Raw genomic sequence first — 72,089 nt, 5'->3', positions numbered from 1 at the left:
CTTCCGTCTGGCCGCTCTACCATAAAGGCCTGATTGGTAGGGTGCTGCAAAATGGTTGTCCTTCTGAAAGGTTCTCCCATCTCCACAGAGGAACTCTAGAGCTCTGTCAGAGTGACGATCAGGTTCTTGGTCACCTCCCTAACCAAGGCCCTTCACCCCCGATTGCTCAGTTTGGCCGGGCAGCCTGCACTAGGAAGTCTTAGTGGTTCCAAACGTCTTCCATTTAAGAATAATGGAAGCCACTTTGTTCTTTTGGACCTTCAATGATGCTTTTTGGTACCCTTCCCAGATCTGTGCCTCGACACAATCCTGTCTCGGAGCTCTACAGACAATTTCTTCGTCCTCATGGCTTGGTTTTTGCTCTGACATGCACTGTCAACTGTGGGACCTTATATAGACAGGTGTGTGCCTTTCCACATCACGTCCAGTCAATTGAATTTACCACTGGTGGACTTCAATCAAGTTGTAGAAACATCTCAAGGATGATCAATGGAAACAGGATGCACCTCAGCTCAATTTTGAGTATCATAGCAAAGGGTCTGAATACTTATGTAATTAAGGTATTTCTGTTTAGTGTTAATACATTTGCAAACAAATCTAAAAACCTGTTTTTGCTTTGTCATTATGCGGTATTGTGTGTAGATTACTGAGGAAAATGTTTTTTAAATTTATTTTAGAATACGGCTGTAATGTAACTGAGTGTGACAGTAACAAAATGCGGAAAAAGTCAAGGGGCCTGAATACTTTACATGATTTGATCCGTAAAATTTACCCTGAGGATTCAACCTCCTTTGGATCTTCATGCACCACTGACCTCAGTGAGAGGAAGAAAATAAGGTAAGTCACAGCTATTGATGGGTTAGCTGACAACCTCACGAAAACAATGTGCGCTCTTCCATGGGGCAGAAGTCTGCCTGTTTTGTTGTGTTTCTGGATGACCCCATATGTTTTTCCCCATAGTTGCACACGCCTTGGTTTTGTTGCAAAACAATCAATCCGTCTATACCGGCAGGTAGGGGAAATGGGGCTGGTACAGGCTAACTTATATATCAGCATAATTTTCAAAACATTTTTTGGCCTTTTTAACATATTCACTAACACTGGTATGGCCATAATGACAACAGCCATACTGACACTACGCTGTCATTGTAAGGATGCATCCATTAAGATACCTAAATATCAGTTTTTCCATAGCATGACATGAATGCTCTACAGATGCTATTAGTATATTTCAAAATCAAATCAAATGTATTGGTCACATACACATGCTTAGCAGATGTTATTGCGTGTGTAGCGAAATGCTTGTGCTTCTAGCTCCGACAGTGCAGTGATATCTAGCAAGTAATGTCTGTAACAGTTTCACAACATATGCCCAATATACACATAAATCTAAGTAAGGAATGGATTAAGAATATGTCAGAGCGACATTGGACTAAGATACAGTGGCATAGTATAAAGTACAGTATATACATATGAGATGGATGATGCAATATTTACAAACAATTAAAGTGACTAAGATACCATAGGATAGTATAGAGTACATCTTACACATATGAGATGAGTAATGCCAGATACAGAGACATTATTAAAGTGGCTAGTGTTTCATTTCCTTAAAGTCGCCAGTGATTCCTAATCTATTCCTAATCTGAGTTAGGAAGGATGCCTGTATCTTCATTAACCTTTAATAATGTGGTTGGGACCTGTTATAACACGTTCATGAAATTATTATAGATGTGCAATAAATGCATCCCTGTTTTAGGTCAGTTAGGATCATCACTTTATTTTAAGAATGTGAAATGTCAGAATAATAATAGAGAGAATGATTTATTTCAGCTTTTATTTCTTTCATCGCATTCCCAGTGGGTCAGAAGTTTACATACACTCAATTAGTATTTGGTAGCATTGCGTTTAAATTGTTTAACTTGGGTCAAACATTTTGGGTAGCGTTCCACAAGCTTCCCACAGTAGGTTGGGTGAATTTTGGCCCATTCCTCCTGACAGAGCTGGTGTAACTGAGTCAGGTTTGTAAGGCCTCCTTGCTCACACACGCTTTTTCAGTTCCGCCCACAAATGTTCTACAGGATTGAGGTCAGGGCTTTGTGATGGCCACTCCACTACCTTGACTTTGTTGTCCTTAAGCCATTTTGCCACAACTTTGGAAGTATGCTTGGGGTCATTGTCCATTTGGAAGACCCATTTGCATCCAAGTGTCACGACTTCCGCCGAAGTTGGTCCCTCTCCTTGTTCGGGCGGCGTTCGGCTGTTGACGTCACCAGTTTTCTAGTCACCACCGATCCATGTTTCATTTTCGATTTGTTTTGTCTTCATTATACACACCTGGTTTCCATTCCATAATCATTGTTCCCTATTTAACCCTCTGGTTTCCCCCTTGGTTTTGTGTGTGTTTGTTATTGTCAAATTGTCTCGTTTTGTGACCTGGATTATTTTGTCTCCTTTATGGAATATTGTTTTTGAGTAAAGTAACGGTTATTACTCATCTCTGTGTCCTGCGCCTGACTCCGCCTTACCCGCATCACCTAGACATTTGACACCAAGCTTTAACTTCCTGGCTGATGTCTTGAGCTGTTGCTTCAATATATCCATCAAAATGATGCCATCTATTTTGTGAAGTGCACCAGTCCCTCCTGCAGCAAAGCACCCCCACAACATGAGGCTGCCACCCCCGTGCTTCATAGTTGGGATGGTGTTCTTCGGCTTGCAAGCGTCCCCCTTTTTCTTACAAACATAACGATGGTCATTATGGCCAAACAGTTCTATTTTTGTTTCATCAGACCAGAGGACATTTCTCCAACAAGTATGATCGTTGTCCCCATGTGCAGTTGCAAACCGTAGTCTGGCTTTTTTATGGCGGTTTTGGAGCAGTGGCTTCTTCCTTGCTGAGCGGCCTTCCAGGTTATTTCGATACAGGACTCGTTTTACTGTGGATATAGATACTTTTGTACCTGTTTCCTCCGGCATCTTCACAAGGTCCTTTGCTGTTGTTCTGGGATTGATTTGCACTTTTTGCACCAAAGTACGTTCATCTCTAGGAGACAGAACACGTCTCCTTCCTGAGCGGTACGGCGGCTGCATGGTCCCATGGTGTTTATACTTGCGTACTATTGTTTGTACAGATGAACGTGGTACCTTCAGGCGTTGGAAAATTGCTCCCAAGGATGAACCAGACTTGTGGAGGTCTACAATTTGTTTTCTGAGGTCTTTTCTGATTTCTTTTGATTTTCCAATGATGTCAAGCAAAGAAGCACAGTGTTTGAAGGTAGGCCTTGAAATACTCCACAGGTACACCTCCAATTGACTCATATGATGTCAATTAGCCTATCAGAAGCTTCTAAAGCCATGACATCATTTTCTGGAATTTTCCAAAATGTTTAAAGGCACAGTCAACTTAGTGTATATAAACTTCTGACCCACTGGAATTGTGACACAGTGAATTATAAGTGAAGTAATCTGTCTGTAAACAATTATTGGAAAAATTACTTGTGTCATGCACAAAGTAGATGTCTTACCCGACTTGCCAAAACTATAGTTTGTTAACAAGAAATTTGTGGAGTGGTTGAAAAATGTGTTTTAATGACTCCAACTGTAATTGTTGTATGTGTAGGGTACAGAGATGGGGTGGTCATTCAAAAATCATGTTAAACACTAATTGCATACAGAGTCAATGCAACTTAGTATGTGAGTTGTTAAGCAAATTTTTACTCCTGAACTTATTTAGCCTTGCGATAACAATGGGGTTGAATACTTATTGACATTTCAGCTTTCATTTAGATTTCATTTGTAAAAATGTCTAAAGCATCACTCCACTTTGATGTTATGTGGTATTGTGTGTAGTTCAGTGACTCAAAATGTGTAAAAAGTCAAGGGGCATGACTACTTTCTGAAGGCACTGTAGCTGTGTTTGAAAGAGCGGAAGAGAGAGACGGGAAGGTGTGTGTGAGGGAGCAAGACTAACAGGAGTGTAGAGAGGGAGGGATGTCTGTGTACTGGAGGAAGGGAGAGAGGGACGGTGTGTGAGAGAGGGAGTGTGTGTGTGTGTGTGTGTGTGTGTGTGTGTGTGTGTGTGTGTGTGTGTGTGTGTGTGTGTGTGTGTGTGTGTGTGTGTGTGCATGCTTATTTTCATTATTAAACATGAGGGGGTCATAGTTAGGGGTTTTTCCTGGCCTGGGGGCCAGCCCTTTGCTATATTTATTGTTGGTAATGCAACTGTCAAGTCTAATTGGGAACTATAGGGTGAATGTATCTGGGGCATTTAATAGCATCAAGTCTCTTAATAAAAAATAATTAAAAGCAAGCTTATTTTTGTCTCTTTTTGCTGTGCTCCATGTTTCCCACGGTAACCTTTGCCGACCTGCTTTCAAATGGTTTCTCTCGTCAGCCCGGGGACAAACTGCTCCCTTTTTTGGAGGGAGGGAGTGCAGAGGAAGGAGGGAAGAATTATGGGGTAACAGCATCTTAAACAAAGGCTTCTCGAGGACAGTAGAGGCTTTTTATTTTATTGTGAACTAGGCGCATCACATTGAAAATGCATTTTGTTTTCCTTTAATCGATGTTGGCAGCTTAGCATGTCCTCTGGATCCTTACTTAGTCAATGTTCTTAGCAGAAGTCTATAGCTTCACGTACGAATAAACGATCAGCTTTAAATCAATATATATTATTATTTTATATATAAATAAAGATTGGAGTGAGCTGTGAGGAATCTACAGAGGCTAACATTGTCAACGATTCATACAATTCTGTTAAGTTTTGTGCAATACTTAAGGTCTTGAAGGTAATATACTTTGACGTAAAACTTCTAAGTTACTCGTAAACAACTCTTTCAACTTACTTAAACTATAGCACAGGTGTCATTTCACATGAAGGCTCCACTTCCAAAGTACTGCAGTCCACATGATGGAACTTGCCTCTCTTTTTCAGGCTTTAAACCTCTTAATAGGGATACGGTCTTTGTAATGTAATCTTAATCTTATGAAGGTGCTGCTCAAGATACCTTTTGAAGCGGTTTTTCTCACCCCGACTCACGGTACAGAGGTCTCCTGCCTGCCAACTCTGTTGCTAATACTCCAAATCCTCTAATCCAGCCTTATTTAAGAGATCGCAATGGCAGTCGGCCGGAATCATTAAAGGTAGGAATAATTAGCCGGGGGGATCTCTGGAGAGAGTTGATTAAAATGATGCTCGGCATCTCTTTACCACTCAAAGCCAATTTAACCTTTGCTGAACCATGAAATGGTTTTGCTAATGATTGTCGGCCATTTTGGTTTTGGATAAGTAGTTTGGTTTACAGTTAAATGAGCCACGACCTCTTCGCCTATGTCTAATGAAGATGTTTATTACATTCTTTGATTACTTAATCATATAATTTGTTGAAAAAGAGGCTCAGTCAAGGTTGGCCTTTTTACTCACTGTAGGTTGTTAATTCTGAAGGCTCCCAACCAAAGCTGAAGCCTCACTTTTCTCACGCTCTTTCTCCTTTCTCAAGCTCCTGGCATGCTTTGCTCAGCAAGTGTTTCCTACTCAACCCAAGGGATCTGGCTAACTAGCTACATCAACATTAGACTGACATTCTGCTCTTGCGAAACCCCTGTTAGCGGTTAGCTTCAAGGCAGTCATGGATATGCCAGTCTCAGCTAATGACAGGTGTGTGAAACAGGATCACTTAAGCTCAGTAGCACGTTCCCTGAGTGATAACCTGGGGCTAGCTTGTAGAATCACTTAGGCTCAACCTAAGTAACTCAATGAACTTTCGAGAGCGGAGGTCGCGTAAGTCAAAAACTCCCCGCCTTTTACACACTTGAGTTCGGCTGGGGAGCTAATAGAGAAATGTACAGACAAATAAGCAAAGGGAGAAGGGAATAATTGAGAATCCTTCCTGCCATCCCAAATCAGCCCTTATCTCTGGAGATGTTAAACAGACAGGACGGCAGTGAACACAGGGAGGTAATCGGAGGGAAATGGGGAATATCCGAAAGGCCTGAATATGTCACAGGGAGGCAAGGGATGGCTGCCTTCGCCCACTGTTTACTCCCCACCCTCTTTGCGTCCAAGACACCTAAGCTGTCAGCCATGACTTTTTTTCCCTTTTTTTCCCACCCCCCAAAGTCGGGATTCAGCGGTAGGCAGTGTTTGGTATGCAGCGGGGTTGTTGATGCGAGCCAAGCTGAAAATGATGGAGCTGAGAGGCTTAGCTAATTTGAGAAAGAGAGAGTAGTGAGGAGAGTGGGGGATTTGGTGCCTTTTGTTGCAGCTTGTTTGATCAGGGGGAGTTTTGGGGAAAAAATAGCCCAGAGATGTCGTGGAAATGAGAGAATTACTGGTTTGGGCCACTCTTGTTTTCATCCCGAAGTCGCAGGGATATTCTAATGCACTCACTGTCAAAGCAGCAGATTTCTCCCTCTTGCATAGATAATAACGGGATCTCGTTAAACCCTGATTGTTAATTGCTAATTACTCTCGTCCTAGCCAAAACATGAGAAGCCAGGAGAGCGTGGCTAAGCCGATCAAAAGACTCCTCGCTCAAGAGCTTGTAGGTTTTCCATTTTTTGTCTTCCTCTTACATTGTTTGGGCGTTTTGGATGGGTTGGATGGCTTTTGATGAAATGAAGGCAGATATTTGTGTCAGTTTTTTTTTTATACCCCATCTTCTTCTTAAACATGTCATGGATTTACCAAAGCACATCCCTCAGGTGGTTTGTCTCTGGAATGCAGCCTTTGGTTCTCTACTATTTAGCAGGGAATTTGTCTGGGGCCGACACACTAAATCAGCATATAAGATGAGTCTCAATTCGCCTGATATAGGTCCTACTTGGCAATCCTAGACAGACACTGTTTTTTAAGGTAGAGAGAAGGGTTTGAGTGGTGTTCAGAGGTAATGTAAGGAAAAGTGACTAACTTATTTTATGGCTTGAAGTTGACCTTATTTCCATGAGTTTCTCAGATGAATAACCTTTATCTTTTTCTTCCCCTTTACACTTCTGTTGCCTGCCAGTCTCTCTTCCTTTACCCCGCTCTTTCTCTCCTCCCTTTCTCCCTTCCCTCTCTTTTCCACTGGCAATTCTACCTGACGAGCTGTCACTCTGTATTGCAATGCTGCCGGTTCAGGCTGTCACACTGACTGAGGGACACATCCCGATCGGCTTTGTACACTGATAGACCTGTCAGGTGGAGTGACAGACGGGACAGGCACGCAAACAGGTACATGTAATGTGAAAAGACCCTCCAAAATAAATAGTTGTAAATATGCGTGTTGGTAACTTTTAATAGTGTGTGTGGACAAGTGTCCTTGCAACTTGGAAAACTTTACCTGACGCTAAATGGATGTGATGTAACCTACTGTAGGCATGTGATATGTAAATTGCAGATGCACACAAAATCCGAACTGCATTTTTGGCCACTTATGTTTTTGAGATTTTCGAATTCATGTTTGAATGTCCATGTGAAATTTTTAAAAAAAAATTCCTTCATTGAATTCTTGTCATTTACAGTAACAGCCTTACAGTAACAGGCTTAATACTTAGTATTATGTTATATGTAGATGCTAACTGTTTTAGCTGTAAAGAATAGCACTGTTCCATAGATAGCACTATTTTGGCTATAAAGATCATATGGAAATTAGGATGTTGTACTGGTACACCCTCACTCACATACATACATACATACATACATACATACATACATACACAATCACATACATACAGTGGGGCAAAAAGTATTTAGTCAGCCACCAATTGTGCAAGTTCTCCCACCTAAAAAGATGAGAGAGGCCTGTAATTTTCATCATAGGTACACTTCAACTATGACAGACAAAATGAGAAAAAAAATCCAGAAAATCACATTGTAGGATTTTTAATGAATTTATTTGCAAATTATGGTGGAAAATAAGTATTTGGTCAATAACAAAAGTTTATCTCAATATTTTGTTATGTACCCTTTGTTGGCAATGACAGAGGTCAAACGTTTTCTGTAAGTCTTCACAAGGTTTTCACACACTGTTGCTGGTATTTTGGCCCATTCCTCCATAAAGATCTCCTCTAGACAGTGATATTTTGGGGCTGTTGCTGGGCAACACGGACTTTCAACTCCCTCCAAAGATTTTCTATGGGGTTGAGATCTGGAGACTGGCTAGGCCACTCCAGGACCTTGAAATGCTTCTTACGAAGCCACTCCTTCGTTGCCCGGGCGGTGTGTTTGGGATCATTGTCATGCTGAAAGACCCAGCCACGTTTCATCTTCAATGCCCTTGCTGATGGAAGTATTTTGCTTGTTTATAAGTGACCAAATATTTATTTTCCACCTTAATTTGCACATAAATTAATTTATGTTCATTTAAATTCAAATGTGATTTTCTGGATTTTTTCTCTCATTTTGTCTGTCATAGTTGAAGTGTACATATGATGAAAATTACAGGCCTCTCTCATCTTTTTAAGTGGGAGAACTTGCACAATTGGTGGCTGACTAAATACTTTTTTGCCCCACTGTACATACAGTGCATTGCGAAAGTATTCAGCCCCCTTGAACTTTGCGACCTTTTGCCACATTTCAGGCTTCAAACATAAAGATATAAAACTGTATTTTTTGTGAAGAATCAACAACAAGTGGGACACAATCATGAAGTGGAACGACATTTATTGGATATTTCAAACTTTTTTAACAAATCAAAAACTGAAAAATTGGGCGTGCAAAATTATTCAGCCCCTTTACTTTCAGTGCAGCAAACTCTCTCCAGAAGTTCAGTGAGGATCTCTGAATGATCCAATGTTGACTTAAATGACTAATGATGATAAATACAATCCACCTGTGTGTAATCAAGTCTCTGTATAAATGCACCTGCACTGTGATAGTCTCAGAGGTCCGTCAAAAGCACAGAGAGCATCATGAAGAACAAGGAACACACCAGGCAGGTCCGAGATACTGTTGTGAAGAAGTTTAAAGCCGAATTTGGATACAAAAAGATTTCCCAAGCTTTAAACATCCCAAGGAGCACTGTGCAAACGATAATATTGAAATGGAAGGAGTATCAGACAACTGCAAATCTACCAAGACCTGGCCGTCCCTCTAAACTTTCAGCTCATACAAGGAGAAGACTGATCAGAGATGCAGCCAAGAGGCCCATGATCACTCTGGATGAACTGCAGAGATCCACAGCTGAGGTGGGAGACTCTGTCCATAGGACAACAATCAGTCGTATATTGCACAAATCTGGCCTTTATGGAAGAGTGGCAAGAAGAAAGCCATTTCTTAAAGATATCCATAAAAAGTGTCGTTTAAAGTTTGCCACAAGCCACCTGGGAGACACACCAAACATGTGGAAGAAGGTGCTCTGGTCAGATGAAACCAAAATTGAACTTTTTGGCAACAATGCAAAACGTTATGTTTGGCGTAAAAGCAACACAGCTCATCACCCTGAACACACCATCCCCACTGTCAAACATGGTGGTGGCAGCATCATGGTTTGGGCCTGCTTTTCTTCAGCAGGGACAGGGAAGATGGTTAAAATTGATGGGAAGATGGATGGAGCCAAATACAGGACCATTCTGGAAGAAAACCTGATGGAGTCTGCAAAAGACCTGAGACTGGGACGGAGATTTGTCTTCCAACAAGACAATGATCCAAAACATAAAGCAAAATCTACAATGGAATGGTTCAAAAATAAACATATCCAGGTGTTAGAATGGCCAAGTCAAAGTCCAGACCTGAATCCAATCGAGAATCTGTGGAAAGAACTGAAAACTGCTGTTCACAAATGCTCTCCATCCAACCTCACTGAGCTCGAGCTGTTTTGCAAGGAGGAATGGGAAAAAATGTCAGTCTCTCGATGTGCAAAACTGATAGAGACATACCCCAAGCGACTTACAGCTGTAATCGCAGCAAAAGGTGGCGCTACAAAGTATTAACTTAAGGGGGCTGAATAATTGTGCACGCCCAATTATTCAGTTTTTGATTTGTTAAAAAAGTTTGAAATATCCAATAAATGTCGTTCCACTTCATGATTGTGTCCCACTTGTTGTTGATTCTTCACAAAAAAATACAGTTTTATATCTTTATGTTTGAAGCCTGAAATGTGGCAAAACATACACACATACACACTCACATACATACATACATACATACAAATGTCTGACATTTAAGCTCATGAATATAAAATATTTCTGTGATGTTGTAGTTAGCTACAAATTTTGTTGAATCCATAAAGCAACGTAAACCCATTCCAGAGTCAGCAGCACCTTAAACCACTCTGACCCTCGGTGGCAGCTCATTGAAACGCTCAGCGAGCTATACAGTATGTGGCCACCACACAGATGTAAACTGTTGACCTCTGCCCGCCCCCATCGGCCCTGTAGGTCAAGCCTCCGAGGACTGTGGGTAAAAAGGGAAGTGGGGGTTGGACTGCAGTGAACGCATTATGGAGAGGGTGAAAGAGCGGTAAGGGGTGGGGTGGGGGGGGGGTTGTGTCGCTCGTGCCAAGTGACACAAACCCCCCTTGGCAGCCTAATTAAATGTTCCACTTTTCCACATTCGCATTAAGCCTCCATCCAGCCGGAAGGAATGGACGCACCGGAGCAGTAGACCTCAGGAAAGGACTCTGCCCCCCACCCCTCCTTCCTTCTCTTTCGCTCCTCTCTTCTCCTCTCTTCCCTTCCTTTACATTTATGCTGTAGTAGTGTGCTTATGGCAAAGGGGAAAGAGAGTCTGTTATGCAGGAGACAGGAGCAGTCAGGAGAAGTCAGTGTCTTCATCTTCACTAGCTGCCTGTCCCTTAGCGCCTAAAAGAATCCCTAGTGGGAATACTCATCAGTCATTATAGAAATGCCCTTTAATTTGCTTCCATTTCAAGTTTACATGAGGGAATACGATTAAAAGCATAGCTACAACACAAGAAAACAATGGGGAATATTATTGCAGATTAGAAGCAGCACGCTGAATTTGAAGCATTGGCACACAAACCACAGCACCATGAATTGTTTTCTTCCAGATTAAGAAATACAAACTCAAATAGATTGTGTGGTTATCTCAATAAAGCATTCCATGGGAATCCAGCGATATAAGCACATTTTCTGGATTCCTGATATTCCTCCTTTAATGTGACTGTAAAGAGAGTATGCCGACAGGACGGTGGCCATTTGAGTGTGAACATATTCAGTGGCATAAGAGATGTTCTTTCTGTGTCGCTTTCTATTCCTTCCCCGTGAGGCTCTCGTTCTCTCTGTCTCGCTACCTCTTTATCCACTTCTCAAGTTTTGACCAAAGAGCTGTCAAAGGACACCAGAAACAAAATTGTAGACCTGCACCAGGCTGGGAAGACTGAATCTGCAATAGGTAAGCAGCTTGGTTTGAAGAAATCAACTGTGGGAGCAATTATTAGGAAATGGAAGACATACAAGACCACTGATAATCTCCCTCGATCTGGGGCTCCATGCAAGATCTCACCCTGTGGGGTCAAAATAATCACAAGAACGGTGAGCAAAAATCCCAGAACCACACAGGGGGACCTAGTGAATGACCTGCAGAGAGCTGGGACCAAAGTAACAAAGCCTACCATCAGTAACACACTACGCCGCCAGGGACTCAAATCATGCAGTGCCAGACGTGTCCCCCTGCTTAAGCCAGTACATGTCCAGGCCCGTCTGAAGTTTGCTAGAGAGCATTTGGATGATCCATAAGAAGATTGGGAGAATGTCATATGGTCAGATGAAACCAAAATATAACTTTTTGGTAAAAACTCAACTCGGCGTGTTTGGAGGACAAAGAATGCTGAGTTGCATCCAAAGAACACCATACCTACTGTGAAGCATGGGGGTGGAAACATCATGCTTTGGGGCTGTTTTTCTGCAAAGGGACCAGGACGACTGATCCGTGTAAAGGAAAGAATGAATGGGGCCATGTATCGTGAGATTTTGAGTGAAAACCTCCTTCCATCAGCAAGGGCATTGAAGATGAAACGTGGCTGGGTCTTTCAGCATGACAATGATCCCAAACACACCGCCCGGGCAACGAAGGAGTGGCTTCGTAAGAAGCATTTCAAGGTCCTGGAGTGGCCTAGCCAGTCTCCAGATCTCAACCCCATAGAAAATCTGTGGAGGGAGTTGAAAGTCTGTGTTGCCCAGCAATAGCCCCAAAACATCACTGCTCTAGAGGAGATCTGCATGGAGGAATGGGCCAAAATACCAGCAACAGTGTGTGAAAACCTTGTGAAGACTTACAGAAAACGTTTGACCTCTGTTATATAACAAAGTATTGAGATAAACTTTTGTTATTGACCAAATACTTATTTTCCACCATCATTTGAAAATAAATTTGTTAAAAAGTCCTACAATGTGATTTTCTGGATTTTCTTTCTCATTTTGTCTGTCATAGTTGAATTGTACCTATGATGAAAATGACAGGCCTCTCTCATCTTTTTAAGTGGGAGAACATGCACAATTGGTGGCTGACTAAATACTTTTTTGCCTCACTGTATATGTCCTGCAAATTGCTTCTGACAAACAAATCAGTCCCTAAAGACATCTGTGTGGCTCCTCCCCTACGTCCTGAAATGCTGATGTGGCCGCTCCTGCTCTAGATCTACTGTTGCACGGTATACCGAAACCTCTGTACTTTTTCGATACTAGAACATGAAAAACGGTTCGGTTTAGGATTTGTGTTACGTTAGGTATTTCTGTCAAATGTGTCTCACTGATCAAGCCGGTCTGTCAGCTCAAACGACCCCTTATTATAGCACACATTGTGCCTTCACCACTTACTCATTACTTGCCTGCACTGGGAGTCTGGGCTGCGTCATGTTATCTCCCCACTCATGATGCACAGAAGTTAACACACTTGAAAAATGCGACACGGCATGTAGAAATGTTGAAACTGTTAACTACTGTTCACAAAACAATATCCATACAGGCTAGATGACTTTACAATGGAAGAAGGTACCGGTAACTTCCAGCTTTGCTGGCAAACTTTCCTTACTAGCTGACAGCTAAAGATAACACCAATTCACTACCCTAGTACTTTGTTTGTGATTTATTCCAAATAAAATGCAAAATATGCTGATTTCAAAGCTGATTGCCACCAAAAATGTTATTCATTCACTTATTCGGTCTCTCTCTGTCTTTTCCAAAGATTATATATAGAGCTCGCCAGCTTGTAGTCCTAAGATCCGGAAATGCCTTACCTCTGTTTCGCTCAGCTGTCCCTGTGGGCAAATTTAATGGGGAAAGAATAGGGTTTTGGAATAAACAAGAAAAAAATAAGATCTGAGCTTAACACAGGTTTAGGAAAACGTTTTTGTTCTATAAGATGATAGCAGCCAGTTAACACAACCTTTATGAACTATTAAGCATTTATGTGCTGTTTATATTACATACATTCTTCAAAATTCACAAAAGGTGATGTTAGCTGATGAAGATTATCTCATAAAACAAAATGTGTAAGATCTCCTAATCCTGTGTTTGCCAACGCACACACACACACTCCTATTAAATATACATTCAGCTGTATTGTGGATAGGCCTGGACTACATCTTGATTTACCCAGTTTGTCAATAGAGATAAACCATGCTACTATTCAAATAATTGATTACCATTACGTAGTTATATTGGTCAAAATAAAGTCAAATTGATTGTATGATTTGTATAATTGATTCATTAATGCATACATGGCTGTCTCTGGATTTAAAAGAAAATGTAAAACATTTAAAAAAATGTAATGTTATTGAACTGATGATGGCCAATGATTGAACAGAGCAGTAGCTGAGTTTATCTGTCTAGATCAAGTGCCATTCTGTGGATTTGGCTAATATGCCTTGTTTCTTTGCCGTGGTATCATTTTGGTATCGAGGATCTTGATGCTATTGAGTATTGCGATACGAAACTTGGTATCGAATTCAACATTATGGTATCGTGACAACACTATCTAGGTCATCCTTGAGTTAAGTAATTACACTTATTCACTTTGTGTGTAGGAGTCACCAAGGGACAGGAATGCAGACAACATCATAAGAATGGCTATCAGTCAGTCAAACTACGTGAGTTCGACTTGTGCTCCAACCGGAAGCCATTAACATTCCAAGCTGCCTGGCCTCCCTGCTCCAGACGAAATTCTCGTAAATTGCACTGGACGACCTTGTTGACGGACAGAGATACATTCCCCCATTGTGTGTTGTGGCTCCGTTGAAAAGCACCACTGAAAACACGATTCTGTTTGACCTGTTTTGGAGCAGTGAGGGGGAAAACAAGCTGAGGCAGAGAACCACCTAAATAAAAAACCTGACCTAAAGCGCTTCTTGTCAGGTGGCCAACTAACACGTTCCTTTGTCGGTTTCTAGTAAAGAGTGCTGTTGTTTTGATTGGGCCTTTTTCCAGACAACAAAACATGTCGACGAAACGTCCAGTGAGGTGAGAGACGTGCGGAGGTCCTGTTTATCCATAGCTGCAGATGGTGGGGTTGACTCCTCCGCTGCCTGCTCAGAAGTCCCCTGGCCACTTGAGTTATTTTATTCTCCAAGCCCCGGCTATTTGTTCACTTCTTCCACCACACACTCCAACATTTCCCCTCTTCTGTTTTTCGCTTCGCCTGAGCAGCGTTCCATTCTTCTTTGTTTTGAGGTACGCTGCGTTTGTGACGCACTTCCTTCCATTGTAGCAGGAAGAACTGGGGGGGGGGGGGGGGGTTACAGTCAAAAGACCACACTTATTACTATTAAGTGTGTTCATGTGTAATGTGATTGGGGATATTGACTATATCTTACCTTCACCCACATAGTCGTGTCCTGTTGCACATGGTGTTGTTGCAGCTTGTTTTTGCCACTAGGTTGGCTAGGGTAAAGGTTATGCTTCCATTACAGAATTGTATAGCAATTAACAACGAGTACAGAGAATTACCTTTTGTCTACTAGGCAATGGACTGCGAGTTGCCAACATACAAAGGACAAGTGTTGAACAGTAGTGCTCCTTAACAACATTGAGTCACCTTTCAGGTCGATTTTTCAGCATCAACAAACAAACAAAGAAACATTTGGTGGTTGCTACGCGATGGCAATTTGGCATTTTAGTCAGTGCTATTCCTCCTCTCCAGAGGTTTTTGCACAAGGCTCTTCTTTTATCTACAGCACTGGTGTCCAATTGGAGACATTTTTACATACTGAAGTTATAGGGAGAGTGAGGCATTATGAATGCAGTGTTTGTTGACTACTGCTCGAATACTACTTGAGATATGCAAAGAGGCTAGCGCCTCATTCATAAGCAACTTTTAAACTTTCCTTTGAGGGTGGATCCCTGAGATCACCAAATGTATCAAAGTCTGCCCATCCCTCCTTGAATAGATCACGGATCTGATAAGGTAGATGGGAAGAATTATAGGATGGAGGAAATGGATAATGGGGGGGGGGGGGGTTATCAATCACTGTCAAGCTCTGACGTGTGTAAAACAATGGAAACTCTTGGCTTGGATATGTCAAGACCCCAAATAGGCTTTCTGATTTTCTGTTGGATAGAGACCACAGGGCAAAAACTGCAATTGGCTGTCTATCTTGAGCTTGTCAAACCTGCAGTTGTTATTAAGTCATTGCAAAAACTGGAAGGGTATTGTTTGACAGCCACATTCCTTCTGTTTTCTGCTTACTTTAATGTGATTGGTCTTATGGGAAGAAATGCACATCGGAATGAATATATTTTCTCCTCCTCTGTATTGCACATTCTCTTAAGGTCAGGAACGCTATTGTGCTGCTGTGCTCCTCTATTTCTTACTGCTTTACATTAGTTGCCAAGGTAACCTGCAAATAAAATTGCAGGAATTTAGGTTGCTAATTTGGATCAGCTGTGTCTACCAATCTGATTTGGAATCCAATAGGAATCTGTACATCACTTGTTCTATGAAATGTAATAACATTTTATGAAGACATCTGAAAGGTTTTCAATGGTAGACGTCAACAAAGTGGTGCATAATTGTCAAAGACACCCTAGTCATAGACTGTTCTCTCTGCTACCACCCGGTATTGGTATTGTTATTTACTGCATCATTTAATCATTTGTTTTTCTTATCTCTTACTTTTTTTTTTAGGTATTTTCTTAAAACTGCATTGTTGGTTAAGGGCTTGTTGTGTTCGGCGCATGTGTCAAATAAAATTTGATTTGATTTTTGATAATTGTCTTCATTTCAAATAAGTTTTATAAAATGTTATTTACTTGCTCAAATTCAGGTGGTGCTTATTAAATAGACAGCCCACTGTACTTTCAGTTATCTGGATAACATGTCAACTAATCTATAGTATGATAATAATGGTACAATAACAGCACAACTAGGCTGGTGATAAGTAAAAGGATGTATATCAGAATGTCATACTGACATCATAAACGGTTAACCTATATGCCACGTGCACATGTTTGCAATAACAGCTCACTGCCTATTTCCATGTCTGATCCTTTACCCCATTGCCCTCCGAGTCAGCACTTTAGCGCGTGCGTACATAGACAGCATTTGGAGTTATCAGATTAGCTAGTCTGATCACATGAGCTATTATCCAGGTTAGGGTGTAAATTAAACCTGTGAAAACAATACTGCCATGGAAGGAGGAAAGTGATACGGGGGGGGATCAATACCAAATATTTGTGTGTTAATTTACACATTGACTTAAACTTATACTACAAAGTTAATTTCCTTGGCTTAGTGTTAAATGAAGGGAACTGAGCCCACTTCAGTTTACACCCTGGTTAATCACATAATCACTTTGACAGTTAAAATACCTAACTTCCTCGCACTCTCCCATATTAGCCCCATATACGGTATCTGTACCGGATGGATTGTTATTGTGATATTTGCACTGATGTCATGCTGAAATGAACATAAGCTCTGCAGCAAAACCAACCACACGTGATATGGATGGATATTGCAAGACCATTGAGACTGTGACCAGCTAACAGAATGGTGTTTTTTCTCTCATGTGGTCATATGGAGGTGGATGGTCAAACACTGATCTTGATTTACACAGGTGTCTGAGTTGTGTTATGTGTGCTTCCCGGCTGTTGGTGGAGACAGAAATAATAGGAACTGGGTTTAGCCATTGGAGGCAGTGAGTCTATCAAAAGAGCTTGACCATCTTGTTCTCATGGTGCAGGAAATTACATATGTGTTAAATGCCCTTGTCCTACAATGCTGATACTTGGGTAGAGCCTGTGTAAAACAATTAGGTAACAATTTAGAATGACTTTAATTAACAAACAGTCATAAACTATATAAATAGTGTACCGTACATATTGTTAATCAATTATGTCATAACTTTCATAAGAATGTAGGCCTATAAGCATTCAAATTAAATGCAATTCATAAGAAAATAACACAGTTGTTCAAACATTTTTAAGTAGCCTATTTCGTTTTTATAAAGTATAAACAAACATGATACTGAAACTTGAATTATGTTGTATCTATAGGCAAAGAATGATATTTACATATATGGTGTTTGCCTGTTTCCCAAACAAACTGGTCATAACTATGCCTATATGTGAACTTGTTTAATATGAAAAGTAACATTCTTTAAATTCCTCCTGTGTAAATGTATTCATTTTAATGGTTATGGACAGGTGGGTTAATTGGCATCTTTGTTTTATCTAAATGCTTTCATAATCCTCTCTCCCGTCTGCCTGACGTCACAAATGCACCTGCAGCATGGGCTATGTGGGGGATTGTATAAGCCTACTTATGAATGAAAAAAGCTTCACGTGTGAACCGAGGAATAGCCTACATAATATTCTGATGATCAAGAGATATACTTTTCCACTCCGCTATGTCTGGCTCCGATCGTTTGTTGTCATGGCGGATAATTCGCCTGATGATTAGCCTATGCTTCCTCACTTGAGGAGAGATCATGACTCGGACAGACGCTTCAAAGACTTTCGAGAGTCATCCTACCCCGATCGACCACCAAGCCAGGTAGCCCCTCTCTCACGCACAACCCGATGATAGTCTATAAATCCACTGCTCCCAGGCAGTAGCATGTTTTATGCAGGAGACCAGTGGTGAATCATATATAGGTCTTTCTATAAACGAGGGTACCAGTGAGGATTAACTACACTGGACAATTTATTACAGCTGTTGATAAATCACTGATAATAATCTGTCTTTTTTTTTTTCATGTCATTATTACATTGGATCTAGCTGTTGGACAGGTTTTTTGTATAGTGATCTCAGAAATGCAGTGTAACTATATAACATTGTGTCTCCTTATGTTACGGGGTGAAAGGTTTTCATGGGCACACAAATCCAAAATTATGTATGAATTGCAAAATCGAATGCTTCTTACCGAAAGGAGCACCTTTCCTTGATACTTAAAAGCTAAATCGATGTTGTCATTAATGTGGTTCTTCAATAATAACGCATAACACTTGTTGGATGTGCATTTGGTGTCCACTGTCCAGCTGATCAGTTATGCCATGATATTTTCACACACCATCATCTGATCCTGGAAGGAATTTTCCGAATGACGGTCAAGTGATGAACAGTTGTTATGATAGTGCATGTGATGCAAGAACATCCCAAGTGCTGGAAAAAAGGTGTTCACAAGGAATGCCCAGAATATTTCGGTGTCTCATTCCTGAAACTGGGGAAGATAGTTGTGCCTGGATCCACGTTGGATAAAATATATACAAATAGTTTTGCCCGCAATACAGACGGCTAATATCAGTCCACTAGCGCAGAACTAGTAAAGTTCCAGTGCAGTATTTTTGTGAGAGAAAAAAAAACATATATATTTATGTATTAATATTGTGTTTTGAATATGTTTTTTCAGGGAGTGCTATAGGACCATCAGCACCCCTACTTCCCATGGCTATCAATACAAGTGACTTGAAGTAGCCTACTTGAATTTGGAACTCATAAATTAAAGTACTGTAATAAGTCTACCTTGAAAATCTGACATTTCCTCAATTTGGGAAAGGGGGATACCAAGTCAGTTGCATAACTGAATGGATTCAACCAAAATGTGTCTTTCACATTTTGCACAACCCCTCTTAATCCGAGAGGTGCAGGGGGTTGCCTTAATCGATATCCACGTCATCGGCGCCCGAGGAGAAGTTGTTGTTGGGGTTAAATGCCTTGCTCAAGGGCAGAACAGAAGATTTTTCCACCTTCCCGGCTCTGGGATTCGAACCTCCGACCTTTCGGTTACTGTCCCAACGCTCTTAACAGCTAGGCTTCCTGGTGTTTGAAAAGTTATTGTTGCCCATTTCTAAGTTCTCCTGCTCCCTTATAATTTATCCGTGATTTAATTTGTTATCAGTTTTTGCCAGAGATGTGGCCACTTTCGTTTGTTTCCCGCCGCTTCAATTGAAGGGTGTTGCGCTACTCTGTTGCGGTAAAACCACTTGTGGTTATTATGAGGACGACATCTAATGCTGGCTTCATCTTGGCTTTCCATAAAATCCTTCATTAAAAAAGATACCTGGTTTTTGGTCACTTTCTCATAAAAAAACAGAGATGGTGAGATTCAAATCGGGATATTAATGCTACCACTATTCATGGCTTTATTAGGCCTATGTGTGCCTGTGTCGGCCACATAGGCTACAGAAAAATTGCCATGCATAATAATAATAATAATTTGAATATCAATGCATTGGCAAGGCCCGCCCCAAAAACCTTCATAAAGTAGTAAATGGGAGTGGGGGTTAAATTAGGCTCTATATGTACAATTATATAAATTATACAACTGTATAACATTGAGGTCCTTGACAATTACAATTAAGTCCTTGAAAAAGTTAAAGAAAGTCATTGAATTTGACTTGCCAATGTCTGTATGAACACTGCTTAAAGGATGTATGCATGAAACTGCATGAAAATCATTTTTTTGTTTGTTTTTTACCATTTTGAAATGTTTATCCCAATGTCACACATTGGCCCCATTATTTATAGAAATATCCATTTACACTGAGTCTACAAAATATTAGGAACATCTTCCTAATCTTGAGTTGTACACCCTTTTGCCCTCAGAACAGCCTTAATTTGGGGGGACATGACTCTACAAGGTGTTGAAAGATTTTCATAGGGATGCTGGCATATTACATAATTTATGTGGCATTCTCTGGATTTATGGTGCTTTCAAGACAAGTGGGAAGTCTGGGGGGGGGGGGGGGGAAAACAAGGTTGAATTATGACGTTAGTGATCTTCAGGTCAGAGCTCTAGAAAGAGGAGTTCCCGAATTGGATGACCATTCAAAACGTGTATTCCCAGTCGGAGCTCGTTTTTTTATTTTTTGAATGCGGCAGAAATCATGCTGGATTGAGAGCATGGCCCCCCCAATAGTGATCGACTACCGAGGATCGCTATGGGGCGCAATCGGGCGATGTAGGCTTGTACACAATCGTCCAACCTTAACACACATACACACACTCACTCTGTGTGGTTACAGTGGGCTAACGTATGTCAATGGTCAAGGAACAGCAGTAACATCAGGCAGGATTTAGGCTACCAAATGCCTAGCTAATTGTAGCTCAATCTTGGGTGCAATAATCACATTCCCGGACTGACTGACTGACCGCGTGGATGCTCATTGATTTAACATTACGTTAGCCTACATCCTACACCAGTAAGTTAAAGTTATAAATGATATATCTGTCGGCTATATTAGCCACGATTTACCATTCTTAGTGCAGCTTGAAATGGCGAACAAAATTGTAAATTGTTGCCCTCATTCTGTAATTTTCTTCCCGCATGTTTTGCAAGTTGCAATCCATTTTTTATTGATACAGCGTCGTCTTTATATCCGAAAATAATAATTTGGGGTATCATCTTTCCAAGGGCTCCATCTGAATTCACCCTGCAACGTTCTTCTGAACTGCCACGCACAACTTGTTCTCAGTTGGCACAATTTTATTGGCTGCTGTCCGATTCAAACTGTAATCCGTTAAATGAAGAGTTGATGCGCTGCACACTTTTTCTAATAGCACCAGTTTAAATATTTGGGCAACAAGTCCCAAATATTGGAGGGCATCAAGTCAGGTCGAGTCAAAAGTCTCAAGTCGAAGTCAAGTCACAAGTCATTGGTGTTAAAGTCAAAGTCGAATTGCAAGTCATCATATTTATGACTCGAGTCCGACTCGAGTCCAAGTCATGTGACTCGAGTCCAAGTCATGTGAATCGAGTCCACACCTCTGCTGGGCAATGAGCACCGATACTTTATATCTATAATTTCTCTTCGTATGACATGGATTGAAAAGGATTTGCCAGCAGATTGTTGACTTGATTCATGACGATGACTGCTTGGCTTGTCTAGCTTGCTAGCTAAGATTTTGAAAGTATGATGTTGACATGATCAGTCCATTCAAAGCTACTGTAGATATAACGGGATTTGACTTCCTTTTATCTGTGGCCAATTACCTTGAGCCTTCTTGAATGGGCACTTCTAATGTAACTCTATGGCAGCACCCAAGGGGCTTGAAATTTCAAGCTCTCCCTGTAGATTTGGCGGTGACGTAGTGTCCCCATGAGTGATGGAACACTGAGCCAATCAGGGCGCACCTAGAGAACATTACCAACCCCTACGCTCCGTATTTTCCTCTGGCTGCCCCACCACCACAAAAAGCACTGAGCTAGGCTGAAACAGATGCATTTTGTAGCTGCCTTGCTCAAGAAAGCAAAAAAAGAGACCTTGTTTGTATGCAGCTTTATTAACTCAATTATTATTATTTTTTACATTGTTTGCAAACTGATATGTGACTCGTATTAATGCCAAAATAACATGGAAAACTGGGGAAAGGAATGACTGGTCGCCACTGAGTGTTGCAGTTATCACACACTCAAATCAGTGTGCCTGGCACCTACTGCCGTACCCTATTCACAGGCATTTCAATATTTTGTCTTGCCCATTCACCCTCTGAATGGCACCCGTGCACAATCCATGTCTCAATAGTCTCAATGCTTAAAAATCCTTCTTTAACCCGTCTCCTCCCCTTCATGACTGAAGTGGATTTAACAGGTGACTTCAGTAAGGGATCATAACTTTCACCTGGATTCACCTGGTCAGCCTGTCATGGAAAGAGCAGGTGTTCTTAATGTTTTGTTCATTCAGTGTACTGTACTCTAGTCAAGGCTCATCCTATATAACTACTGCTGTACACACCTTTTATATTCATATTCTGTCCATGATGTCTATACACACGTTATATACATATTTATATTCCGGGCTCTGACATTCATTCAAACATTTCTATATATCTTAATTCCTTTATTTTTATTTTTGGTATTTGCATGTTTTGTTCGGTATTATTGCGCTGCTGGAGCTAAGAACATGAGCATTTCGCTACACCGGCAAAATATGTGTAGGCGACCAATACAATTTTATTTTATTTGACTAGCGGTGGAGAATATGGTAGCATTTCCTTCCATAATCTTCCCTTACTGCTGCTAGCCACATCTAGCTGTTGCTCGGGCTACACATCAGGGCAGGCATTTAAATTATAGAGCTGCGAAAAACTTCAAAGGGATATAATTCTCTCTCGTTCTGTCTCTTCGTGTGAAAACCAAAGGTTACAAAAACGTTGAATAGTCATGAGATGAAGATCCACACGGGTGGCAAGATATAACTGCACACGTCTTTGTTAATAACTGCATATACCTAACCTACTCTATGTGGCACAGAGACCCTATCCTTCTGAGCTTGAGGAGAAAATGCGGTGAGGGAGGGTAGGGAATCCCTCCAGTCTCTGACGTGCCTTTACCAAGGAAACCTTGTCCTCTCGCAACTGCCCATTTTAGGAAACATGCGTCAAAGGACTGTACCAAATCAGACAAACGGTGAATATAGAGAAACTTTATAACTTCCAACCCGATGATAAAATACACGTGCGTAAACATGTAGGCTTATCACAAGCATAGTACATCGACTCTAACGATGTTATGTATAACAATAAAGCTGATTTACGATACCTTGTGCTGATTTTTACAATCTTAGCTATGATAACCCCTCAAGTGAAGTGTCTACGCCCAGACAGTGACGTGAATGAGCCTGCTTGCGTTGATAAGCGGCCGCAGTTCTCCGTCGTGCCATTGAAGTGAGTCATCCTAGTGTGGTGAAGGAATAGAAAAAGAAAGATAGAACTGTTCCAGGGGAACAGCGGATTGCTGAAGTAGGCCTAAAGTGTGTCGCGGGGAAGAGATTCTGTAGAGTAGGCTGGGGTGGAAAGCCATTTTAAAGTCTCTGTATGTGACTCACTCGCAACGCAAGTCTATTCACCGCCAACTCTGGATTGACTGCGAAAGTAGGTGACTTTTGTTCTTGAAGTTGGCTCTTGTAGCACACCTGAATAGGCTACAGCAGTGACAAGGGAAAGAAGCAGGATATAATTATTCGGAGTGGACAAAAAATATAAATATTTTCAGTTTTACTTCTAGTTAATTACCTTAAAATATTTAATTTCGAAGAGCCTGGATTTATTGTACCAATAACCTATTTGAAAACACTTTTTTTCTGGATTTCCACGTGTTTTAACGACTATTGCTTTCAAGTTGGTCACTTTCCAATCTGGTCCACTTTCAGCTCCCAAAAGGGATTCCACTGTCAGAGGATTTTTTGAGAGTTGGGAGCTCATATCAACTACTGAAATCTTCCTCTTTCCTGGATCATGTACCAGGACTACTCCGTGAACTACGACACCTCGTCCTGCGGCAGCAGCACTTCGCCGGTACAGCCAGAGTCATTCACAAGCGGCAGCAGCACGATCGGCAGTCCGATCTCTACCTCAAGCTACCAGGTAACGCAATACAACATAATATAATATTCTCTTTTCTCAAATTAAAATATTGGTATTCACAACTGTAAATTGAGTTTCATTGTATCGACATTTCGTCACTGTGCAGTTGTCTATGACACACTTTTAGATGGGTAACCCGGAGAGGCTATAGCGCTGTTCGTAATTAAAGGTGCTGTGCAATGCAATAGAGGTGCATATTATCTTTCTAATACACTGCTATGTACATGTTTTATTCAAGGGCCATTGAGAATATTATATTGATATTAAATATATTACTCCAAACTATAGCCTAGTGCTGTAGAGACTTTGTCTTCACATTTGGAGAAAGCGCGCCCGCGGTATCGCCTGTGATATTATCAGAATCTGCGCGCGTTATATTGTGATATTCTCCCAATATTTTCCAGACCTGCTCTGCAATAAAGTGAAATTTAATAGATTATATATGTGGTTCTGGCCAAGACACCGATGTGCGAGCGAAGTGCGTAAAAAAGGAACAAACCGACTCAATGCCGGATTTATGTTGAATGTCAGAAACCTGTGTTATGAAACCTGTGTTATGAACGACTGCTGAAAATGTACTTATTGACACACATGTGTATGCGTAATCTGAATTGCAATATGCAATCAGGTATTGCTCAATCGCTGTAGCCTATAATTTAACACCCACGTGTTGCACTATAGAACTGGTCATTTGAAGTTGAGGGGACGTTTTTATTATAAAATACATATTTTGTATACGGAAGAATATACTTTAGAAAGTGTTCATACTGTGGAGTCCACAAATAATTTAGGTATACGCACATTATAAGACCTGTTGAATGAGTATAAACTTCTATGAACACAGGAGGCAAGTTATCATGAGTTATAACACACACCAAACTGCGTATAGGTTGCTACAGCATATTTTGCCATTCTGATTGCTCTCAACATTTCTCCCCCAAGATATGGATTTAAATATAAGTTGGAATGTGTAAACCAAAGGGCTACCTTTTCCCTTGCACATGGGATAGCGACTTTATTCATGCGCATAAATTGGTCAAGGGGAACAAAAACATGCACTGATTCGATTCTACCAATCCTTCTCAGTGCCTTCTTGGTTAAGAAAGCCTACTGTATGTCTCTGACCTGGTGATGATCAGTGATCATCACTGTAAAGCGAACAGAGCAATAACGAATATTGACTAGGACTCCACATTGGATAGAAGTTCTGCAACAAGGTCTATAGCGTCATTCAGTGGTGGTACGCTGCACATTGCACAATATAGGACATCCACCCATAGCTTCGAGGTTGTGTGTGTGTGTGTGTGTGTGTTGCAGATGGGGCCCATGTATCACGCACTGGTAGATTTTGTCGTGACATGGAAACGGCAGGTTAAGACGCTCACGATGCGTCTCCCAATGCGCCTTCGTTTATGTTGAAACATTTGGAAACTTCGAGGCAGGAATTTCCCCCAGATCCCATACAATGATTAGGCCTACATGTTTTTTTCTACCTGCTCTCTCGTCCTCTCGTTCTAGTGACATTCTGAGATATGATGCCCAGTGGCTATCATTGAGGAACAACCATAATCAGCATTTCACTTTAAATGCTATTCCTGACAAAATATGAGCTTTTAAGGTTGAAATGTATCGATATGTTTTATGAAAGTGACAGAGAGACAATGTGTCTTGTGTTTTCAGTCGTCTGGTGTTAGGTTGTCCGTGTCCAATTCACAACCCGCAGAAGGCGTACTAAGGCAAATTAAGGAGGATCTCTGCGCTACATTTAACAGCTTGTTCTTTCATAGATCTAGACCAGTGTTCTAAGTTAATTTCGTATAATGAACATTGCAACTGTTCAGATGTCCTCTCAGGCACTTGTCGGAAAACTGAGGGCTAAAAGAAGTGTCTCGTTTTTGTAGGTGAAAGGACCCGTCTGCCAAATGGCAACTGTTGTTTTGCTCCCGTGGGCGCACATATAACAGCTGGACTGGTCGTAGCGTTAAATAATATTGATCGTCCACTCCAGACCAGAACTCCCACGCATTTTACTTTGTTCTTTCAATCGTTTGTCTGCCTGAATCCGTCTTTTGAATTGACTTGGTTACATCAATTTCGAGATCATCATAACCACTTCCTTATTTGTTCCCGGTTTGACGCAGTGCCATAGGTGCTCTCTCTTCCCTGGACATGTTTACAGTATTATTGAGCCGAAAGTTCCTGGATGTTTACGTCATCCTTTAGTTTCTCGGGGGCGGAGGACAACTATTCTATTTGTTTAAGAGGCGAAATCCCAGCGCATAAGAGTACGACTCTGGGAAAGGGGGTAACGTGTGGGAAGCTGTTTACCGGTGTTGTGTCGAAAATCTCCCCCCTGCCAGAACCCCCCCCCCCCCCATCTAATTTCCTTAATTTTGTGGCTAGATTCAAATACTTTCTGTGACACACATCAGAGTCAAATACTTTCTATAGAACAAACTTCGTCAGGAGCGGCAACCGAAATTAATAATTAATATTTGTGTGTTATATTAAACATAGAGGAGGGAGTCAAATGTTGGCAAGCAATAAACATTTCAGAACAACTATGGCTGAATTATTATCCTTACACTTTCAGAAATACCAGTCGAATAAGACATGGGAGAGATGACGAATTTTGTCAAAGAGATTTATTTATAGACTAATACAAAATCAGTAGCGGATTTAGGTACGGGCGACATGGGCAGCCGCCACCGCCCCCTGGTGCGGGTGGGCGCGGGTTCGCTCAGAACGCCATAAAGCTAGAACCGCCACATACACTTGAAACAAATAGCCAAACCGAAAACTGCAGACAAAAATGTTTTTTCTGCTACTAGATCAGTGAAATGAACACAGCTAAAAGCTAAGCTAAAATGACAACGGAGTGAAGAGCAGAAATCTCAACTAGCAAGCAAGTCGCAGCAATGAAGAAAGCAAAGGGGAGGGAGAATTCTCGGCACAACACCGGCATTAGCATACTGACTTGACAGCCTATGCGAGACAACTCACTAATTGGGCCGAGAAACGCGTAACATGTTGTATTTGTACCCTGCACCTGGAATTGTGGACAGTGTTTCACATTTGGAGTCTACTCACAGTCGATTCACCTATTGGCTCACAAATCAAATTTGCACAACAGCCTTCCTTTACCTATCTTCATATCCCCGGTTCTTACCAGAAATGTCTGTTACTTCTGTGTGGCAACCAGTCACCCCAATTACCATATCCAACCATTACCCCATTTAGGACTTTACCTTCTCGTTAGTTATTAGTCCCTGGGATTTATGACTGCAGTGGAATTTTCCCTATTGCCTCACTTCTGGAATGTAACTGTCTGGGGACCTAGCTTTTCTCTCTAGCCTAAATATAATGCCTCTTTCCGCCTTACTGGAACTGACCGATTTACGCACTTGCTTTACATATCCCCAACATGACTCATCTAACGAAAATAATGGATGAATTGACCCCTGGGTGGCAGTCCAGAAGCATTACTCGTCTCTTTATGTTCTATGTTTAATGAACGAGCAAATCCAGCCCATATCGGGTCGGCTGATGACATGCATCACTCACCTTTGCCCTCTAGTCACTCAAGTGTCTGGCGTGGACTTGTTGAGACATACTGACTTGCGTCCTATCCTTGCTTTTAGGGGCAATATCAGTGTGGCATCAGATATTGTCTTATCACCCCAAAGATGCCTCATGAGGGCTCAAGCCATATAAACTGAAATAAGGATACTGTATTTAGCTTTAAAGATGGTCACTTCTGTGTTGTCTCTCACAGAAGTTTGGTGTTGGTGTTGATCACTGATGAGCATGATAAGAGTCCTCAGATAAAGTCAACTTGTGTCATCTATTTTATTAGAAAAAAAATAGATATGCTTACACTTGTCTATGGAAAGAGAGAGGCCTGTATCAGTGCCACTGCAAACCATCATGATCACCTTATTCTGGCTGGAATAAACAAGTCATCACACCTTCCCTGGTGGATGTTTTTCCTTCTTCAGAGAGGTGTACCATTCCATACCATGTTGCTCTCCAGATGACTTGCAGCTTGATGCAAGCTCCTCTCCTAGCTGTAGTGTGATGATGGAGGCAGCAACACTACGGGCTTTCCCGCCGTGATTCACTGAACGTGTCACTGACTGTGCCACTCCAGGGGTTAAACGGGTGAATCTAGACAGTGTTTTTGTGTGGAGTCAGTGATTCACTACTAAGCTGTAATGAAGAGGATGTGTGAGTATGATGAAGGGTGGGTGGCTGGTGTGTAAACGGGGGGTTACGCTACAGTACTCTGTGGCAGAAATGGAAATTGAGGTAACAGGGTCAAAGACATGTCAAGTTAAGTTTTTCCCCCAGTTGTAACCAGTAAAATAAATTAACAACATTCAATTTCAACAAAAAAGAAATGCATGGAAATGTATATTTTGATGTTACTCCATTCACAATGTGCTTGTCCCCTGAGTTGAAGACACACAACCTGTGTTCTTTGTCATCTTGAAAATATCCACTCACCATTTTTCTCCCGTTCTGCCCTCTTTTTTGCCCGCTCTGTCCACCTCCCTCTCTCTTGGCTACCTTTCCTGTATCTAGAAATACCGGGTCGACATGCCTGGCTCTAGCAGTGCCTTCATCCCTACGATAAACGCCATCACGACCAGCCAGGACCTGCAGTGGATGGTGCAGCCCACAGTGATCACCTCTATGTCCAACCCGTATTCACGCTCCCACCCCTATGGCCACCACCTCTCCAACGGCCCTGGGCTCCTGGGACACACCACCCTGGCCCGTCCGGGTGTCATCCGCTCCATCGGAGACACCCGCGGACGCCGCAGGAGAGATGAGCAGGTGAGGACCACAAGTGTACAGGTGATGTGGGTGTTTAAAAGTTCATTTTGTCTGGATGTGTGGAATTCACCATGTCCCGGCAAGCACTATTGGTGAATGTCTTCTAACATTGTGAGACAGTAGAGTGAGTTTTAATATCAAAGTCCCAAGTTGTGAGGAATTTGGATATGATGGCTTATATGTCTTAACCCAAGGCTTCTCTTCTTGTTTACCCTGTTCAGCTTATGTGTGAACGACAACTCACAAGGTGTGTTGTTTATTTCCTTAGCTTACCCCTGAAGAAGAGGAGAAGAGGAGGGTGAGACGCGAGAGGAACAAGTTGGCTGCCGCCAAGTGCCGCAACCGCAGACGAGAACTCACTGAGACGCTCCAAGGAGTGAGTTACACGGCACACACACACCCTAACCGAGAAGAAGAGACAAAGTTTTGTAATGGTTAGGTTGTTACGAATGCACTGATATAAGTGGACACAAGTGGCATTTCGGCAAGTTTGATAAAAAGGAGTTGTGCCTGTTGTTCAGACACGTATCTGCCTTCTCATTGGCTAGAATAGTCCCATCTGATCTCAACTTGATGACTACACTTTCCCCTCCCTCAAACTGCTTCCAGCAGAACCCGCCCTTCCCTCTCTCCACCACACGCCACTCTTTGTTGAATGACCAAATAAGGAAGTGTCATATTTCAATCATGAAGGGCAACCTGAACTTAAACCTACACTTTACCTGACATTACCTGACATTCAGGTTTGACCCTTATCCTAATTCAAAAAAATATTGCTAGTACAACTTTGTCCAAACAAAAATGGTATGAGGAAGTAGGAAACAAACAAGCAAAGCACGGACACACCCCAAAAATAGGAGAAATAGTGCAACCGTCTCTTTCCTTGTTGCACTATTTCTCCTATTTTTACAACAACCGTCTCTTTCTTTCCTTGTTGCACTATTTCTACCATTTTTGGGGTGTGTCCATGCTTTGCTCGTTTGTTTCCTACTTCCTCATACCATTTTTGTTTGGACAAAGTTGTACTTGCAATATTTTTTTGAATTAGGATAAGGGTTAAACCTAAATGTCAGGTAAAGTGTAGGTTTACGTTCAGGTCATTCAGTTGCAACATAGCCAAGACTGCCCTTTCGCTTTATCCCTACTCTTTTCCTGAGCAAACTTACACTCAAATATAATGTGCAGTGTGCTCTTTTTGGAAAACAGTACACTCTTGTGGTAGCATTAGGTGGTGCAGAAACTCACCAATGTGTACCTAAACAGTAATTAGGGCTGTAACATGAAGATTAACACTTTTTCTGTCTACTCCAAACACCAGAATTGTAATTGAGCTGAATATTAACCCTCCAGATACTGAAGATTAAAACTTGTCCTGATCGTCTGTTTTGTTTGTTTGTGTTTTCCAGGAGACTGAGGAGCTGGAGGACGAGAAGGCTGATCTACAGAAAGAGATCGAGACACTGCAGAAGGAGAAGGACAAGTTGGAGTTCATGCTGGTGGCCCACAACCCCGTGTGCAAACTGCCCCCCGACGATCGCCACCAGGGGGGCCACCACCACCAGCAGCAGTGCGCTCCTCTTCCGCTGACCATGCGCAACAATCTGGGTCCCCGAGGCCTCGTCAACCCCGTTGTGGTGAAGCAAGAACCACAAGAGGACGATGAGGACGGCAAGTCCCAGCGCTCCGTCATCAAGCCCATCTGTCTTGGTGGAGGTGGTGGGATTTACTGCGATAGCGACAGCCTCAACACCCCGGTGGTGGCCGCCTCCACCCCGGCCTCCACACCCAGCGCCCCTAGCCTCATCTTCACCTACCCCAGCATGCTGGAGTCCGAGAGCCCCTCGCCGTCCTCAGAGTCCTGCTCCAAAGCCCACCGGCGCAGCAGCAGCAGCGGGGATCAGTCTTCAGACTCCCTCAACTCACCTACCCTCCTGGCCCTCTGAGCAGAGGCAGTAAGGTGATGTTGTGCGGAGGGCGAGCAGCGCCCCCTTACCGACTTGGAAGACAAAGAGCACACTCAAGCCTGGACCAAGCCAACCAGTAACTGTTTCATTGACACCAGGAACCCTCAAGGGCTAAGCCGCTTGTTTTTCTTGTACGCTTCAGTGTGATTTTTTTATACCCAAAGTGTGTGCACCTGTACCAGCCAGTGTCATCCCTTCTCCATTTCAACTCCAGCACAATTTGTTTTTTGAACAATGAACATATGACATGGAGGTTAGAAGGCAGTCATAAGAGGAGAAAACTGGTGAATGCAAGACGTATTTTTTGATCAACATTAAGTAAAGCCATCGGGCAAAAGTTGCACTCTGCTATGATCAATCTACCAGTTAATGACTAAATGAGAGACCATGGGAGGGATATAGAAACAATGGAGAGATTTTAAAAGCAGGCTCATCTTTTTCCTTTTTTTATCCTCCCTCTCCCAGAAACCAGGACCTGTTTGGGAGACTACAGAGAGTGTGTGGATGCGCTGATACGCTAATAAACATATGACTTTATTTTCATCTCTACTTGTATTTATGACCTGTGCTGTGTGACCTTGCGTTCTGGTGTTGTTGTCTCCTGATGGTTCACTGGGTGAGCCTCAAAGCCTCAGTGTCTCAAACGAAAATAGCCAATTTTTATTCATTGCCTAGATCCTCAACACTCTACTCCGAATATTGGTCAAAGTATCGATGGCCATCGTATTGTGTGCTTTTCTCGGTAATGTACCTGAACTTTATTATGTGTTTAATACATGTTTGTGTGATTTACATTGATGTCAGGGATTTCTCTTCTGTGTGGTTGTTGATAACTATTTTAAGGAGCAGCATGGGAAGCATCGGGGCTCAAATGCTTGAGTGATATATGAGGAGAAATTCAAACCGTGGACCCTTCTACTTCTGAAATTATGTCATTCACCAAGACAGTTCGACCAATGAGGGTATTATGGCCAACTCCTTATACCCCAAATACTAGTGGAAGTGAAGGTTCAAGCAGACACTAGAGCTTCATTGAACGTCTTTTTTTTTGGGGGGGGGGGGTTTGATTGAATTGCAATATTTAAGACCTGTTGTTTACTTCAAACATTCCTTACAGGGTCAGTGAGTGTCATGGCCTTGCTGTGATCACGGGACAGAAGACTTCCTGAACAATTTTTAGTTGTGCTGGGTGCAGCAAATAAGACTGTGCAAAAAATCATTGCTGCTGCTGTTGTTGTGGACTGACCAGTCTTGAAGGAGAACACATCACTTATTTATCTTTGTGTGGATGGTCTTGAGGTAAACTTCACTGGATAGTTACGGTATCACATGATAGCGTTTGAACAACAACACCCATCATGCATTGCGGCAAATTGCAGACCGAAAAAAAGATACCAAAAACCATTGTGGGAGAGAGTGTGTTCTTAGTCTGTTGAACCCCTTAGAAACACGTAGGAAAGCCATTGACTTTAGATGTTCTACTGTACGTGTCATCTACTGTACGTCTTCTTTTTCTGACATCTATTTCTTCTTTTCTCAAATGCTTTAACTGTTTAAAATGATTGAAAACAAACAAAAACAGCAATATGTATAGCAGTGTTTGTTCATTTCGTAATTTAAATCAAAAATTATAATAAAAAAGCATTTTCAACAAAGAATTCTTGAAAGTTGTTGTGTTGGCCTGTTCGTCTTTGTGTTCACAAACTGTGTCCCATGAGCGATACAGTGTCCTTACATTTGTCGCACTGAATATTAGGCACATTTTATTTTAAAGGCGACGTACCCCTAAACTACTTAGTGGGGTAGATAGACTAAACCACCTGTTATGTTATATCTCATGCAAAAGCAGGATATAACACTGCCTTAAAAAATGCAATAATTGACAGCGTGGGAAATATCTTTATTATATATGCAGACTTTTTGGTTGGTCATTCAGTGGTCAGTTTGTCAGAACCTATCTACAGTGACAACCATAAAAAAAACTCCACTTTTTGACCATATGCCTGAATGGCCAATTAAACATTTACAAGTAAGTGATAGGTGTCATTATCCTTCTCGTTTCAAACGGGTTTTTTTCTCCAATTTACAGTTTATACTTATTTCTAGTGGTTAAAGTGAGACATAGAGAACATCTGTAAATCTAACATCACAGGGTATGTTTGAGATTCTTTGAATATAATTCAATCATGAAAAAGAGTAAATTACTTTATCAACCCTAAACCCTTAGTAGAGAGGCTCAGTGAATGTGGAGCCAAAATGTGTACACGTGTGCCAGTGGAGACGCTGTAGAAGGACCAGCCAGCCCAGATACCCCTACCTGCAACAGAGTCGTAGTGTATGTATGGTAGTCTCCTTATAGTTGTGCCATAAAGAATATGTAGTTAGGGCACAGCAGACTCCATGACTTATCATTGTGTCCAAGCAAACAGTCAAAAACCTCTCCCGCTAAGTCTTTTATATGTCACCCCTACAAGATCCCATATCCCACTCCAGTTTGCCTCCCAGTAACAGTACCCGGTCAGCCTTTGTCTACACAGCAACTGTGGCCACACCTCAAAATCACAGGAGGTTGGTGGCACCTTAATTGGGAAAGATGGGCTTGTTGTAATGGCTGGAGCGGAATCAGTGGAATGGTATGGACGACATCAAACACATAGTTTCCATGTATTCCATTTGCTCCGTTCCAGCCATTATGAGCCGTCCTCCCCTCAGCAGGCTCCTGTGCTTAAATATCTTAGAGTGATCACAATATGGCTGTGATTTGGTTCTGTGTGACCTCAAAGGCATCTGATAGTGAAAAGAAAATTCATAGAAAAATCAGTAACACTTCAAGTCTCCAGGTATAGTACTTTATTACTTGTTATAAGCATGTAAAAGCCTTTATAGTGTCCTATTGAAATGCTTATAATAAGTTATGACTATGTCGAAAATCATTGAGTCATTGACTGAAAATGTCTGGTATTTAGTCAGAATCATTATGAGATGGTTATAGGCATTATATGGGTTCATGCATGCTTATGACAAAACCGCATCATAATGAATTAAACCTGTAGGCTTTATGTAAAGTTCCCTTCACATCATGATGTTGTTATAGTCACTTTCATTACTGTAATGACCAATAAATATATTATTAATAAATTAGGAACTTAATCACCATGTAGAAATATCAAAGACTTATGGCAAATATAGGTGCTCAATACAATTGGAACAACACTGCAGTTTTTAGGCAGTAGCTGCTTAAAGGTTACTTAAAAACCCTTTACTACTACCAGGTAGCCTCCCCTTAAAAGTGTGCACAGGTAATAGTTTCTCCAGTTTAGTAGAGACCAACTTCCCTCCAGAGTTTCCCGGGTTATTGTTGCTCACATCCAGCTCTCTCATATGTGAAGGGTTTGACTTCAGAGCTGAGGCCAGCGAAGCACAACCTCCCTCTGCGACTCTACAGAATGACAATCTACAAAATGATATGACAATCAGAGTAAAGCTGGCTCACACTTGGCATCGATTAGAACAATAATGTCAATGTACTCTAATACCCATTCCAATGTCTCAATAACCACATAATACCTTCGCTCAGTGGTTTACAGAGTGGACTCGAGTTCAGCAAAGAGCAGCTTCACTCCTGAATCCTGCAGGTCGTTGTCCCTTGGGTCCAGCTGCCTCGAGTGTGAGGGGTTTGAGCTGAGAAATGAAGCCAGCTCTTCACAGCATCTTTCTGTGAAGTTACATCTCAACAACCTGAGTGGGAGAAAATAATGACATATTTTAAACCTGAATTCAATCAGGATGTGCAATATGATGCTTTAAAGGGGAAGTTCAGGAGTTTACAACTTGATGATTCCTCACCTTGAAAGTAGTCTATGAGCAAGAAGAAAATGTAATCCATTATATGGTTTTCTTTATACAGCCATTACAAACTTCAGCTAGCTTTAGCCAGCACTAGCTAAAAATCAATGGAAGTGAGATAAGGGCAATTGTTTAGTTGAAAAAAAAACGCCAAATCACCTTTTACACTAGAACTGCTAGGCTTCTCAGCCTTCAAGTACCCACTAGAAAACGTGCTGTCAGAAGTCCCCTTTAGCCTACGTATCAGATGAATCTACTATGTTGTTATCAGAGGGTGGCTATATTCGTAATCATATCTGTAAATTGACAGTTGATACTCATGATGGGAAAAAACGTAAGGTTTATTATGTCTAGTACCCATCTCCCTGCAGGTTTATATAGCTGCAGGTTAGGACCAGCACGCAGAGGTGTGTGTGTGACTGTGTGTTCTGTTCTCAAAACTGTCAGATACAAGGGTGTCATCACTCAGTCAGAATGTGCATCCGCGTTTCTACTGATTTATCATAGTGGCAGGCTAACAGGAGGCAGCAACAATCTAAATGATCAGACCAAAACGTGATGAGAAGTGATCGGGTGAAATATGAAGCTACAAGCGAGTGAAAGAAGACAGCTTTGGGTGAAATATGTGACCTCAGGTGAAATATCAACTATCTATGAAAGGTCAACTATCCAATCAGAGCAGCAGGATCAATGTGCAGCTCGTCCTTCTCTTTATATACAGCATGTTGCTTTCAAAATGGCCGATTTATTTTCCTTACAAAAGGGAGACCCAAGGGAGACCCGGGAGACAAAAGGGAGACCCATGGGGCGGTGCACAATTGGCCCAGAATCGTCCCGGTTAGGGGTGGGTTTGGCCGACAGGGATGTCCTTGTCCCATCGCGTACTAGCAACTCCTGTGGCGGGCCGGGCGCAGTGCACACTGACATGGTTGCCAGGTGTACGGTGTTTCCTCCGACACACTGGTGCGGCTGGCTTCAGGGTTACGTGCGGCTGGCTTCCGGGTTAAGTGCGGCTGGCTTCCGGGTTAAGTTGGCATTGTGTCAAAGAAGCAGCCGCACCAGCCCTTGGTTGGGCTGTGTTTCGGGGAAAGCACGGCTCTCGACCTTCGCCTCTCCCAAGTCCGTATGGGAGTTGCAGCGATGAGTCAAGATTGTAACTACCAATTGGATACCACGAAATTGGGGAGAAAAAAAAGATTTAAAAAAAGATTCAAGGTCTGGTTATTTGATATTCATAAATGTTGCATTTTACCTAATGAAAACCATAGCGGGTGGTAACTAACAAAATACCTACAAATTTAAGAGATTACATGTTACCTAAGGAAACCCATGCCGGATGAGTCTATACTCTACCCCAGTATACCCATTACGGGCAATAACTATAGAAACAAGGTAGCTTTCTTCACGTCAGGGGAACTTAGCGAAATATGGTTGCCATATTTGCGTCGGGGGAATTTAACTAAAAGTGTCAGCCTATTTGCAACGCACCTCCTTGTTATTGCATTTAAATTTACATTTTTGTGTGTTGCACTTGCAGTCAGTGGTGTCTATGAATCACATTATTATGAAGGCATAAATGTATGAAAGCGTGTACCCTTATTTGAAATAGATTTAGTTATTTCCTTGTGATGTACTTGTTACTGTTATGTTTTATTTCATGTTTTGTGTGGACCCCAGGAAGAGCTAGCTAATGGGGATCCTAATAAAATACTAAAATATCAAAATACCTCATGTTCATTATTGACCTCTCCGCTTCCACCTTCTGTGATGTAGAGCATTGTGTAGATCCTGATGAGCAATGTGTTTTTTTGCTCAGCTATACGCTTGAACATACACTGAAACTTTCTTTCCGGGTTGGATTTGAATTTAGGTTGGAACACAGCAAGCTCATCTGAATGGTCAAACAAAACACAAAACTTTAGTACTCAGACGCTTTGTTTGGCGTTTCAGATTTATTTATCCAGTAATGTTTATTCTCTTTGGAAACACATTTCACAAATATTTCCCCCTTTAGGAGGCAATGAGGCCTTTTATTTTCAATCACATGTTTAGGTGATAATGTACATTTCTGAGTGAAAATAACAAACCAGTAATCACAGTGAATACAATAAAGCACAGTGAACTAGATTGCTTACCTTTCTCCATTATGTCAGCTGGCTCCTTCTGGTTCATGTTCCACAGGAAATGCAGTGTGATCTGCTGAGCCCCCTCTCTGGCAAATGCTCTCCTGCTTCTCATCTTCAGTCATTTCTGCATCCTCCCTCTGACTCTCAAAGCATTCTGGAATATCAGGACAAAAAAGATATGCACGGGTATTTACCCTTGTTTTGTAGGGAAGGCTTTCAAAGGGAAACCTGGCCGTAAGCTGCCCAGTCACACAAGTATACCCGAAGACCTAAATTCCTTCAATGCTTGCGTCGAGGCAAGCACCACTGAACCGTGCATGAGAGCACCAGCTGTTCCAGACGATTGTGTGTTCTCGCTCTACGTAGCCGATGTGAGTAAGACATTTAAACAGGTTAACATTCACAAGGCCGCAGGGACAGATGGATTACCATGACGCGTACTCAGAGCATGCGCTAACCAGCTGGCATCTTCACTAACATTTTCAACCTCTCCCTGAGTTCGTAATACCTACATGTTTCAAGCAGACCACCATAATCCCTGTGCCCAAGAATGCCAAGCTAACCTGTCTAAATGACTATAAATAACTAGCACTCACATTTCGTAACCATGAAATGGCCCACATCAACACCATCATCCCAGACACCCTGGACCCACTCCAATTTGCATACCACCCCAACAGATCCACAGGTGACCGAATCTCTATTGCACTCTACACTGCCCTCTCCCAACTGGACAAGAGGAACACCTACGTGAGAATGCTGTTCATTGACTATAGCTCAGCGTTCAACACCAGAGTGCCTTTCAAGTTTATCACTAAGCTCAGGACCCTGGCAGGACACTTGGAAGTTGGTCCTCGCATGCTCTGAGTACACATCCTGGTAATCCGTCTGGCCCTGCGGCCTTGTAAATATTGACCTGTTTAAAGGACTTGCTCACTTCGGCTACGGAGAGTGTGATCACACAGACGTCCGGAACAGCTGGTGAGGTAGAGAGAGAGAGTCGAAAACAGCATGTCCGGTGAACAGGTCAGGGTTCCATAGCCGCAGGCAGAATAGTTTAAACTGGAGCAGTAGCACGACCAGGTGGACTGGGGACAGCAAGGAGTCATCAGCCTAAGGCATGTTCATAGGGATCTGGTCCTCCGAAAGAGAGAATTAGAGGGGGCATACTTAAATTCACACAGGACACCGGATAAGACAGGAGAAAAACTCCAGATATAACAGACTGACCCTAGGCCCCCGACACAAACTATTGCATCATAAATACTGGAGGCACGTCACTGGCCCCGTCTGACGATAGCCCCAGACAGGGCCAACCAGGCAGGATATAACCCCACCCACTTTGCTAAAGCACAGCCCCCACACCACTTCATTGCCACACTTTCAGATTCAAGCGCACTCGCCATTTCCTCTAGACCGACCTCACTCCAACTCTCTCGCCCCCTTGTTCTACTACCAACTTGGGCACATCGCCCTCGTTTGGCAACATTTGCAAACACAGAAAAGGGTCTTTATTTTCAATGTTAACTTCAATTGGATAGTGATGTCCCAAGGATCCCGCATTGAAATTCCCATTTATTTACAGAGAGCAGCTAAGAGCACGTCTCCGTGGTTATCGAAGAAGAAGTTATATTTTTTCAAGCGAAGAATAAGGGAGTTGTCTAGTAGGTGGCGGTAATACGTCTCCGTGGTTATCGAAGAATAAGTTATATTTGTTCAAGCAAAGAATAAGGGAGTTGTCTAGTAGGTGGCTGTAATGCAACATTTATTGGATTCCAACCGCCGTTAAACGTCATCGAAGAAGAACGTCTACGTGGTGACGTTTTTGTCTCTGGTCACGTGACTCATCCGAAAGGTAGCAGCATGGCGGAAACGCATGTGCAACCTCAAAACAAACTCCTGCAATTGTACAGTTTTAGCTAGCAAACCACCGAAACCGAGCGACAGGCCGGGGTACCGGCGCCCAAGTACACTGCAAGATGGACGAGGAGAATAAACTTCAGTTCCCGTCCCTTCCTCCGTGTAAGGAAGACCTATTGGTAAGTTCTAGCATGCAAAGCTAACGCAGCTAGCTAAAGTTAGCATACTCAAAAACAGCCCTTGTAACGTTACGTTCATCTTACATGTCATCTCTCACGCGACAAATGTTAGTTAAATGTAATCTTGTCTGAAGTATTTTTAAATGACCGTTAATTATGTTTCTGCTCAAATTAGATGTGTTCCGCGAACTAGCTACCTAACGTCAGCTAACTATCTAGTTAGTTTGTATATGGCCAATAAACCACGGCGAAAGGCCTAATTGCTATTATAAACTGGTTACAAACGTAATTTAAACAACGTTTTCATCAACATACCACGGGTATAACAAAACATTTATTTTTACAACTCTAATTACGTTGGTAACAGTTTAATAGCAATAGGGTTTGTGGTATATGGCCAATATACCACGGCTAAGGGCAGGCACGCGGCGATGCGTCGTGTGTAAGAACAGCCCTTAGCCGTGGTATATTGGCCATATACCACACCCCCTCGTGCATTATTGCTTAAATATACCGTTAAGTAGCTAATTAGCGTGCCAGCTAACATCCCTTGATTTTTTTCGGATATCTTCCACAGGACTGGGCGTATCCAATGAGGCGAGAAATGCAGGTAGCTATGCCCTTTTCTCCCCAAAGTGGAATTCTTGAAACAGGCAACAGAAGTGCTGAGTCATCTCATAATGATGCCAAAACCTGTTTCTCCATTGTGTTAGGAAATTCTACCAGGCCTGTTTTTAGGTCCCTACTCAGCTGCTATGAAAAGCAAGGTAAGTTGGTTTACCATAATTAAAACAGGGGTGGTTATTCTGATCTGCGGGGGGGCAGGTGTGGGTGCAGACCTTTGTTCCAGACCAGTCAAGCAGTGACACCTCATTCAATAAGTCAGTCTCGACTGACAATGGTGGATAATTGATTGGTAGAATCAGGTGTGTTTCTGCTTGGCTGGAACAAAAGCCTGCACTCACATTGACCCTCTAAGTGTGAAGGGCCATCCACACCAAGGACGATAAACATTTAAGTAGTTCTAATTCAAGTGAACAGCAGCGTCCACACAATAACTACAAAAACGGTGGGAAACTATTTCCATCATTGGGGTCACTTTCAGAGTGCCCAACGATACAATGTCAACAATCAATCAAAAACGTCTTCTATTGAAGAGTTCTAAATAGGAATAGCCGTTCGTGGGTGGACAGGAGGCAGAGCGCATTGTGAGCTTTCCTGAATAACTGGTTGTGTGAGTATGTTGTTGGCCACATTAATTATAGGATGACTTGGGCGACTGATTATCCACGACAGACAGCACACCTGTGTCAGAAGCCAATTTCTTCTAAAATACACCATATGAGGGGCCTGCTAATGTACCTTTCTGAAACTTGTAAACCACTGGTGTCAAATTATGGAGGGCTGAGTATATGTGGATTTTTGCTCTTCCCTTGTACTTGATAGATGAATTAATATTAGTAAGGAACTCTCCATACCCGGTAGTTAAGGTCTTAATTGAAAGGAAAAAACTAAAACCTGCAGACACTAGGCCCTCTGTGGAATGTGTTTGATAGCCCTGCTGTAAACTGTCGAATAGACCCATAACTGATCCAAATGGTTGCATAATCAGGCCTTGCCTAATGCAGTTATTTCAGCATGAAGCATGCATTCAAAATAGGACATTTGAGCTGTTATTAAAATTAGCTTACATCACTGCAGTTTACAGTCCAGACAATAATTGTTTAGCCTACTTACTTGATAACAATAATATAATTTCTAATTTTACTGTTAGCCTAGGTAGAGTAATTTAGTTTAAAAACGTAGGCTTAATCAATAGTGCAACTTTGGTCTGCAGAGCGCAGCCATTTCAAAATGGTAACTCTTTTTTTAATACTAGGCCTGTTCAAGGAGAGAAGCAGGCTTGCTATTGCTTATTGCTGAATTTAAAATAGCCCTACAAGCATAGGCCAAAATAATATTAACTTCAGTTATATAATGCTTTTCAATACAAGTAACAGTGCTTAATATAATAAAATAAAAGTACTGAAGAAACAAAGACTGGAGAATAAAAAAAGATGGCTTATTAAAATCATACTTTGAAATCATCTTTATAAAAGTGTGTCTTCAGCAGTGATTTAAAGACGCACTGAATTTGCATGCCTGGTCTCCTCTGGCAGATCATTCCAAAGTTTTATGTGCCCTAATGGCAAATGCCCGGTTTCCTTTTGTTTCCAACCTAGACTTTGGAATGGTCAACAGTGCCCTGCCAAAGAATCTCCGGTTGCGACCTGGCTCGTAAGGAGATTAAAATATCAAAGATATAGGATGGGGCTAAACCAAGCCTTACATTTTATAATTGCATTAATCAAGTTTATTCTGAAAGGGACTGGTCGCCAGTGTAGAGAAGCTAAACTCTCAGCTACAGCACGACAAGTGGTACCGGAGCGCCAAGTCTTAGACAAAAAGGCTCCTTAACAGCTTCTACCCCCAAGCCACAAGACTGCTGAACATTTAATCAAATGGCTTCCCAGACTATTTGCATTGACCCTTTATTTTATTAAGTTATTATAAAATGTTTTGCTCAGGCTCGATCTACACTCACTGGACCCTAACCACACACAGACATGTATATTAACGCCACACGTATACATTCACACCCTTCACATATGCTGCTGCTACTCTGTTTATCTATGCATAGTCACTTTACCCCCACCTACATGTACATATTACCTTCACTAACTCGTACCCCTGCACATTGACTCGGTACCCCTTTTTATTGTTATTTTATCGTTACAATTTTTCCTTTAGTTATTTGTGTCACAAAAAAATGTACTTTGAAAAAACTCAGCATTGTTGGTTAAGGGCTCTTAAGAATTTCATGTTATGGTCAATACCTGTTGTATTTGGCGCATGTGACATACATTTTGATTTGAAAATAGGTGTGTTATGGTTACATTTTCGTCTGCCTATTAAAGCAGAGCTGCAGAATATTGAACAAACTGCGGACGTTGGAGTTATTTGACTGCGGCGTATACAAAGAGTTACAGTAATCTAGGCATGAGGAAATAAAAGCATGTATTACTTTATCCAGATTAGTGACTAAAATATAATCATTACTGCATCTATGTTAACATGATAAAAGAAGGACTGGACAGCCTTTTATATGCAGGCTGAGGTTTAGGTCAAGGTCAAAGAAGACACCAACGGTTTCTAGCCGTAGTCTTTTTATTGGTGGACAAATGACCAAGGATATTTCAAATCTGGGTTCTAGCAAGGTGGTGGCCAAATAAAACATCTGATTTCTTATAATTGAGCTGGAGAAAATTGTCAGACATCCAACATTTGATGTCAGCAAGACAATTGTGAACGGTGGCTACGGTAGCTTGGTCACTGGGTCTGATATGCATGGTATTCGTTGTCCAAAGAAATTCTTACGTGTAGGTTCCTTCTCGACAATGCATTCCTTCTCGACAATGCATTAACATTAATCAATCATAGGTATAATCGAGGAAGGCATAATTTATAGTCCAATATTTACTTGTGTATTGGGGGATGGGGGGCAGTGTATAAACTTAGCAAATTGAATAGATGCTGGTGACAAGACTGAACCACCCATGCTCACTGAGAAATCTCTGCCACATAGATATGACCAAAATCAGTGGAGGGCAAAGCAGGAGATTCCCACCCACCTTTCCAGGTGGTCAACAAGGATGTTATGATCAATAGTATCAAATGCACCACTGGTTGTTGTTGTTGTTGATTTATTAGGGTCCCATTAGCCGACAGCTAGGCTTACTGGTGTCCAACGCATAACAAAAAATACATTTCAGACCAAATGTTTGCACAGAACAGACAGAGATCAGCACAGTGAAAAATATCCAAACGTAATAAACAACCATTCGAAAAATGCGAATCACTTGCAAACCAAATCACTTGACCAACAAGGCAAGCAGTAACATGCTGTAAAAGATGCATATGCTAAATGGCGTTTGTTGAATTGCTACATTGAAATATGAGTTTCTATATAATTTTCCCTTTACATGTACACTTAAGTATTATTTGCAGTTGTCACTGACAATGAACATGAACTGAATGGACCTTATTAATCAAGCTGGGCTCTGAGTAGAAGTAACATGGTAAATGTAAATCTGGGGCATAATTTGTGGATGTCCGTCATCCTTTTCATGTATGTTACGAATTACAATTTACTTAAAGCCTAATCTAGACCCCCTCCCTACAGTGTAATTATAGACCCATCTCTAAACGCCATTTTGTATCCAAGATTTAGAAAAAAGTAGTTTTCAAGCAATTGGTGGCGCATCCGCAAAGAATGTTGTCTCATAGTTCAATGGCTGTGAGTTCTAATCCCACTTGAGTCAGATGTCCCCCCCCAAATTCTTAATTTACAATATTCATCCCGTACAATATACATCCATCTATTTCTGAAAAATGAAAACAAACCTTTGACAGGGTTGTAGTAGTAGTAGTTGTTGGTTTTTATACAGTACCCAAGACCAATGTTCCCTCCAAATAAATTAGGCACTGAGCAAATTTCAGGTCTGCTGAGCTCAGACTAGAACCCTGTGAATATTCTGTGCAACTTTCAGCCTACCAGAGTGGCCTACCATAATCTATGGAGAAAGTACATCCCATAACATTTTAACATGGAACTAGCTGTTCTATCATTTCAGCCTACAGTAGCATCCAATGTGTGGCCCAGCGTCATTCCGGTTTGGCCGAGGTAGGCCGTCATTGTAAATAAGAATTTGTTCTTAACTGACTTGCCTAGTTAAAAAAAGGTTACACACACACACCACTGACCAAAAGGTTTTGTTGGCATTTATGTATGTCCCCATTACCAGTAAAACAGAATCAAAACTTATTTATTTCAATTATTTGCTGTTTCATTGTTCATTTGTTCAGTCGTTTCATTCTCAACCAGGATTTCTATTGAACGCCATTTGGCATGTCAAAAAAGATACACGTCAAATAAGCTTGTTGACCAATCAGGACCTGAGTATGACTGCACGTCACATAATAAGTTAACGCGTTCGTTCATTTTTTAACGTAGGAATTACACTATCACTCTTATTTCATATGTCACAATGATTCATCGATACGTATGCTATGATGCTGGTAAAGTTGTCTCGCTCACCTACAGTGCTCGTCATAAAAAAAGCTAGCTAGCTCATGGATGCAAACAATGTTCTTCCTCAAAAACAGCAAAACGACAATCTGTTTCAGTAGCTATAGTTAGCTAGCTAACAATATAGCTAGGTGTTAGGTTCTAATTCTCATAGGTAAAAACTCAATGGACACTATGAAAGCTTTCCCCAGAGGATCAATACAGCTGCATTCGACAAACATTTTCACACAAGCACTGATATTTAAGCCTTCCTCCTACGCCGAGTCTCCTCATTCACATCTGTACAAACATTGTCTTTACTGCTAGGGAGGATACGAAGTGATATGGGCCATAAACTTTTATTTCTCCCTTTACGTGACCAGACCTGATCTCGACCCGACCCCCATCACTAATCCATGGCTCATCTATGTGAAGCTAGCCACAATAAGGATTAGCCACAACAGTGGACTTTGCGGTTAGCCTTCAAAATAAGTGTCATTGACAGCGATGCAAATGAATATTAGAATTATGCCGTATTTTTTTATTTATCCGTTATTTTACCAGGTAAGTTGACTGAGAACACATTCTCATTTGCAGCAACGACCTGGGGAATAGTTACAGGGGAGAGGAGGGGGATGAATGAGCCAATTGTAAACTGGGGATTATTAGGTGACCGTGATGGTTTGAGGGTTGGATTGGGAATTTAGCCAGGACACCGGGGTTAACACCCATACTCTTACGATAAGTGCCATGGGATCTTTAATGACATCAGAGAGTCAGGACACCCGTTTAACGTCCCATCCGAAAGACGGCACCCTACACAGGGCAATGTCCCCAATCACTGCCCTGGGGCATTGGGATATTTTTTTAGACCAGAGGAAAGAGTGCCTCCTACTGGCCCTCCAACACCATCTGGTCTCCCATCCAGGGACTGACCAGGACCAACCCTGCTTAGCTTCAGAAGCAAGCCAGCAGTGGTATGCAGGGTGGTATGTAATTGAATAGATCGTGCTAAATGGTATATAAAATCAACAAAAGACAATTTGTTTGACAATCTCTTTAAATCACACTAGATGTATTATACTTTAGAAATGCATTGGGGCATACTTATTTCACTGTATAGCCTTACCTATGGATTGTGGATCAATGACATGGGGTATCAGTCTACTCAGTGACACCAGAGAACATTAGTATTGTAGCTCTTATTGTGGGATTCAATTGAATTGAGCCACATTTATTGTCAACCTATGTGTATTGAACACCATTCCCAAGGAAAAACAATACTGTGTGGATGTTTTGGAGTCTGATACCTCTGAGGGGGACATTGGGGGAAAATATATTGGGTATTGAGTAGACTAATACCCCCATTTCATTGATCCCCAATCCTTAGGTAAGGCTGTACAGTGCAATATGAATGTCAATACACACAATAGGCTGACTGGGGAGATGATTTGACATGGTCACAGTCCTGCGATTAGAGCTACAACGCTAATATTTGTATAAACTCTTCACAGTTGTGTTCTGTGTGTGTCACCGAGTAGACTGATACCCCATTTCATTGCTTCACATTCCAACTTTGTTTAACATGATGTAGTCTAAATATGGCATGATTCCACCAATTGTAACCTTCTGCAACACTTTCAAAGGGGTACTTTTATTTTGAAGGCAAACCGCAAATTCCACTTGTGCCTAATCCTTATTGTGGCTAGCTTCACAACACAACCCGGTCATTTCGAGCCTCGCTAGCCAGATGAAGCTAGCTGGCTGCTTATAATGTTAGCTTTGGGCAACAGGGTTAAGTAGCTGGCTAGCTATTTATGTTCATGAACTGAAGTTCAATTTCAATAGGCGAACAACAAATGGAACCTAGCAAATACTTACTCACAAGGATTCCTAAATCATTGCTAAGAATAGTGAAAATGCCGTTTCTACTGGTCATTATTTTCGGGCTGGTTGTATTGGTGCTAGCTAGGTACCAGCTAAAGCTTGCAAGCTACCCCAGAAGTTGCGATCAAACAAATAATGCTTTATAACCAACGCGGTATTGTAAACGCATCGTTCGTGGCCGGTGTTTGCAGACTTTTTTTTGTACGGCTTTGACAGTGCTACTGATGGTAGTGGTGGCGCTTGGCTTGCACGTATATTCTGAACACAACATTCTATAATAGAACTGTTATTTGACGTGTCAAATAGTGTTATTGTCAAATAGTGTTATTTGACGTGTATCTTTCTTGACACGCAAAGACCCAAATGGCGTTCCATAGTATGTCGTGAAGCAAATAGCAGTGACGCTATTACTGTGTAACTCCGGTAGGGAAACATTTGAAAAATGGCGCACTTGGTAACGTTAGTGTGTACCGGTGCTCGACCAGTCGTGAAAGTCAACATCTCACGGCAGAACGACTGATTGTCAATGGCAATGAATTCCATTATCTTGACGTTAATGGATTTCGCCTTGGAGTTGTCTCACTTAAATTTTCTTTTTCAAATGACTGCTTGATCCATACAGCAGACACTGGGCTAGGTTAGGAATGCTATGTAGCGCAACATTTTACGTGGCGTCATTGCATCATTTACCTACGTATGCACGTCAGCTTTGACATTGTTTTTTTACATTGCCAAATAAGGTGCACTGTCACCTGCTAACTAAAACATCTGGATTTAAATGTTTTTTTTCCCCATTTTTTTCACAAGGTACTCTTTAAGTAACCTGTCTTATGTAACCATACCAAACATAACATACTCATTTGAGTTTCCCAGATTTTATTATTAGGCCTACAGCATGCAGTAGGATGTGTTGATCAGTTGATTGACAGGTGTAATATAGAACGATGACCTTGCCTCAAGTGTGGATGTTCGCCAACATTTTCTAGTTGTGTAGTTTATTCTCATAGTTATGGTTGGTGTCTTTGGGGTGGATGGCCCTTTAAAATTAGTTATCGAAATGTTGAAGGTCCTGGACCATAAAAATATTTTTTTTCAGTTTGTACAATGTGCTGTTAACTGAACCTTTTTGTCCTCTTTTAGCTTTCCATCCTTGAAAGACAGGAGATAACACACTTAGTGTGTGTTCGCCAAGATATTGAGGCAAATTTTATAAAGCCCAACTTCCCACATAAATTTCGGTAAGAATCAAACTGAGAATGGGTACGTGTTTAAAACTCAGCTAAATGACATCTCTCACTCAATCGATCAGCTAATTCATGTGGCCTGCTTTCTAATGTTTTCAGATACCTCGTTTTAGATATTGCCGACAATCCTGTGGAAAACATAATTAGATATTTCCCTATGGTGAGTTTCAGCATGAGCTAAATGTGGTGGATAATGTTACAATGTACTGCAGCCTGACCTGCCATGTTATTGCTAGTAGGCCTAAATGTATTTTCTCCTCTATCCACAGACTAAAGAATTTATTGATGGCTGTTTAGCAAGCGGAGGTAATAAAAATGTATTTAATTGGATTGAATATAGTCTTTAGAATTTAATTCCAAAAAAATGCATACAACAATGTGCAGGTACTTCTTTTCCTTCTACAGTGCCTTCAGAAAGTATTCACACCGCTCAACTTTTTTCAGATTTTGTTAGTCTGAATTTTTTATTGATTTACATTCATGTTTTGTCACTGGCCTACACACAATATCCCATAATGTCGGTGGATTTTTTTCCCCAAAATGTCTTGTCAATAAGTATTCAACCCCTTTGTTATGGCAAGCCTAAAGTTAAGGAGTAAAAATTGTCTTGAATAAAAAAAGAGCAGACATTGAGTATCCCTTTGATTTCATTAATTACACTTTGGATGGTGTATCAATACACCCAGTCATTACAAAGATACAGCCGTCCTTCATAACTCCGTTGCCGGAGAGGAAAGACACTGCTCAGGGATTTCACCATGAGGCCAATGTTGACTTTTTAAAACAGTTAGAGTTTAATGGCTGCGATAGGAGAAACCTGAGGATGGATCACCACAATACTAACTTAATTGACAGATTGAAAAGAAGGAAGCCTGTATGTAATATTTACGGTACCAGTAAAACAGTTTGGACACCTACTCATTCAAGGGTTTTTCTTAATTTTTTATTTTTTTACATTGTAGAATAATAGTGAAGATATCAAAACTATGAAACTATGGAATCATCTAGCAACCAAAAAAAGTGTTAATCAAATCAAAATATATTTAATATTTGAGATTCTTCAAATAGCCACCCTTTGCCTTGATGACAGCTTTGCACACTCTTGGCATTCTCTTAAGCAGCTTCATGAGGTTATCATAGTTCATATGAGGAAATCAGTCAAATTAAATACTTTAATTTGTCCCTAATGGGCAGGGCTGTGGCCATGGGTGGGCCAGGGGGGATGTAAGCTCACCCACTTGGGAGCCCAGTCAATCAGAACTAGTTTTTCCCCACAAAAGGACTATTACAGATAACTACTTCCCCTCCCTTTGACGATCAGGTGAAGAAGCTGCGTGTGGAGGTCGTGGGCTGGTGTGGTTACAGGTGGTCTGTGGTTGTGAGGCCGGTTGGACGTACTGCCAAATTCTCTAAAACGGCGTTGGAGGCTGCTTATGGTAGAGGAATTAACATGAAATTCCCTGGCAACAGCTCTGGTGGACACTCCTGCCGTCAGCATGACAATTGCACGCTTCCTCAATTTGACAGCTGTGGCATTGTGTTGGGACAACTGCACGTTTTAGAGTGGCCTTTTATTGTTCCCAGAATAAGGTGCACCTGTGTAATGATAGTGCTGTTTAATCAGCCTTTTGCAATGCCACATCTGCCAGGTGGATTTATTATCTTGCCAAAGGATTAAATGCTCACTAACAGGGATGTAAACAAATTTGTGCACAACATTTGACAGAAATAAGCTTTTTGTGCATATGGAAAATTATTTGTATTTTACTTCATCTCATGAAACATGGGACCAGCACTTTACATGTTGCGTTGATATATTTGTTAAATGTAGATAGTTTTATTTTGACACTGACATTTGAGTATTTTGTGTAGATCATTGATCAAAAATTACAATTAAATCCATTTCAATCCCACTTTGTAACACAAAGTGTGCTAAAAGTCTTTCTGAAGGCACTGTAATGTGACTTATTGTACTCTGCACCTGGATAATTGTTGGGTTGTGCAGAACAGTGCTTTTGAATTCTTATTTCCCCGTAGAAATCGATCTTGACCCTTTCCTTGTCTTGTTCACATAGGAAAGGTACTAGTTCATGGAAACGCAGGGATATCAAGAAGGTTGGTTACCTTGTGTAAAATATTTGATTTTGAACAGATCCAGTGTGTTTAAAAATTGCCTGCTTGTCTATTGATCTTGATTGATCTTCCTGATACTTAAAGATGAAGATTAGTATCAATCTTAATCAAAATAATTCTCTCTTCTTTCAGTGCTGCCTTGGTTATTGCATACCTTATGGAGACATTTGGTGTAAAATACAGGTAAGACCGTTCAAACCAAGCAGGCTTCATTTATTGCTAGCTAGTTCAGAGTAGAGCTGGAATGATAAACCGAAAATGGCCAACACGGACATTGACTTCCTCTTACCAAAGCAAATGTTGGTGATTTTGCTACACAACGTTTGTGTAGATGGTTCTAAAAATATAATTTGTTCAACAGTAAAATCCTATGCATTGTGTTGAGTCCTGCTATGAAAGTGTCTGCCTGTCCCTGTTTCGCTGTTGGCTGCTGACTCACTCCCTCTCCCCATGGTCCGTGCGGAGGAGAGAGCGATGCATGAGAGAGCGATGCATTCTGAGTAGCACAAGCATGTGAACGTTGTTCAAAATGCTATTGCGGGAAAAATAGTTTTCAATGCAGCTATTGTTCTAGTCACATAGAGGAGACTCACAGCTTTCTGTGAGTATATACAGTTCATTCGGAAAGTATTCGGCCCCCTTGACTTTTTCTACATTGTTTCTACAGCCTTATTCTTAAATTGATTTTTCCCTCATCAGTCTACACACAATACCCCATAATGACAAAGCAAAAACAGCAAAAAAAAGTTTTTCAAATGTATTGGAAAAAAAAACGCTATCACATTTACATAAGTATTCAGACCCTTTACTCAGTACTTTGTTGAAGCACCTTTGGCAGCGATTACAGCCTCAAGTCTTCTTGGGTATGACTACAAGCTTGACACACCTGTATTTGGGGAGTTTCTTCCATTCTTCTCTGCAGATTCTCTCAAGCGCGGTCAGGTTGGTTGGAGAGTGTCGCTGCCAAGCTATTGTCAGGTCTCCAGAGATGTTCGATAAGGTTCAAGTCTGGGCTCTGGCTGAGCCACTCAAGGACATTCAGAGACTTGTCCCGAAGCCACTCCTGTATTGCATTGGCTGTGTGCTAAGAGTCATTATCCTGTTGGAAGGTGAACCTTTGTCCCAGTCTGAGGTCCGGAGCAGGTTTTCATCAAGGATCTCTACTTTGCTCCGTTTATCTTTCCCTTGATCCAGACTAGTCTCCCAGTCCCTGCCGCTGAAAAACATTGCCACAACATGTTGCCACCACTCCTTCACCGTAGGGATCGTGCCAGGTTTCTTCCAGATGTGACGCTTGGCTTTTAGGCAAAAAAGTTATTGGTTTCATCAGATCCGAGAATCTTGTTTCTCATGGTCTGAGAGTCCTTTAGGTGCCTTTTGGCAAACTCCAAGCAGGCTCACACGTTTACTGAGGAGTGGTTTCCATCTGGCCACTCTACCATAAAGGCCTGATTGGTGGAGTGCTGTCCTTCTGCAAGGTTCTCCCATCTTCAGAGGAACTCTGGCGCTCTGTCAGTGACCATCACCTCCCTGACCAAGGCACTTCTCCCCCGATTGTTCAGTTTGTCCGGGTCTTGGTGGTTCCAAACTTCTTCCGTTTAAGAATGATGGAGGCCACTGTGTTCTTGGGGACCTTCAATGCTGCAGGCATTTTTTGGTACCCTCCCCCAGATCTGTGTCTCGACGCAATCCTGTCTTGGAGCTCTACAGACAATTCCTTTGACCTCATGGCTTGGTTTTTTGTTCTGACATGCACTGTCAACTGTGGAACCATATATAGACAGGTGTGCCTTTCCAAATCAAGTACAATAAATTGAATTCACCACAGGTGGACTCCAAGTTGTAGAAACAGGATGCCCCAGAGCTCAAATCTTTGAAATTGTTGCGCTTATACTTTTGTTCAGTGTAGTTACATTTATTGCAATATTACTTTTTACCATATCGCCAAGCTAGTCTCTCCCAAAAAGTATTTACTGTAATTTGTCGCTGATTATTGCAAACAAAGTGTAAATTTATCGCAATATGGATTTTTTTTGTCTATGAACTAGAGCGATATGGACATTTATAATGAGTTCACTCCATGTATTGCTGCTGTCCAGATGCATAGTGACCAAAGATCTAGTCACATGTCCTGCTGTATTTGGCTGGTTCTTCTGCAGGGATGCTTTTAGCCACGTTCAGGAGAGAAGATTCTGCATCAACCCTAACGTGGGCTTTGTGCATCAATTACAGGTAGGGTCCTCTGTATCAAGTTGTTGATTCAACCTTCCAAACAGCTCTCACCACTGATATACCAAAATGGCTTGAGGGATATTCAGTGGAATCAACATTACAAATTTGGCAGATAAATGTCTGCTCAAAACAAGACCATTTCTGTCTGAATGTTTGACATTGCTCCCTCCATCTCTGGGTTTTCTAGGAATATGAAGCGATCTACTCAGCTAAACTCACCATCAAGATGTCACCAATACAGCTGGGCAGATCATTCTCCCTGCATGCTGGAATGCCAGGTCAGTGTGTGCAACTTGCATTCAGGTGACAGTTCCAAGAACCTGGGCTTATTGTGTCACTGTGGGTGCATTTGAGATGACTTACAAACGGCCTAGAAAGAAGTCCATTGCAGTTGAGGTACTTATGTACCAACACTTTGTGGTTTTCCAACAGCAAGGCTCATTTCAACATGGCTGTCGTCATAGCTACCATTGTTCATATGTTTTTCATTAATGTCAAAATAAATTACTCCATCCTAGTACATTCGTGTACAATCAATGGGTGCAAGTCAGATAATTCCTATAATGCAACACATTGAAAGTAGCTGATTATTATTGATCAGTGACTGGACAGAATGTATGCGCTCATATGCCAAATTACAATTTCATCCCAGGAAGTTGATTTTTACAGTTTATTTAACCTCGTCACCAGTCGTTCTTTATGGATTTTTGACTCTGTACCTCACAGGCAGCCTGAAACGAAGCCTGGAAGAAGACTAGGATTTTGGGGGAATGCAGGTCACTGCTGAGCAGAACGGATAGGCTTATTATGCAGATAGCTGTCATCACATACAGTGCACTTTTTTTTTTTTTTTTTACATTTGTATTGATATAAATGTATATATTAAACATTTTCTAAAGGGGGTCAGAGAGCATTGGGTCCACTTCCTGACGTCTGAGACCAAAGGGAGAGGGGATACAATTTCTTAAGTGACTTGTTTTTCTTGAGCTGTATGCACTGAAGGTTTTATAGTATTTAAAGCATTTTGCATTTGCAGCGGGACAGTATTGCAATAATGCACTTTTGATACTTGAATTATTTTGCCAGAAGGGGGCAATTGGCGTAATAAGTAAATGCCCAATGCTGAGCCACACGTTAGGGAATATTGGACAGATCAGGTTTACAATTGAGAAACAGCTTGCCAGAGAATTAACAAACCACTGTTCAATAAACAAACATCTAACTTATGTCTTTTGTACTGTTATTTTTGCCTGTTTCTAGCATTCTTTATCAATTTAACACAATGCTCCCAAATATACGTTAGGCTTTTGTATTTTGACCAACAAAGTAACCAGTGTAAAAATAATTTATTAGCATTTTTACATAGAATAAAAATGTCCCCAGTTGCCAAGACTAACAGCATAATTATGAAACTAAACTGAAAAACCTAAAGGTTGAATAAATAAGCTTTCACTACAATTCCATTTAATTTACCCCATATCTTCATACCAAATGTAGCTATGTATTTTCTAGAACAGAATTCCCTCAAACCTATACATGATTTTACTTGTGTACAACTTGAACTTCCTGAGGTCTGAAATAACCCATGTACCATTGATCACTAGTGAAAGCATATCAAACTTGAGTCATTCTGTGCTGCCCCATAGGCCAATAGTTTGCCAGCACAGTTATCAGTCTAAAGGGCACTGAGATCAAAGTATTTTTACCAATGAACAGAAAATACAATTTCAGCGGGTAATTGTCAAATTTCCCAAAATAAATATGCAGTACCTTAGCATAATGAATGTCCCAAGTTTTCTGCCCTACATTAAGGTATCAAACCGTTACCAAATGGTCTTTGTGGGACTTCTCACACGTGGACCAGTCTGCAAATCTTAAGTTGCAATTAACATATGTAAATATTAACTAAACCCTCTAACACATACATTTGAATCAAAAAACTGAAAAATAAGAAATCATTCAATGTGTTTCCTATAAAGCGCAGAGAGCACTTTATTGCATGTGCAGAAGTCCCAAATTCCAGACTGGATTGACATTCCTTTGTTAAGAAGCCAGGGACACAATGCCAAATCTCCCCCAGGTGAGGTAGCTTTGTGACCAGAGGGACGGTGACTGAAGGTTAGGGGATCCTAGGATGTTGAACCAATATGACAATGTCCTGGAAGCAATTTCTTCAAGTCAAATCCCAGGGAGGGAGAACGATGCTCAATCAAAGAACCGACACTGCATGTAAGTCTCGTCTGATGCGGAGTAGCTAAACTTTGTGTAGAAGGCCACGTTCTTGGGTGCACATTCCAATGTTATTTTATAACAATCTAGTTTTTTGCTGAGGAGAGTGAGGGTCGACACTAACCTGAAATTGGTGAGAGAAAACAAGAACCGTTAAAGGACAATAGCCCACCTTGTTTTGCGAGACAAGTAGGCTAAAGCTACAACCTCACTGAAATGTAACGCCCATGTTTACCAGATAGTATTACAGAACAGGGGTTGGAAGAGAGGCAAGGACTACCAATTAAGTCAAACTATATTTTGGTATTTTTTTCCATTAGTTTACTGTTCATACAGTTCCAAAATATTTTGCATGTCTGCAGTCAAGTCATCATGATGGGGTGGCAGGTAGCCTCGTGGTTAGAGAGTTGGGCCAGTAACCGAAAGGTTGCTAGATCGAATCCCCGAGCTGACAAGGTAAAAATATATAATTCTGCCCCTGAACAAGGCAGTTAACCCACTGTTCCTAGGCCGGCATTATAAATAAGAATTTAAAAATGTGGCAAGTGACACTGCTTCTTGTCAATAGGATTTTCAAGAAGCCAACTGACTGCTGACATGCAAAACATTTTGAGACTTAACAGTGGAATTGTTTTTTTTTGTGGATTTTTCCTTTAAGCTCAGTGGAGACTACTCACAGTTTCCCCAGCTGTTTTCCCCGGCACACGTCACTGACAACCACCTCCTCCACCCTTCCTCTCTGTGAATGAGACGAAATGTCAGACATTCAGAAGTCTTCAATGGGCTGAATAACTATGTGACAAACGTGTGGTTTTGAGCAAAATATCCCATTGTCATCAATGCAATGTTACGCGTGTCTGTCACGATTCGACCCAGTACATCAATCAAAAAGGAGTTGACATAGATCCAGGGAGGGTTTCATGTATATTGCTTGTCGGTAAACCCTACCTTTGCACAGGAATGAATGAATTTGTGCTCTGTGATCAATGTGGCCGTGGCAACAATCTGTCCCAGGTTTGTGTCCTCCACCACGATGACATAGTAGTCCCCAGTCTTTTTCATGTGCTCAAAATTCTCTACGAGAGAATATACAGGATCATTTTGGGAAGTGTGTGCATCTACATCTGATGGACAGGATATCATATGGCAAAAGGCTTATTGAGGACCTTTTTACTGGAGAATGTGTTTGTTTTCTATGATTGTGTATTGATGTGTATACAAGGCTCAGCTGTAAAAGAGACCTTGGTCTCGGCATGACTCCCTATCAAAAAAAAAAAGGTCAAATAAAATAACCAGTTCTTAGCAGTAAACAATAGTATGGCTCTTAAGCATATCAATATTTTTTTTATGTTTTGTTTTAGGATTTACATACCATGCCTTTGAAAAATCTGAATGTACATTCACTTTACAACATGTCAAAATCCACTGTCAAAATGAAACAGTCAATGTGTATTGCCATACCTAGGCTTTGATTGGAACTTACTAATAAACTGCTCTGGCGTAACATCCCCTGCAGTTGTGAGTTGGGATAACACCTTGTAGAATCCTGTGTAGCAAAAACAACATTGGAACTATTAGGAAACTTACATTCAACATTTTATTTTAGACATAGAATAGAATGCACGACTGTTGAGCCAGACATGTCAGTCTCTTATTGTGAAAGCACTGACTTTCAGGAATGCCACTATTGTAAGGGACAAGTCAGTCAGTCTCTTATTGTTGTTCAGCTAAGTCAGTCTTATTATTTGGAATATGTCAGTCAGGGTCGTGCTCATAAAGGAACACTGTAGCAAAAGGTTTTGCAACGGAAAACTCAAATGACCGTTCCTGCTTCAGTCCGTTTTCTTCCGGTTGGTGCCGAATGCAAACAACCCAGATAAAGCAGTGTGTTGTAGTGGCCCTTCCTTCCTTACCCCTGTTGAAGTCAGCTGTGCAGAGGGGCCTGAGGACCAGACCTTCCCCAGGCTGGGAGGGGGAGATTGGGGGAGAGAAGGACACTGTCTTGCTACTCCAGTCCAGCTCCTGGAGCAGAGCTGGCTCGAATAGTGGCGTCTCATCCAGCAGCATCCCACAGGCTCTGTACACACACACACACACACACACACACACACACACACACACACTTAATGTCAGCAAAACTGTGACCTAAAGGTGTGGGAATAGGATGTATGTACTAATCAAATACTGACTGTATGTAGTGTGTAAATCCTTTCTCCAAGATTAGCTTAATATGTTTACTTTTGAAATGACGAATTCAGTTCTGATGTACAGACAGTGGACTTTGACCGAGCAAATACGGTATAAAATAGTACAGAGGAACAAAATGAGTCTAAATTTGAGTTGAAAGACACTCAGGGCAGTTTCCAAAATGGTAGACAATGTCAGTGAGTGACTAACATTCAACTTGAGGAAATTGTATAAATCATTTAATGACACTATTCTGTCCTCTTGGCTTTGTCAGATGAAATAACTTCTTATCTCACATTTACTGGGATTGAATTACAACTGTATTATGTTCAGAATATGTCCTCCAATACTCTCCTCCTATCCAGGAAGTGTAACAGGAGTTGGACCTACCCCACTATGTGGACACATTTGGGTGCAGCCATAGAACAAGAATTTAGGCCTACAGTCCACCTTTTGCCAAGTAAAAGAACTGACTGATGGTGGTCAAAGTCAATTGTCTTGCCTAGAATTGTTTCATAAACAGCGAAGGACTGGTCTAGTTATGGAAGTGTTTATTTTTTTCCCTTGATGAATCTAGAAGAGTAAGGTTAGTTCATTGCTAGCGGTCTGTGGTAAAACGTACTTAAGTAAAAAATACTTTAAAGTACTACCTATGTCGTATTTTTTACTTCACTACATTCGTAAAGAAAATAATGGACTTTGTACTCCATCCATTTTTCCTGACACCCAAAAGTACTCGTTACATTTTGAATGCAAGCACTTATCAAGAGAACATCCCTGGCCATCCCTACTGCCTCCGACCTGGTGGACTCACGAACCACAAATACTTAATTTGTAAATTATGTCCGAGTGTTGAAGTGTGCCCCTGACCATCTGTAAATAAAACAACAAGAAAATGGTGTCCTTTGGTTTGCTTAACATATGGGATTTGAAATGATTTATAACTTTTGATACTTTAGTATATTTGAGCAATTACATGTTCTTTTGATACTTATGTATATTTAAAACCAAATATTTTACTTTTACTCAAGTAGTATTTTACTGCGTGACTTTTACGTGAGTCATTTTCTATTAAGGTATCTTTACTTTCACTCAAGTATGACCATTGGGTACTTTTTACACCACTGCTAGCTGTCATAAAATGTTCACTATTTCCAAAAGGCACAGTAACTATGTTGCCACAAGCACAGATAGAACAATGGTTTAGTTATAGATATCTTTGCCATGAGTTTCCATAGTACCACAATCTTTTTCCTGACAAATGTTTTCCCTGACAAGCTAACGTTACAACAACTAGCTAGCTAGAGAGAGTAACTACTTGCTAACATGTTAATTATAGCTAGCTAATTATAGAATTAATCAGAGATCTGCTGGCTAGCTGACGTTAGCTACACTTCACAACATTGCTCTTAAGCTATGCTAATGTAGCTAGCTAAATCAAGAAAATATGTCAATGTACTTACGGTGACATCAATGTAAGGACACGTACAGATGAATAAATATCGGAATGAGATGAATGAATACTTGATCGATCTCCTTCTTCGAGAGTATCACTAGCTTACATCATTGATCGAAACAGATTATTTTTTTCTTCCTCCTTCTGATATCACTACTATATGACGTGGCAGAGATGCTAGAGCCAGAGACGGAAGAGGAAGTGAGACATCCCACTCCACTCAGGACTAAGTAGACAAGACCAAGAGCCGTATACAGTGCCTTCAGAAAATATTCATGCCTCTTGACTTATTCCACCTTTTGGTTGTTACAGCCTGAATTAAAAATTGATTAAATAGCTTGTTTTTTTCCTCTCACCCATCTACACACAATAACCCATAATAACAAAGTAAAAACATGTTTTTAGAAAATTTTGCAAATGTATTGAAAAGGAAATACAGAAATAGATAATTTACATAAGTATTGATACCCATGAGTAGAAGCAACTTTGGCGGTGACTACAGGCGTCTTTTTGGGTATGTCTCTAAGAGTTTTCCACACCTGGTTTGTGCAACATTTGCCCATTATTATTTTCAAAATTCTTCAAGCCCTGTCAAATTCGTTGTTGATCATTGCTTGACACCATATTCAGGTCTTGCCATACATTTTCAAGTAGAGTTAAGTCAACACTGTAACTTGGCCACTCAGGAACATTCAATGTATTCTTCGTAAGCAACTCCAGTGCAGATTTGGCTTGTGTTTAGTTTATTGTCCTGCTGGAAGGTGAATTAATCTCCTGGTGTCTAGTGGAAAGCAGATTTTGCCTGTGCTTAGCTCCATTCGGTTTATCCTGAAAAACTCCCCAGTCCTTAACGATTACAAGTATCCCCATAACATTATGCAGCCAAGCTGTGCTTGAAAATATGGAGAGTGGTACTCAGTAATGTGTTATATTGGATTTGTCCCAAACATAACACTTTGTTTTCAGGACAAAAAGTGAATTGTTTTGCCACATTTCTTGCAGTATTACTTTAGTGCCTTGTTGCAAACAGGATGCATTTTTTTGAATATTTTGTATTATGTACAGGCTTCCTTCTTTTCACTCTGTCAATTAAGTTAGTAATTGTGGAGTAACTACTATAATGTTATTGATCCATCCTTAGTTTTCTTCTATCACAGCCATTAAATTCTGTAACTGTTTTAAAGTCAACATTGACCTCATGGTGAAAACCCTGAGCGGTGTCCTTCCTCTCCAGCAACTGAGTTAGGAAGGACACCTGTATATTTGTATTGACTTGGTGTATTGATACATCATCCAAACTGAAATTAAGAACTTCACAATGCTCAAAGGGATATTCAATGTCTGATTTTTTTTACCAAAGGGTGCACGCCCCTCTTTGCGAGGCATTGTAAAACCTCCCTGGACTTTGTGGGTGAATCTGTGTTTGAAATGCACAGCTCGACTGGGGGACATTACAGATCTACTGAAATCTACTCACAATACCCCATAATGACAATGCGAAAACAGGTTTTTAGAAATATTTGCAAAAAAATGAGCTATGAGACTTGAAATTGAGCTAAGGTGCATTCTGTTTCTATTGATCATCCTTGAGATGTTTCTTCAACTTGGAGTCCACCTGTGGTAAATTCAATTCATTGGACATGATTTGGAAAGGCACACACCTGTCTATATAAGGTCCCAAAGTTGACAGTGCATGTCAGAGCAAAGACCAAGTCAATTGTCCAAAGAGCTCCGAGACAGGATTGTGTCGAGGCAAAGATCTGGGCAAGGGTGCCAAAAAAATTCAGCAGTACTGAAGGTCCCCAAGAACAAAGTGGCCTCCATCATTCTTAACCACCAAGACTCTTCCTAGAGCTGACCACCTGACCAAAATAAGCAATCGGGGGAGAAGTGCCTTGGTCAGGGAGGTGACCAGGAACTCGATGGTCACTCTGACAGAGTTCTAGAGTTCCTCTGTAGAGATGGGAGAACCTTCCAGAAGGACAACCATCTCTGCAGCACTCCACCAATCAGGCCATTATGGTAGAGTGGCCAGACGGAAGCCACTCCTCAGTAAAAGGCACATTTCAGCCCGCTTGAAGTTTGCCAAAAGGCACCTAAAGACTCCCAGACCATGAGAAACAAGATTATCTGGTCTAATGAAACCAAGATGGAACTCTTCGGCCTGAATGCCAAGCGTCACATCTGGAAGAAACTTGGCACCATCTCGGTGAAGCATGGTGGTGACAGCGTCATGCTATTGGGATGTTTTTCAGCGGTAGGGACTGGGAGACTAGCCAGAATTGAGGGAAACATGAACAGAGCAAAGTACAGACAGATACTTGATGAAAACCTGCTCCAAATCGCTCAGGACCTCAGACTGGGGCGAAGGTTCACATTCCAACAGGACAATGACCCTAAGCACACAGCAAGACAACGCAGGAGTGGCTTCGGGACAAGTCTTGAGTGGCCCAGCCAGAGCCCGGACTTGAACCCGATCGAACATCTCTGGAGAGACCTGAAAATAGCTGTGCAGCAACGCTCCCCATCTAACCTGACAGAGCTTGAGAGAGACTGCAGAGAAAAATGGGACACACTCCCAAAACAGGTCTACCAAGCTTGTAGCGTCATACCCAAGAAGACTCAATGCTGTAATCGCTGCCAAAGGTGCTTCAACAAAGTACTGAGTAAAGGGTCTGTATACTTACACTACCGATCAAAAGTTTTCGAACACCTACTCATTCAAGTGTTTTTATTTATTTGTACAATTTTCTACATTGTAAATTAATAGTGAAGACATCAAAACTATGAAATAACACATATGGAATCATTTATTAACCAAATATGTGTTAAACAAATCAAAATATATTTTATATTTGAGATTCTTCAAATAGCCACCCAAATGCCTTGATGACAGCTTTGCACACTCTTGGCATTCCCTCAGCCAGCACAACCAAGTCAGAACAATAGGCTTAAATTATGAGGGGAAAAGGGAGCAAATTATTAGCGTGAGGCACATGGGCTACTAACAGCTTACTACACAACATACACTAAGTATTACTTTCTTAGCTACAGTGTATATATCTCCCTGGCATATTACATAATTTATGCAGCAGTATGCAAGACACCTAGTTGTGCTGTGCTCACTTTTTTATTTTATTTATTTATTTTTATTTATTTCACCTTTATTTAACCAGGTAGGCAAGTTGAGAACAAGTTCTCATTTACAATTGCGACCTGGCCAAGATAAAGCAAAGCAGTTCGACACATACAACTACACAGAGTTACACATGGAGTAAAACAAACATACAGTCAATAATACAGTATAAACTTGTCTATATACGATGTGAGCAAATGAGGTGAGATAAGGGAGGCAAAGACAAAAAAGGCCATGGTGGCAAAGTAAATACAATATAGCAAGTAGATTTGCAATGGAAGAATGTGCAAAGTAGAAATAAAAATAATGGGGTGCAAAGGAGCAAAATAAATAAATAAATTAAATACAGTAGGGAAAGAGGTAGTTGTTTGGGCTAAATTATAGGTGGGCTATGTACAGGTGCAGTAATCTGTGAGCTGCTCTGACAGTTGGTGCTTAAAGCTAGTGAGGAAGATAAGTGTTTCCAGTTTCAGAGATTTTTGTAGTTCGTTCCAGTCATTGGCAGCAGAGAACTGGAAGGAGAGGCGGCCAAAGAAAGAATTGGTTTTGGGGGTGACTAGAGAGATATACCTGCTGGAGCGTGTGCTACAGGTGGGAGATGCTATGGTGACCAGCGAGCTGAGATAAGGGGGGACTTTACCTAGCAGGGTCTTGTAGATGACATGGAGCCAGTGGGTTTGGCGACGAGTATGAAGCGAGGGCCAGCCAACGAGAGCGTACAGGTCGCAATGGTGGGTAGTATATGGGGCTTTGGTGACAAAACGGATTGCACAGTGATAGACTGCATCCAATTTGTTGAGTAGGGTATTGGAGGCTATTTTGTAAATGACATCGCCAAAGTCGAGGATTGGTAGGATGGTCAGTTTTACAAGGGTATGTTTGGCAGCATGAGTGAAGGATGCTTTGTTGCGAAATAGGAAGCCAATTCTAGATTTAACTTCGGATTGGAGATGTTTGATATGGGTCTGGAAGGAGAGTTTACAGTCTAACCAGACACCTAAGTATTTGTAGTTGTCCACGTATTCTAAGTCAGAGCCGTCCAGAGTAGTGATGTTAGACAGGCGGGCAGGTACAGGTAGCGATCGGTTGTAAAGCATGCATTTAGTTGTACTTGTATTTAAGAGCAATTGGAGGCCACGTAAGGAGAGTTGTATGGCCTTGAAGCTTGCCTGGAGGGTAGTTAACACAGTGTCCAAAGAAGGACCAGAAGTATACAGAATGGTGTCGTCTGCATAGAGGTGGATCAGAGACTCACCAGCAGCAAGAGCGACCTCATTGATGTATACAGAGAAGAGAGTCGGTCCAAAAATTGAACCCTGTGGCACCCCCAAAGAGACTGGCAGAGGTCCGGACAGCAGACCCTCCGATTTGACACACTGAACTCTATCAGAGAAGTAGTTGGTGAACCAGGCGAGGCAATCATTTGAGAAACCAAGGCTGTCGAGTCTGCCTATGAGGATGTGGTGATTGACAGAGTCGAAAGCCTTGGCCAGATCAATGAATACGGCTGCACAGTAATGTTTCTTATTGATGGCGGTTAAGATATCGTTTAGGACCTTGAGCGTGGCTGAGGTGCACCCATGACCAGCTCAGAAACCAGATTGCATAGCAGAGAAGGTATGGTGAGATTCGAAATGGTCGGTAATCTGTTTGTTGACTTGGCTTTCGAAGGCCTTAGAAAGGCATGGTGGGATAGATATAGGTCTGTAGCAGTTTGGGTCAAGAGTGTCCCCCCCTTTGAAGAGGGGGATGACCGCAGCTGCTTTCCAATCTTTGGGAATCTCAGACGACACGAAAGAGAGGTTGAACAGGCTAGTAATAGGGGTGGCAACAATTTCGGCAGATACATTTTAGAAAGAAAGGGTCCAGATTGTCTAGCCCGGCTGATTTGTAGGGGTCCAGATTTTGCATCTCTTTCAGAACATCAGCTGAACGGATTTGGGAGAAGGAGAAATGGGGAAGGCTTGGGCGAGTTGCTGTGGGGGGTGCAGTGCTGTTGACCGGGGTTGAACAGGGAGGTGGTGCGGTGGTCCTTCGTGGTAAAATTGATCATCAAACTTTGTCATCAAAGTCTAGCATTCTCTGGATTTATGGTGCTTTCAAGACAACTGGAAACTCGGGAAAAAAACAAGGTTGAATCATGAACTCCGTGATCTTCAGTTTGGAGATCTAGAAAGAGACCCGAGATCCCAACTTGGAATTCCAAGTTGGATGACCATTCGAAACTTATTTTCCCAGGCGGAGCTAGTTTTTTTAAAAGTTCCCAGTTGTCTTGAACTCACTGAAGTCTGAGATTTCCCAGTTCCGAGTTTCCAGTTGTTTCGAATGCGGCAGAAGTCATGCTGGATTGACAGCATGTCCAACTTTAAATGTTTATCCTTTTAAGGTTGGAAAAGAGACCATTCAACCCTGACTTGGACCATACATCCACTCCACTGTATAGCAGGCTAGTGATTGTTTTGCTATGCTTGCAGTTAGCCACGGATTCCTTCCAAACCACTCATTGTTGTGTAATGTTTATGTCCAATGGCCGATGAGCACCGTTACGTTTTACCTATAATTTCTCTTCATACGACAAGGATGGAAAAGGATTTGCCAGTAGACTGTCGAATTAATTAATGATGATGACTGCTAGCTTGCTAGCTAAGATTTTGAAAGTATGATGTTGACATGATCAGTTCAATCAAAGCCACAGTACATATAACGTGATTTGACATCATTTTATCTGTGGTCAATGACCTTGAGTATTCTTGGATGGGCCCTTAAATATATATATTTTTTAAAACCTTTTTTTCCAATTTCGTAATTACCATCTTGTCTCATCATTGCCACTCCCCAGCGAGCTCGGGAGACACGAAGGTCGAGTCATGCATCCTCCGAAACATGACCGCATTTCTTAACACCCGCTCGCTTAACCCGGAAGCCAGCTGCACCAATGTGTCAGAGGAAACACTGTTTAACTGACAATCATTGTCAGCCAGCAGGCACCCGGACCGCCACAAGGAGTCGCTAGAGCACGATAAGCCAAGTAAAGCCCCACCGACCAAACCCTCCCCGAACCCGGACGACGCTGGGCCAATTGTGTGCCGCCCTATGGGACTCCCGGTCCCGGCCGGCTATGACACAGGCTGTAGTGACGCTGCAATTCTATGGCAGCACCCAAGAGGCTTGAATTTGCGAGCTCTCCCTGTAGAGTTTGCAGTGACGAAATGTCCCCATGAGTGGCAGAACACTGAGCCAATCACGGCTCAACTAGAGAACATTACAAACCCCTACACTCCGTATTTTCCGCTGGCTGCCCCACCACCACAGAAAGCACTGAGCTCGGCTGAAACAAATGCATTTTTTTGCTGCCTTATTCAAGAAAGCAAAAAAGAGACCATGTTTGTATGCAGCTTTATTAACTCAATAATTTATTATTTAATTTTTTACATTGTTTGCAAATGTACACTACTGTTCAAAAGTTTGGGGTCGCTTAGAAATGTCCTTGATATTGAAAGAAAAACACATTTTTTTGTCTGTTAAAATAACATCAAATTGATCAGAAATACAGTGTAGACATTGTTAATGTTGTAAATTATACTCCCCCCCCAATTTCATAATTACCATCTTGTCTCATCACTGCCACTCCCCAGCGGGCTCGGGAGAGGCGAAAGGTCGAGTCATGCATCCACCAAAACATGACCCGCCAAGCCGTATTTCTTAACACCCGCTCGCTTAACCCGGAAGCCAGCTGCACCAATGTGTCAGAGGAAACACTGTTCAACTGACAATCATTGTCAGCCAGCAGGCACCCAGACCGCCACAAGGAGTCGCTAGAGCACGATAAGCCAAGTAAAGCCCCACCGGCCAAACCCTCCCCTAACCCGGACGACGCTGGGCCAATTGCGCGCCGCCCTATGGGACTCCCAGCCATGGCCGGCTATGACACAGCCTGGAATCGAACCCAAGGGGCTTGAATTTTCGACCTCTCCCTGGAGACTTTGCAGTGACGAAATGTCCCCATGAGTGACAGAACACTGAGCCAATCACGGCACAACTAGAGAACATTACAAACCCCTACACGCTGTAATTTCAGCCGGTTATGAAACAGCCTGGGATCGAACCCTAGGCTGTAGTGACGCTGCAACTCTATGGCAGCACCCAAGGGGCTTGTATTCATGAGCTCTCCCCATAGATTTTGCAGTGACGAAGTGTCCCCATGAGTGACAGAACACTGAGCCAATCACGGCGCAACTAGAGAACATTACAAACCCCTACACTCCGTATTTTCCGCTGGCTGCCCCACCACCACAGAAAGCACTGAGTTAGGCTGAAACAGATGCATTTTGTAGCTGCCTTATTCAAGAAAGCAAAAAAGAGACCATGTTTGTATGCAGCTTTATTAACTCAATGATACATTTTTGATTGCAAATGTACACCCCCGATCAAAAGTTTGGGGTCACGCAAAAATGTCCTTGTTTTTGAAAGAAAATCATTTTTTGGTACATTAAAATAACATCAAATTGATCAGAAATACAGTGTAGACATTGTTAATGTTGTAAATTACTATTGTAGCTGGAAAAGGCAGATTTTTTAATGGAATCTCTACATAGGCGTACAAAGGCCCATTATCAGCAACCATCAGTCCTGTGTTCCAATGGCACGTTGTGTTAGCTATTCCAAGTTAATAATTTTAAAATGCTAATTGATCAAGTATATTAGAGTGTCTAGTTTGAGAAACAGACTCCTCACAAGTCCTCAACTGGCAGCTTCATTAAATAGTACCCGCAAAACACCGTCTCAACGTCAACAGTGAAGAGGCGACTCCGGGATGCTGGCCTTCTAGGGAGAGTTCCTCTGTCCAGTGACTGTGTTCTTTTGCCCATGTTAATCTTTTCTTTTTATTGGCCAGCCTGAGATATGGATTCTTCTTTGCAAATCTGCCTAGAATACCAGCATCCCAGAGTCGCCTCTTCACTGTTGAGAATGGTGTTTTGCGGGTACTATTTCATGAAGCTGCCAGTTGAGGACTTGTGAGGCATCTGTTTTTCAAACTAGACACTCTAATGTACTTGTCCTCTTGCTCAGTTGTGCAACGGGGCCTCCCACTCCTCTTTCTATTCTGGTTAGAGCCTGTTTGAGCTGTTCTGTGAAGGGAGCGTTTTTCAAGATCGTCAGTTTCTTGGAATAGCCTTAATTTCCCAGAATAAGAATAGACTAATGAGTTTCAGAAGAAAGGTCTTTGTTTCTGGCCATTTTGAGCCTGTAATCGAACCCACAAATGCTGATGCTCCAGATACTCAACAAGTCCAAAGGCCAGTTTTATTGCTTCTTTAATCAGGACAAGTTTTCAGCTGTGCTAACATAATTGCAAAAGGGTTTTCTAATGATCAATTAGCCTTTTGAAATTATAAACTTGGATTAGCTATCACAACACAAGTAGCTATAAAGTTTACTTAGCTACTGCAGCTACAGTAGTTGCCTTGGTAACAAAATAGACATACTTCCTAGTTTAGCTAACCAAACCATCAGTCCTAGCTTGCTATAATGAAAATCAAATTCAACAATGACAATGTTTTTAATTTGACTTTTTCTTTCAAAAGCAGCTCAAACATAGAACATGTAAGCTCAGCTCAGCATTCAACATCATAGAACCCACAAAGCTCATCACTAAGTTGAGGACCCTGGGACTAAACATCTCCCTCGGCAACTGGATCCTGGACTTCCTGACAGACCGCCCCCAGGTGGTAAGGGTAGGCAAGAACACATCTGCCACTCTGATCCTCAACACTGTGGCTCCTCAGGGGTGTGTACTTAGTCCCCTCTGCTTCTCCCTGTTCTCCCACGACTGCATGGCCAAGCACGAATCCAACACCATCATTAAGTTTGCTGATGACACAAGTGTCACCGACAACGATGAGACAGGCTATAGGGAGGAGGTCAGAGAACTGGCAGTGCGGTGCCAGGACAACAACCTCTCCCTCAATGTGAGCAAGACAAATGAGCTGGTCATGGTCTATAGGAAAAGTATGGCTGACCAGCCCCCCATTGACATAGACGGGGCTGAAGTGGAGCGGTTCGAGTTTAACTTACAGTCACGTCAAACAGTGCAGCCAAAATAACAACAGTAGCTGCATTTGCATTTCGTTTGAGCTGTTTTTTTAGTGACATTTATTTGGATACATCCCTAATAATGAGCTAATGAGGCGTGATTTCACTGGCATAGAAAAGGAGAGGAGCTAGCCAACAACACAGTTAACACAATAATTTCAAATGAAGCTGGAAAGACTGCAGGCTAGCTGCACTACCTTTTTTAAATTGATATTTCTTTGTATATATCCATACAAATAATGCCAGCTGGAAGGCATGTATGGTGAAACTTTAGAATAGACTGTTGGATATGCCAACTGCCAGAATAGCTAGTAAATTTTTTCAATGGGATCATTCCATAGGGGGAGACTGGGCAACTGAACTGTCTGACCTTTTTCAAACAGTTTGACTGTGAACATCTGTACAAAAAAATAATAATAATAGAATAATCATAAACCCAAATTGAGAACCTTTTGTTTGATCAAAGGTGCATTTGTGTGTTAGAGATTTGTTGTGTATAACCTACCTAAAAGCAAGAGATCGCTATGTGCACAGGTAAGATCAGGGATATTACCTCTGCTTATTGAAACAGGTCGGTATTGTGGTGAAACAGAAGAGGAAAGACTATGTAATTATTGTTACCACGAAGAAATAGAGAATTAAACTCATTTTATCCTCTATTGCCCATTCTACCACGATATACGCTTGCTCTTATTCCAGAAAGTCCACCAGATATACCCTGGCATTATGTGGCTGAGTGATGAGGAGAAATTTAAATGTTTTTTTTCTCCATTGTGTATTTCCGTTTGCGGAAAATGTTGATAAAGCCTGGAATAAAATAAAAGTGGCTACCGATAATTAAATTGTAAAAATATTTAGATTCTATGTGGTAAATGGCATGTGTGTATATAGATTGTGTATAGGCTTGTCTCCCATTTGAATCTTCTCTTTGTGCCAGACTGGGTTCAAGTGACTTCTGTTTCTTTTTTTATTTATCTATATATGTTATGTATGTATGTAAACTCAGCAAAAAAAAGAAACGTCCCTTTTTCAGGACCCTGTCTTTCAAAGATAATTCGTAAAATTCCAAATAACTTCACAGATCTTCATTGTAAAAGGGTTTAAACACTGTTTCCCATGCTTGTTCAATGAACCATAAACAATTAATGAACATGCACCTGTGGAACGGTCGTTAAGACACTAATAGCTTACAGACAGTTGTCAATTAAGGTCACAGTTATGAAAACATAGGACACTAAAGAGGCCTTTCTACTGACTCTGAAAAACACCAAAAGAAAGATGCCCAGGGTCACTGCTCATCTGAGGAACGTGCCTTAGGCAAGGAGGCATGAGGACTGCAGATGTGGCCAGTGCAATAAATTGCAATGTCCACACTGTGAGACGCCTAAGACAGCGCTACAGGGAGACAGGATGGACAGCTGATCGGCCTCGCAGTGGCAGACCACGTGTAACAACACCTGCACAAGATCGGTACATCCGAACATCACACCTGAGGGACAGGTACAGGATATCAACAACTGCCCGAGTTACACCAGGAACGCACAATCCCTCCATCAGTGCTCAGACTGTCCACAATAGGCTGAGAGAGGCTGGACTGAGGGCTTGTAGGCCTGTTGTAAGGCAGGTCCTCACCAGACATCACCGGCAACAGCGTCGCCTATGGGCACAAACCCACCGTCGCTGGACCGGCAAAAGGTGCTCTACACTGACCAGTCGCGGTTTTGTCTCACCAGGGGTGATGGTCGGATTCGCGTTTATTGTCGAAGGAATGAGTGTTACACCGAGACCTGTACTCTGGAGCAGGATCGATTTGGAGGTTGAGGGTCCGTCATGGTTTGGGGCGGTGTGTCACAGCATCATCGGACTGAGCTTGTTGTCATTGCAGGCAATCTCAACACTGTGTGTTACAGGGAAGACATCCTCCTCCCTCATGTGGTACCCTTCCTGCAGGCTCATCCTGACATGACCCTCCAGGATGACAATGCCACCAGCCATACTGCTCGTTCTGTGCGTGATTTCCTGCAAGACAGGAATGTCAGTGTTCTGCCATGGCCAGCGAAGAGCCCGGATCTCAATCCCATTGTGGCGTAGGTCAGCCCCCAGTGGGAGACTCATCGAGGCCTGGTGACAGACGGAGTCTACATTACGAGGCGATGGCTCCCTTTGCTGGATGTGCCAGGTCTCGACGGGCTCTCCAGCCAGGAGTTATTGGGGCAGGTTGTGGTTGGTGAGTAATCAAGGGGCTGATTGCCTACTGGAGAACTTATTTGTATTGCTTTTAATCTTTTTAAATGAATTTATCTTATTAACACTTTGTTCTGGCTAGCTATTTGTGTAGGTAGCTATCAAGTAAACCCAATGAGTCCCATAAAGCTGCCAGAAGGGCAGCACACGGAGGAGGGGACTGGGGGAAGGTTAGTCCCATATAGTCATGCTCAGTCCCAGAGATAACGGAGGAAGCTCAGTTTTGTTCCCCCCAGAATACAGCAAGGCCCCGGAGCCCCAGAAGACGGTATCCTGGAGGTCTTATTCTTTTCTTTTGTTGATTAAATAAACACACTTGAAACCGAGCTAATCCAACTCCGTGTCTGATCTGTGTAAACGTCTTGACCAAACCCCCTGGTCTGCCACAGTGTATATATATTATTTTACTGCTCTAGGGATGTAATTTTTTGGATAACCTTATTTACTATTATGTATAGATTTTTTATATATTTTTTCACTCTTCATGCAATGCGCAATGCAGAGAACACCGGAAGAACTATAATTTAATTACCATGAGTTATTGTAATGTTTTTTAAATGTGTCAAATAATCCCATAGGTGATGGGTTGCCAATTGGCGAATTGACACAAAAATAAAATTTCATTCATTCAAAAATAAAATGTAATTCATGCCAGCTGATTCATCATTTAGACTGGCTGAGAAACGCTGCCTACCTATCTGTCTCGTCCCAGCACGTTCATTACTATGGGACGGCTGGAGGATGTTTAAACAATGTTGCAAATGTCGGAGAGACAGACAGTTAGGTTTATACAAATCTCCGCTGTTGAAAACAAAATGTTAGTCTAAAAGAAATGTGAGATAATGTCTCGATGCTTTTTATTGTGGAGATGAGGTTTATAAATTACCTAGCTGGGCTGATGCGACAGTGGATTGCAGTCAGATGGAACAGAGTAAATAGGCATTTTAACGTCATAGATTTAGCTGGTGGTAAATTGTGGACTAGACACCGGCTGGAATGAAGCATTCAGAATTAGACCCACCCATTGTAAAAATAATCATTAACCAGATTACCCTGGATACCAAAATTAGATGAGTGTACATTTCAGTAGTACAGTAGTACAATTCTAGAATGTTGTCATTGATGAGAATGAATCAAAAAATCTATTGACATTCAGAATTGACTCTGTTTACACATCCAGCCTGTATTGTAGTTTCATGACCAGAGACAAATCATGAAAGGCACATTATCTACAGTATTTATTCAGAGTGGTACATGCATTCACACAGTCTTTATTTATAGGATCCTTCCAACCATATGATTAATATGTCAAGTGATAAACTTTTCACTGTTAACTTGATAATTTATAGAAAAACTGCACTTATCATGTGAAAATTACAGTAGATTAAATATCTGCAGCTGTAATGAAATCAACCAAATCAAACTTTATTTATATAGCATATTTCGTACATCAAATGCATTTCAAGATGTTCAAAGTCATGCGTTGAAAGGCATGTGGCAATTAACATTCTTCCTCTTGGCCAGGTCTCTGAGAGGTGACACTCTCTACCAAATGTAACACTTAACATCCTTCATGTTGGTAGGTCTCTATAGGTGACCAGGGGATTCTCTCTACCACATGAGAATGGCCTTGTGGAGCCATGCAGCTACATGGGCTATTATTGTTGCTCACAATATCGTCTGTAAAATATATGGAATGTGAGTGGAGGAAGCAAACCGTGACCAACCAGGTGCAGTCAGTGGAGGACCTGTACCCGGGTCACAGGGTCTGGGATCCTGGGTGCCTCACCGGATGGTCTGGTGGGCACCACAGTGGTGCTGGTGGTCAAGTATACCTATGGTAAAGGGACCATACCATTGAGGCAGTGAAGTCAAAAAATGTCTATATCAAGGAGGGAGGGTCTTACCGCCTCCGTGAAGGCCATCCTTACTGGCATCAGGTCAAAGGGCAACTCCACATCACTGGAAGGGACATCATCTTGGTTGTGTGGACCACCAAAGCCTCCATCACCATCCGCATCCAGCGTGACAACCTCTGGCAGACTCATATTGCTGGACTTGAGGAGTTTTCAAAGACCGCATGCTCCCAACGTTGGCACTGCAACGGTGAACATCCGCACACAAATCAGTTTTTGTTCTTACCTTTTTGGGCGATGGGGAGCACTGGATCAGCTCTCTTGTTGAACATCCTGTCAGTGCCTGTGTTCAGGGAAGCCAATGGTCCAAAAATATTCCACATAGTACACACACAGCAGGCTTTCAGAATAGCAGTACGGTAGTTAACGCAAGTTCAATCACAAGAACTGGTCTGAGTGAATCTCCACACAGTTTCTTTCAGTAGTACAACAGAATTCACATTGCAGTTTATCATGGGCACAATAGGAATTTATATCTGTGATGTTTAAATGATGTCTTACCCCAGAGTGTAAGAAAGAGTACATCACTTCCAGCAGATCTCCTTGCTGAGGGTGGCGTTGATCAAGCACTGCTTCTCGTGGGTTGAGCCTGACGTTCCCCATGTCATGCCTCATGTCTAAAACATGAGGAAAAGGGGACATAAAGTCAGAATTTCGATGCAACTACCAATTCAATGTTTTACACAATATTGTATCATATTTGATGAGTTACTGACCTGTCCGCCCACAGGCTCGATGTGCTTTAGTCTCCACAACTGGACGCTCGCTCTCAGATCACACTGGCACAGGATGTCCATGCACCAGATGGTCTGAGGGATGCACTCCTGTTGGACTGGAAAACAAAGAGACATTTGGTCAGTGGTGGGTCTTTTTCAATGCCATATCAACATCTTTATCTGGAAGAAAACACCTTGTTTGTCATAACACAAACACACCTTGGACAATGTGACAAGTGATTCAGAACCATACACAAACGTGACAAACATACTGCACAGATATCAACAAATTCATTGTTGTATCACATTTGATGAGTTACTGACCTGCCGGTCCACAGGCTCAATCTGCCGACAGAAAGTGCATTATTAATCATAACACAAACCCATCTTGGAGAATGTGACAAGTGGTCCCTCAACACCCAATCCTCATGCCTCATTGGTTGTTCTTGTGTCCCAATCAACAGTCTATTTCTTCCTCTTCCTCTTTTTCTTCTTCCTCTTCTGCCATGGTGGATGAGCTACCTTTTCTGGTAAATACAGGGCCATTTCTCTTTCCCACCGGAAAATAGCAGCTGCAGACCCAAGTGTTCTCACTGGGTTTCCGGGCCAACCCGTCTGAAAGACAAAACAAAGTTACTTTTACTAGCTAGCTAAGTTGTTTACTGAAACGTTACCGTCTATATTCAAATACCATAACTCACAGACTTGACTATAGTAACGGTAACAGACTGGGCTTTGGTTTATCTGCCCATCTAAAATCCTAATATGTCGATGGGACATTTCTACTGGGATGGAGGAGTCATCTGGAATGCTCAACTAGATGATCAGGACAGTCTAGTGTACTATTTGCCCGAAGAGGTGGAGTATTGCTATGAGTTATAATACTTTACTTCTGATTCTAATTCTCAAGAGTAAAGTTAAAACCTTCAGCCGTGAGGTCACTGAGGAGGACCAA

At 41.7% G+C, this 72,089-nt stretch overlaps 3 protein-coding genes across 5 annotated transcripts; 2 read left to right on the top strand and 1 right to left on the bottom strand.

The window, feature by feature from the left end:
• Nucleotides 1-23,035: 23,035 nt before the first annotated feature.
• On the top strand, nucleotides 23,036-32,198 carry LOC139383768 (FOS like 2, AP-1 transcription factor subunit). Of its 2 annotated transcripts, none has more exons than XM_071128335.1 (5): nucleotides 23,036-23,248; nucleotides 23,621-23,740; nucleotides 28,325-28,579; nucleotides 28,848-28,955; nucleotides 29,986-32,198. In XM_071128335.1, the coding sequence occupies exons 3-5, from the start codon at nucleotides 28,340-28,342 to the stop codon at nucleotides 30,520-30,522; spliced, it is 885 nt and encodes a 294-aa protein (XP_070984436.1). In that variant the 5' UTR covers nucleotides 23,036-23,248; nucleotides 23,621-23,740; nucleotides 28,325-28,339; the 3' UTR covers nucleotides 30,523-32,198. The 2 variants fall into 2 exon arrangements, with proteins under 2 accessions (XP_070984436.1, XP_070984435.1); XM_071128334.1 differs by having other exon boundaries at nucleotides 23,045-23,248; nucleotides 23,527-23,740; nucleotides 29,986-32,192.
• Nucleotides 32,199-38,342: 6,144 nt separating this feature from the next.
• LOC139383420 (serine/threonine/tyrosine-interacting protein A-like) lies at nucleotides 38,343-52,383 on the top strand. Its single transcript, XM_071127961.1, has 11 exons — nucleotides 38,343-38,554; nucleotides 39,132-39,164; nucleotides 39,268-39,321; nucleotides 46,689-46,786; nucleotides 46,892-46,952; nucleotides 47,062-47,098; nucleotides 48,868-48,907; nucleotides 49,058-49,108; nucleotides 51,085-51,157; nucleotides 51,345-51,435; nucleotides 51,884-52,383. The coding sequence occupies exons 1-11, from the start codon at nucleotides 38,495-38,497 to the stop codon at nucleotides 51,913-51,915; spliced, it is 630 nt and encodes a 209-aa protein (XP_070984062.1). The 5' UTR covers nucleotides 38,343-38,494; the 3' UTR covers nucleotides 51,916-52,383.
• Nucleotides 52,384-52,488: 105 nt separating this feature from the next.
• Nucleotides 52,489-57,249, bottom strand: LOC139383421 (glucosamine-phosphate N-acetyltransferase 1). Of its 2 annotated transcripts, none has more exons than XM_071127962.1 (6): nucleotides 57,037-57,249; nucleotides 55,300-55,463; nucleotides 54,870-54,932; nucleotides 54,335-54,462; nucleotides 54,064-54,125; nucleotides 52,489-53,510 (listed from the first exon to the last, which is right to left on the bottom strand). In XM_071127962.1, the coding sequence occupies exons 1-6, from the start codon at nucleotides 57,042-57,044 to the stop codon at nucleotides 53,363-53,365; spliced, it is 573 nt and encodes a 190-aa protein (XP_070984063.1). In that variant the 5' UTR covers nucleotides 57,045-57,249; the 3' UTR covers nucleotides 52,489-53,362. The 2 variants fall into 2 exon arrangements, with proteins under 2 accessions (XP_070984063.1, XP_070984064.1); XM_071127963.1 differs by having other exon boundaries at nucleotides 55,300-56,446; nucleotides 57,037-57,149.
• Nucleotides 57,250-72,089: the final 14,840 nt, after the last annotated feature.

Source organism: Oncorhynchus clarkii, chromosome 25, assembly GCF_045791955.1.
Source record: "Oncorhynchus clarkii lewisi isolate Uvic-CL-2024 chromosome 25, UVic_Ocla_1.0, whole genome shotgun sequence".
NCBI lineage: Eukaryota > Metazoa > Chordata > Actinopteri > Salmoniformes > Salmonidae > Oncorhynchus > Oncorhynchus clarkii.
Note: the sequence above shows the minus strand (reverse complement) of the source record. Positions and strands in the feature narration are given on the sequence as shown.

Excerpts from the sequence above, each read along its gene's own strand:
- LOC139383421 (XM_071127962.1), bottom strand. Across the intron at positions 54,933-55,299 it reads CACAGCTGACTTCAACAGGG|GATTCTACAAGGTGTTATCC; the intron begins GTAAGGAAGGAA and ends TTTGCTACACAG. Across the intron at positions 54,463-54,869 it reads TACGCCAGAGCAGTTTATTA|AGAATTTTGAGCACATGAAA; the intron begins GTAAGTTCCAAT and ends ATTCTCTCGTAG.
- LOC139383768 (XM_071128334.1), top strand. The coding sequence starts at position 23,612 with ATGTACCAGGACTACTCCGTGAACTACGACACCTCGTCCTGCGGCAGC. Across the intron at positions 23,741-28,324 it reads TCTCTACCTCAAGCTACCAG|AAATACCGGGTCGACATGCC; the intron begins GTAACGCAATAC and ends TCCTGTATCTAG. Across the intron at positions 28,580-28,847 it reads GCCGCAGGAGAGATGAGCAG|CTTACCCCTGAAGAAGAGGA; the intron begins GTGAGGACCACA and ends TTATTTCCTTAG.
- LOC139383420 (XM_071127961.1), top strand. The coding sequence starts at position 38,495 with ATGGACGAGGAGAATAAACTTCAGTTCCCGTCCCTTCCTCCGTGTAAG. Across the intron at positions 39,322-46,688 it reads CAGCTGCTATGAAAAGCAAG|CTTTCCATCCTTGAAAGACA; the intron begins GTAAGTTGGTTT and ends GTCCTCTTTTAG. Across the intron at positions 51,436-51,883 it reads CCTGCATGCTGGAATGCCAG|GCAGCCTGAAACGAAGCCTG; the intron begins GTCAGTGTGTGC and ends TGTACCTCACAG.